This window comes from Osmerus mordax, chromosome 24, assembly GCF_038355195.1.
Source record: "Osmerus mordax isolate fOsmMor3 chromosome 24, fOsmMor3.pri, whole genome shotgun sequence".
In the NCBI taxonomy this organism is placed as follows: Eukaryota; Metazoa; Chordata; class Actinopteri; order Osmeriformes; family Osmeridae; genus Osmerus; species Osmerus mordax.
The window spans coordinates 11,098,622-11,170,304 of record NC_090073.1 but is presented as its reverse complement, the minus strand read 5'-3'; the positions used below and the strand labels follow the sequence as shown (position 1 = coordinate 11,170,304).

At 44.3% G+C, this 71,683-nt stretch overlaps 2 protein-coding genes across 3 annotated transcripts; both read right to left on the bottom strand.

Annotated features, from left to right (window-relative positions):
* Positions 1–40,036: 40,036 nt before the first annotated feature.
* Positions 40,037–47,278, bottom strand: fgf5 (fibroblast growth factor 5). Of its 2 annotated transcripts, XM_067228166.1 has the most exons (4): positions 46,991–47,278; positions 45,669–45,772; positions 41,495–41,553; positions 40,037–41,359 (listed from the first exon to the last, which is right to left on the bottom strand). In XM_067228166.1, the coding sequence occupies exons 1-4, from the start codon at positions 47,196–47,198 to the stop codon at positions 41,191–41,193; spliced, it is 540 nt and encodes a 179-aa protein (XP_067084267.1). In that variant the 5' UTR covers positions 47,199–47,278; the 3' UTR covers positions 40,037–41,190. The 2 variants fall into 2 exon arrangements, with proteins under 2 accessions (XP_067084267.1, XP_067084266.1); XM_067228165.1 differs by having other exon boundaries at positions 40,037–41,553.
* Positions 47,279–53,929: 6,651 nt separating this feature from the next.
* Positions 53,930–56,996, bottom strand: prdm8b (PR domain containing 8b). The gene is made up of 3 exons (XM_067228249.1): positions 56,778–56,996; positions 56,114–56,345; positions 53,930–55,634 (listed from the first exon to the last, which is right to left on the bottom strand). The coding sequence occupies exons 1-3, from the start codon at positions 56,994–56,996 to the stop codon at positions 54,382–54,384; spliced, it is 1,704 nt and encodes a 567-aa protein (XP_067084350.1). The 3' UTR covers positions 53,930–54,381.
* Between the last annotated feature and the right edge of the window lie 14,687 nt (positions 56,997–71,683).

Sequence of the window (71,683 nt, the reverse complement as noted above, 5' to 3'; positions counted from 1 at the left end):
TGGATTGGATTTCAAGATTTTTGACCATATTTGTCTTCCCTTTTTGTCCGGCCCATAACTCTGCCTAGAAAGGCCCTACATGCCCCAAACTTGGTCTGGTCTGCTCATCAGAGGCCTCTCTACGGGCGTGTTTTGGATTGGATTTTAAGATTTTTGACCATATTTGTCTTCCCTTTTTGTCCAGCCCATAACTCTGCCTAGAAAGGCCCTACATGCCCCAAACTTGGTCTGGTCTGCTCATCAGAGTCCCCTCTACGGGCGTGTTTTGGATTGGATTTCAAGATTTTTGACCATATTTGTCTTCCCTTTTTGTCCGGCCCATAACTCTGCCTAGAAAGGCCCTACATGCCCCAAACTTGGTCTGGTCTGCTCATCAGAGTCCCCTCTACGGGAGTGTTTTGGATTTCAAGATTTTTGACCATATTTGTCTTCCCTTTTTGTCCGGCCCATAACTCTGCCTAGAAAGGCCCTACATGCCCCAAAGTTGGTCTGGTCTGCTCATCAGAGTCGTCTCTATGGGCGTGTTTTGGATTGGATTTCAAGATTTTTGACCATATTTGTCTTCCCTTTTTGTCCAGCCCATAACTCTGCCTAGAAAGGCCCTACATGCCCCAAACTTGGTCTGGTCTGCTCATCAGAGTCCCCTCTACGGGCGTGTTTTGGATTGGATTTCAAGATTTTTGACCATATTTGTCTTCCCTTTTTGTCCGGCCCATAACTCTGCCTAGAAAGGCCCTACATGCCCCAAACTTGGTCTGGTCTGCTCATCAGAGTCCTCTCTACGGGCGTGTTTTGGATTGGATTTTAAGATTTTTGACCATATTTGTCTTCCCTTTTTGTCCAGCCCATAACTCTGCCTAGAAAGGCCCTTCATGCCCCAAACTTGGTCTGGTCTGCTCATCAGAGTCCCCTCTACGGGCGTGTTTTGGATTGGATTTCAAGATTTTTGACCATATTTGTCTTCCCTTTTTGTCCGGCCCATAACTCTGCCTAGAAAGGCCCTACATGCCCCAAACTTGGTCTGGTCTGCTCATCAGAGTCCCCTCTACGGGCGTGTTTTGGATTGGATTTTAAGATTTTTGACCATATTTGTCTTCCCTTTTTGTCCGGCCCATAACTCTGCCTGGAAAGGCCCTACATGCCCCAAACTTGGTCTGGTCTGCTCATCAGAGTCCCCTCTACGGGAGTGTTTTGGACAGGATTTTGATATTTTTTACCATATTTTTTAAATGCACCCCCCTTTATTGTCTGTTCTGTATATCCCAGCATCCAATGATTCTTACTGTACACTGGGGGCACTAGTATGAGTGACCACAGTAAGTTTCAGGTATGTGACAATTTCCTAGTCAGAGTTAGCAGGGGGTGCATTTCATGGCAAGAAGGAATACAACAAGCCTGTCGTGAAATGCACCAAACTTGGTCTGGTCTGCTCATCAGAGTCCCCTCTACGGGAGTGTTTTGGATTTCAAGATTTTTGACCATATTTGTCTTCCCTTTTTGTCCGGCCCATAACTCTGCCTAGAAAGGCCCTACATGCCCCAAACTTGGTCTGGTCTGCTCATCAGAGTCCCCTCTACGGGAGTGTTTTGGACAGGATTTTGATATTTTTTACCATATTTTTTAAATGCACCCCCCTTTATTGTCTGTTCTGTATATCCCAGCATCCAATGATTCTTACTGTACACTGGGGGCACTAGTATGAGTGACCACAGTAAGTTTCAGGTATGTGAAACTTTCCTAGTCAGAGTTAGCAGGGGGTGCATTTCATGGCAAGAAGGAATACAACAAGCCTGTCGTGAAATGCACCAAACTTGGTCTGGTCTGCTCATCAGAGTCCTCTCTACGGGCGTGTTTTGGATTGGATTTTAAGATTTTTGACCATATTTGACTTCCCTTTTTGTCCGGCCCATAACTCTGCCTAGAAAGGCCCTACATGCCCCAAACTTGGTCTGGTCTGCTCATCAGAGTCCCCTCTACGGGCGTGTTTTGGATTGGATTTTAAGATTTTTGACCATATTTGTCTTCCCTTTTTGTCCGGCCCATAACTCTGCCTAGAAAGGCCCTACATGCCCCAAACTTGGTCTGGTCTGCTCATCAGAGGCCTCTCTACGGGCGTGTTTTGGATCGGATTTTAAGATTTTTGACCATATTTGACTTCCCTTTTTGTCCGGCCCATAACTCTGCCTAGAAAGGCCCTACATGCCCCAAACTTGGTCTGGTCTGCTCATCAGAGGCCTCTCTACGGGCGTGTTTTGGATTGGATTTTAAGATTTTTGACCATATTTGTCTTCCCTTTTTGTCCAGCCCATAACTCTGCCTAGAAAGGCCCTACATGCCCCAAACTTGGTCTGGTCTGCTCATCAGAGTCCCCTCTACGGGCGTGTTTTGGATTGGATTTCAAGATTTTTGACCATATTTGTCTTCCCTTTTTGTCCGGCCCATAACTCTGCCTAGAAAGGCCCTACATGCCCCAAACTTGGTCTGGTCTGCTCATCAGAGTCCCCTCTACGGGAGTGTTTTGGATTTCAAGATTTTTGACCATATTTGTCTTCCCTTTTTGTCCGGCCCATAACTCTGCCTAGAAAGGCCCTACATGCCCCAAAGTTGGTCTGGTCTGCTCATCAGAGTCGTCTCTGTGGGCGTGTTTTGGATTGGATTTTAAGATTTTTGACCATATTTGTCTTCCCTTTTTGTCCGGCCCATAACTCTGCCTAGAAAGGCCCTACATGCCCCAAACTTGGTCTGGTCTGCTCATCAGAGTCCCCTCTACGGGAGTGTTTTGGATTTCAAGATTTTTGACCATATTTGTCTTCCCTTTTTGTCCGGCCCATAACTCTGCCTAGAAAGGCCCTACATGCCCCAAACTTGGTCTGGTCTGCTCATCAGAGTCCCCTCTACGGGCGTGTTTTGGATTGGATTTCAAGATTTTTGACCATATTTGTCTTCCCTTTTTGTCCGGCCCATAACTCTGCCTAGAAAGGCCCTACATGCCCCAAAGTTGGTCTGGTCTGCTCATCAGAGTCCCCTCTACGGGCGTGTTTTGGATTGGATTTCAAGATTTTTGACCATATTTGTCTTCCCTTTTTGTCCGGCCCATAACTCTGCCTAGAAAGGCCCTACATGCCCCAAAGTTGGTCTGGTCTGCTCATCAGAGTCGTCTCTATGGGCGTGTTTTGGATTGGATTTCAAGATTTTTGACCATATTTGTCTTCCCTTTTTGTCCGGCCCATAACTCTGCCTAGAAAGGCCCTACATGCCCCAAACTTGGTCTGGTCTGCTCATCAGAGTCCCCTCTACGGGAGTGTTTTGGACAGGATTTTGATATTTTTTACCATATTTTTTAAATGCACCCCCCTTTATTGTCTGTTCTGTATATCCCAGCATCCAATGATTCTTACTGTACACTGGGGGCACTAGTATGAGTGACCACAGTAAGTTTCAGGTATGTGACACTTTCCTAGTCAGAGTTAGCAGGGGGTGCATTTCATGGCAAGAAGGAATACAACAAGCCTGTCGTGAAATGCACCAAACTTGGTCTGGTCTGCTCATCAGAGTCCCCTCTACGGGAGTGTTTTGGATTTCAAGATTTTTGACCATATTTGTCTTCCCTTTTTGTCCGGCCCATAACTCTGCCTAGAAAGGCCCTACATGCCCCAAACTTGGTCTGGTCTGCTCATCAGAGTCCCCTCTACGGGAGTGTTTTGGACAGGATTTTGATATTTTTTACCATATTTTTTAAATGCACCCCCCTTTATTGTCTGTTCTGTATATTCCAGCATCCAATGATTCTTACTGTACACTGGGGGCACTAGTATGAGTGACCACAGTAAGTTTCAGGTATGTGACACTTTCCTAGTCAGAGTTAGCAGGGGGTGCATTTCATGGCAAGAAGGAATACAACAAGCCTGTCGTGAAATGCACCAAACTTGGTCTGGTCTGCTCATCAGAGTCCACTCTACGGGCGTGTTTTGGATTGGATTTTAAGATTTTTGACCATATTTGACTTCCCTTTTTGTCCGGCCCATAACTCTGCCTAGAAAGGCCCTACATGCCCCAAACTTGGTCTGGTCTGCTCATCAGAGTCCCCTCTACGGGAGTGTTTTGGACAGGATTTTGATATTTTTTACCATATTTTTTAAATGCACCCCCCTTTATTGTCTGTTCTGTATATCCCAGCATCCAATGATTCTTACTGTACACTGGGGGCACTAGTATGAGTGACCACAGTAAGTTTCAGGTATGTGAAACTTTCCTAGTCAGAGTTAGCAGGGGGTGCATTTCATGGCAAGAAGGAATACAACAAGCCTGTCGTGAAATGCACCAAACTTGGTCTGGTCTGCTCATAAGAGTCCTCTCTACGGGCGTGTTTTGGATTGGATTTTAAGATTTTTGACCATATTTGACTTCCCTTTTTGTCCGGCCCATAACTCTGCCTAGAAAGGCCCTACATGCCCCAAACTTGGTCTGGTCTGCTCATCAGAGTCCCCTCTACGGGCGTGTTTTGGATTGGATTTTAAGATTTTTGACCATATTTGTCTTCCCTTTTTGTCCGGTCCATAACTCTGCCTAGAAAGGCCCTACATGCCCCAAACTTGGTCTGGTCTGCTCATCAGAGTCCCCTCTACGGGCGTGTTTTGGATTGGATTTCAAGATTTTTGACCATATTTGTCTTCCCTTTTTGTCCGGCCCATAACTCTGCCTAGAAAGGCCCTACATGCCCCAAACTTGGTCTGGTCTGCTCATCAGAGTCCCCTCTACGGCAGTGTTTTAGATTTCAAGATGTTTGACCATATTTGTCTTCCCTTTTTGTCCGGCCCATAACTCTGCCTAGAAAGGCCCTACATGCCCCAAACTTGGTCTGGTCTGCTCATCAGAGTCCCCTCTACGGGAGTGTTTTGGATTTCAAGATTTTTGACCATATTTGTCTTCCCTTTTTGTCCGGCCCATAACTCTGCCTAGAAAGGCCCTACATGCCCCAAAGTTGGTCTGGTCTGCTCATCAGAGTCCCCTCTACGGGCGTGTTTTGGATTGGATTTTAAGATTTTTGACCATATTTGTCTTCCCTTTTTGTCCGGCCCATAACTCTGCCTAGAAAGGCCCTACATGCCCCAAACTTGGTCTGGTCTGCTCATCAGAGTCCCCTCTACGGGCGTGTTTTGGATTGGATTTCAAGATTTTTGACCATATTTGTCTTCCCTTTTTGTCCGGCCCATAACTCTGCCTAGAAAGGCCCTACATGCCCCAAACTTGGTCTGGTCTGCTCATCAGAGTCCCCTCTACGGGCGTGTTTTGGATTGGATTTTAAGATTTTTGACCATATTTGTCTTCCCTTTTTGTCCGGCCCATAACTCTGCCTAGAAAGGCCCTACATGCCCCAAAGTTGGTCTGGTCTGCTCATCAGAGTCGTCTCTACGGGCGTGTTTTGGATTGGATTTTAAGATTTTTGACCATATTTGTCTTCCCTTTTTGTCCGGCCCATAACTCTGCCTAGAAAGGCCCTACATGCCCCAAACTTGGTCTGGTCTGCTCATCAGAGTCCCCTCTACGGGAGTGTTTTGGATTTCAAGATTTTTGACCATATTTGTCTTCCCTTTTTGTCCGGCCCATAACTCTGCCTAGAAAGGCCCTACATGCCCCAAACTTGGTCTGGTCTGCTCATCAGAGTCCCCTCTACGGGCGTGTTTTGGATTGGATTTTAAGATTTTTGACCATATTTGTCTTCCCTTTTTGTCCGGCCCATAACTCTGCCTGGAAAGGCCCTACATGCCCCAAACTTGGTCTGGTCTGCTCATCAGAGTCCCCTCTACGGGAGTGTTTTGGACAGGATTTTGATATTTTTTACCATATTTTTTAAATGCACCCCCCTTTATTGTCTGTTCTGTATATCCCAGCATCCAATGATTCTTACTGTACACTGGGGGCACTAGTATGAGTGACCACAGTAAGTTTCAGGTATGTGACAATTTCCTAGTCAGAGTTAGCAGGGGGTGCATTTCATGGCAAGAAGGAATACAACAAGCCTGTCGTGAAATGCACCAAACTTGGTCTGGTCTGCTCATCAGAGTCCCCTCTACGGGAGTGTTTTGGATTTCAAGATTTTTGACCATATTTGTCTTCCCTTTTTGTCCGGCCCATAACTCTGCCTAGAAAGGCCCTACATGCCCCAAACTTGGTCTGGTCTGCTCATCAGAGTCCCCTCTACGGGAGTGTTTTGGACAGGATTTTGATATTTTTTACCATATTTTTTAAATGCACCCCCCTTTATTGTCTGTTCTGTATATTCCAGCATCCAATGATTCTTACTGTACACTGGGGGCACTAGTATGAGTGACCACAGTAAGTTTCAGGTATGTGACACTTTCCTAGTCAGAGTTAGCAGGGGGTGCATTTCATGGCAAGAAGGAATACAACAAGCCTGTCGTGAAATGCACCAAACTTGGTCTGGTCTGCTCATCAGAGTCCACTCTACGGGCGTGTTTTGGATTGGATTTTAAGATTTTTGACCATATTTGACTTCCCTTTTTGTCCGGCCCATAACTCTGCCTAGAAAGGCCCTACATGCCCCAAACTTGGTCTGGTCTGCTCATCAGAGTCCCCTCTACGGGCGTGTTTTGGATTGGATTTTAAGATTTTCGACCATATTTCTCTTCCCTTTTTGTCCGGCCCATAACTCTGCCTAGAAAGGCCCTACATGCCCCAAACTTGGTCTGGTCTGCTCATCAGAGTCCCCTCTACGGGCGTGTTTTGGATTGGATTTTAAGATTTTCAACCATATTTCTCTTCCCTTTTTGTCCGGCCCATAACTCTGCCTAGAAAGGCCCTACATGCCCCAAACTTGGTCTGGTCTGCTCATCAGAGTCCCCTCTACGGGCGTGTTTTGGATTGGATTTTGTTTTTATTTGACTTCCCTTTTTGTCCGGCCCATAACTCTGCCTAGAAAGGCCCTACATGCCCCAAACTTGGTCTGGTCTGCTCATCACAGTCCCCTCTATGGGCGTGTTTTGGATTGGATTTTAAAAGATTTGACCATATTTTTCTTCCCTTTTTGTCCGGCCCATAACTCTGCCTAGAAAGGCCCTACATGCCCCAAACTAGGTCTTGTCTGCTCATCAGAGTCCCCTCTACGGGCGTGTTTTGGATTGGATTTTAAGATTTTCGACCATATTTCTCTTCCCTTTTAGTCCGGCCCATAACTCTGCCTAGAAAGGCCCTACATGCCCCAAACTAGGTCTGGTCTGCTCATAAGAGTCCCCTCTACGGACGTGTTTTGGATTGGATTTGAAGATTTTCAACCATATTTCTCTTCCCTTTTTGTCCGGCCCATAACTCTGCCTAGAAAGGCCCTACATGCCCCAAACTAGGTCTGGTCTGCTCATCAGAGTCCCCTCTACGGGCGTGTTTTGGATTGGATTTTGTTTTAAATTGACCATATTTGACTTCCCTTTTTGTCCGGCCCATAACTCTGCCTAGAAAGGCCCTACATGCCCCAAACTTGGTCTGGTCTGCTCATCAGAGTCCCCTCTACGGGCGTGTTTTGGATTGGATTTTAAGATTTTTGACCATATTTGTCTTCCCTTTTTGTCCGGCCCATAACTCTGCCTAGAAAGGCCCTACATGCCCCAAAGTTGGTCTGGTCTGCTCATCAGAGTCGTCTCTACGGGCGTGTTTTGGATTGGATTTTAAGATTTTTGACCATATTTGTCTTCCCTTTTTGTCCGGCCCATAACTCTGCCTAGAAAGGCCCTACATGCCCCAAACTTGGTCTGGTCTGCTCATCAGAGTCCCCTCTACGGGAGTGTTTTGGATTTCAAGATTTTTGACCATATTTGTCTTCCCTTTTTGTCCGGCCCATAACTCTGCCTAGAAAGGCCCTACATGCCCCAAACTTGGTCTGGTCTGCTCATCAGAGTCCCCTCTACGGGCGTGTTTTGGATTGGATTTTAAGATTTTTGACCATATTTGTCTTCCCTTTTTGTCCGGCCCATAACTCTGCCTGGAAAGGCCCTACATGCCCCAAACTTGGTCTGGTCTGCTCATCAGAGTCCCCTCTACGGGAGTGTTTTGGACAGGATTTTGATATTTTTTACCATATTTTTTAAATGCACCCCCCTTTATTGTCTGTTCTGTATATCCCAGCATCCAATGATTCTTACTGTACACTGGGGGCACTAGTATGAGTGACCACAGTAAGTTTCAGGTATGTGACAATTTCCTAGTCAGAGTTAGCAGGGGGTGCATTTCATGGCAAGAAGGAATACAACAAGCCTGTCGTGAAATGCACCAAACTTGGTCTGGTCTGCTCATCAGAGTCCCCTCTACGGGAGTGTTTTGGATTTCAAGATTTTTGACCATATTTGTCTTCCCTTTTTGTCCGGCCCATAACTCTGCCTAGAAAGGCCCTACATGCCCCAAACTTGGTCTGGTCTGCTCATCAGAGTCCCCTCTACGGGAGTGTTTTGGACAGGATTTTGATATTTTTTACCATATTTTTTAAATGCACCCCCCTTTATTGTCTGTTCTGTATATCCCAGCATCCAATGATTCTTACTGTACACTGGGGGCACTAGTATGAGTGACCACAGTAAGTTTCAGGTATGTGAAACTTTCCTAGTCAGAGTTAGCAGGGGGTGCATTTCATGGCAAGAAGGAATACAACAAGCCTGTCGTGAAATGCACCAAACTTGGTCTGGTCTGCTCATAAGAGTCCTCTCTACGGGCGTGTTTTGGATTGGATTTTAAGATTTTTGACCATATTTGACTTCCCTTTTTGTCCGGCCCATAACTCTGCCTAGAAAGGCCCTACATGCCCCAAACTTGGTCTGGTCTGCTCATCAGAGTCCCCTCTACGGGCGTGTTTTGGATTGGATTTTAAGATTTTTGACCATATTTGTCTTCCCTTTTTGTCCGGTCCATAACTCTGCCTAGAAAGGCCCTACATGCCCCAAACTTGGTCTGGTCTGCTCATCAGAGTCCCCTCTACGGGCGTGTTTTGGATTGGATTTCAAGATTTTTGACCATATTTGTCTTCCCTTTTTGTCCGGCCCATAACTCTGCCTAGAAAGGCCCTACATGCCCCAAACTTGGTCTGGTCTGCTCATCAGAGTCCCCTCTACGGCAGTGTTTTAGATTTCAAGATGTTTGACCATATTTGTCTTCCCTTTTTGTCCGGCCCATAACTCTGCCTAGAAAGGCCCTACATGCCCCAAACTTGGTCTGGTCTGCTCATCAGAGTCCCCTCTACGGGAGTGTTTTGGATTTCAAGATTTTTGACCATATTTGTCTTCCCTTTTTGTCCGGCCCATAACTCTGCCTAGAAAGGCCCTACATGCCCCAAACTTGGTCTGGTCTGCTCATCAGAGTCCCCTCTACGGGCGTGTTTTGGATTGGATTTTAAGATTTTTGACCATATTTGTCTTCCCTTTTTGTCAGGCCCATAACTCTGCCTAGAAAGGCCCTACATGCCCCAAACTTGGTCTGGTCTGCTCATCAGAGTCCCCTCTACGGGCGTGTTTTGGATTGGATTTCAAGATTTTTGACCATATTTGTCTTCCCTTTTTGTCCGGCCCATAACTCTGCCTAGAAAGGCCCTACATGCCCCAAACTTGGTCTGGTCTGCTCATCAGAGTCCCCTCTACGGGCGTGTTTTGGATTGGATTTTAAGATTTTTGACCATATTTGTCTTCCCTTTTTGTCCGGCCCATAACTCTGCCTAGAAAGGCCCTACATGCCCCAAAGTTGGTCTGGTCTGCTCATCAGAGTCGTCTCTACGGGCGTGTTTTGGATTGGATTTTAAGATTTTTGACCATATTTGTCTTCCCTTTTTGTCCGGCCCATAACTCTGCCTAGAAAGGCCCTACATGCCCCAAACTTGGTCTGGTCTGCTCATCAGAGTCCCCTCTACGGGAGTGTTTTGGATTTCAAGATTTTTGACCATATTTGTCTTCCCTTTTTGTCCGGCCCATAACTCTGCCTAGAAAGGCCCTACATGCCCCAAACTTGGTCTGGTCTGCTCATCAGAGTCCCCTCTACGGGCGTGTTTTGGATTGGATTTTAAGATTTTTGACCATATTTGTCTTCCCTTTTTGTCCGGCCCATAACTCTGCCTGGAAAGGCCCTACATGCCCCAAACTTGGTCTGGTCTGCTCATCAGAGTCCCCTCTACGGGAGTGTTTTGGACAGGATTTTGATATTTTTTACCATATTTTTTAAATGCACCCCCCTTTATTGTCTGTTCTGTATATCCCAGCATCCAATGATTCTTACTGTACACTGGGGGCACTAGTATGAGTGACCACAGTAAGTTTCAGGTATGTGACAATTTCCTAGTCAGAGTTAGCAGGGGGTGCATTTCATGGCAAGAAGGAATACAACAAGCCTGTCGTGAAATGCACCAAACTTGGTCTGGTCTGCTCATCAGAGTCCCCTCTACGGGAGTGTTTTGGATTTCAAGATTTTTGACCATATTTGTCTTCCCTTTTTGTCCGGCCCATAACTCTGCCTAGAAAGGCCCTACATGCCCCAAACTTGGTCTGGTCTGCTCATCAGAGTCCCCTCTACGGGAGTGTTTTGGACAGGATTTTGATATTTTTTACCATATTTTTTAAATGCACCCCCCTTTATTGTCTGTTCTGTATATTCCAGCATCCAATGATTCTTACTGTACACTGGGGGCACTAGTATGAGTGACCACAGTAAGTTTCAGGTATGTGACACTTTCCTAGTCAGAGTTAGCAGGGGGTGCATTTCATGGCAAGAAGGAATACAACAAGCCTGTCGTGAAATGCACCAAACTTGGTCTGGTCTGCTCATCAGAGTCCACTCTACGGGCGTGTTTTGGATTGGATTTTAAGATTTTTGACCATATTTGACTTCCCTTTTTGTCCGGCCCATAACTCTGCCTAGAAAGGCCCTACATGCCCCAAACTTGGTCTGGTCTGCTCATCAGAGTCCCCTCTACGGGCGTGTTTTGGATTGGATTTTAAGATTTTCGACCATATTTCTCTTCCCTTTTTGTCCGGCCCATAACTCTGCCTAGAAAGGCCCTACATGCCCCAAACTTGGTCTGGTCTGCTCATCAGAGTCCCCTCTACGGGCGTGTTTTGGATTGGATTTTAAGATTTTCAACCATATTTCTCTTCCCTTTTTGTCCGGCCCATAACTCTGCCTAGAAAGGCCCTACATGCCCCAAACTTGGTCTGGTCTGCTCATCAGAGTCCCCTCTACGGGCGTGTTTTGGATTGGATTTTGTTTTTATTTGACTTCCCTTTTTGTCCGGCCCATAACTCTGCCTAGAAAGGCCCTACATGCCCCAAACTTGGTCTGGTCTGCTCATCACAGTCCCCTCTATGGGCGTGTTTTGGATTGGATTTTAAAAGATTTGACCATATTTTTCTTCCCTTTTTGTCCGGCCCATAACTCTGCCTAGAAAGGCCCTACATGCCCCAAACTAGGTCTTGTCTGCTCATCAGAGTCCCCTCTACGGGCGTGTTTTGGATTGGATTTTAAGATTTTCGACCATATTTCTCTTCCCTTTTAGTCCGGCCCATAACTCTGCCTAGAAAGGCCCTACATGCCCCAAACTAGGTCTGGTCTGCTCATAAGAGTCCCCTCTACGGACGTGTTTTGGATTGGATTTGAAGATTTTCAACCATATTTCTCTTCCCTTTTTGTCCGGCCCATAACTCTGCCTAGAAAGGCCCTACATGCCCCAAACTAGGTCTGGTCTGCTCATCAGAGTCCCCTCTACGGGCGTGTTTTGGATTGGATTTTGTTTTAAATTGACCATATTTGACTTCCCTTTTTGTCCGGCCCATAACTCTGCCTAGAAAGGCCCTACATGCCCCAAACTTGGTCTGGTCTGCTCATCAGAGTCCCCTCTACGGGCGTGTTTTGGATTGGATTTTAAGATTTTTGACCATATTTGTCTTCCCTTTTTGTCCGGCCCATAACTCTGCCTAGAAAGGCCCTACATGCCCCAAAGTTGGTCTGGTCTGCTCATCAGAGTCGTCTCTACGGGCGTGTTTTGGATTGGATTTTAAGATTTTTGACCATATTTGTCTTCCCTTTTTGTCCGGCCCATAACTCTGCCTAGAAAGGCCCTACATGCCCCAAACTTGGTCTGGTCTGCTCATCAGAGTCCCCTCTACGGGAGTGTTTTGGATTTCAAGATTTTTGACCATATTTGTCTTCCCTTTTTGTCCGGCCCATAACTCTGCCTAGAAAGGCCCTACATGCCCCAAACTTGGTCTGGTCTGCTCATCAGAGTCCCCTCTACGGGCGTGTTTTGGATTGGATTTTAAGATTTTTGACCATATTTGTCTTCCCTTTTTGTCCGGCCCATAACTCTGCCTGGAAAGGCCCTACATGCCCCAAACTTGGTCTGGTCTGCTCATCAGAGTCCCCTCTACGGGAGTGTTTTGGACAGGATTTTGATATTTTTTACCATATTTTTTAAATGCACCCCCCTTTATTGTCTGTTCTGTATATCCCAGCATCCAATGATTCTTACTGTACACTGGGGGCACTAGTATGAGTGACCACAGTAAGTTTCAGGTATGTGACAATTTCCTAGTCAGAGTTAGCAGGGGGTGCATTTCATGGCAAGAAGGAATACAACAAGCCTGTCGTGAAATGCACCAAACTTGGTCTGGTCTGCTCATCAGAGTCCCCTCTACGGGAGTGTTTTGGATTTCAAGATTTTTGACCATATTTGTCTTCCCTTTTTGTCCGGCCCATAACTCTGCCTAGAAAGGCCCTACATGCCCCAAACTTGGTCTGGTCTGCTCATCAGAGTCCCCTCTACGGGAGTGTTTTGGACAGGATTTTGATATTTTTTACCATATTTTTTAAATGCACCCCCCTTTATTGTCTGTTCTGTATATCCCAGCATCCAATGATTCTTACTGTACACTGGGGGCACTAGTATGAGTGACCACAGTAAGTTTCAGGTATGTGAAACTTTCCTAGTCAGAGTTAGCAGGGGGTGCATTTCATGGCAAGAAGGAATACAACAAGCCTGTCGTGAAATGCACCAAACTTGGTCTGGTCTGCTCATCAGAGTCCTCTCTACGGGCGTGTTTTGGATTGGATTTTAAGATTTTTGACCATATTTGACTTCCCTTTTTGTCCGGCCCATAACTCTGCCTAGAAAGGCCCTACATGCCCCAAACTTGGTCTGGTCTGCTCATCAGAGTCCCCTCTACGGGCGTGTTTTGGATTGGATTTTAAGATTTTTGACCATATTTGTCTTCCCTTTTTGTCCGGCCCATAACTCTGCCTAGAAAGGCCCTACATGCCCCAAACTTGGTCTGGTCTGCTCATCAGAGGCCTCTCTACGGGCGTGTTTTGGATCGGATTTTAAGATTTTTGACCATATTTGACTTCCCTTTTTGTCCGGCCCATAACTCTGCCTAGAAAGGCCCTACATGCCCCAAACTTGGTCTGGTCTGCTCATCAGAGGCCTCTCTACGGGCGTGTTTTGGATTGGATTTTAAGATTTTTGACCATATTTGTCTTCCCTTTTTGTCCAGCCCATAACTCTGCCTAGAAAGGCCCTACATGCCCCAAACTTGGTCTGGTCTGCTCATCAGAGTCCCCTCTACGGGCGTGTTTTGGATTGGATTTCAAGATTTTTGACCATATTTGTCTTCCCTTTTTGTCCGGCCCATAACTCTGCCTAGAAAGGCCCTACATGCCCCAAACTTGGTCTGGTCTGCTCATCAGAGTCCCCTCTACGGGAGTGTTTTGGATTTCAAGATTTTTGACCATATTTGTCTTCCCTTTTTGTCCGGCCCATAACTCTGCCTAGAAAGGCCCTACATGCCCCAAAGTTGGTCTGGTCTGCTCATCAGAGTCCCCTCTACGGGCGTGTTTTGGATTGGATTTCAAGATTTTTGACCATATTTGTCTTCCCTTTTTGTCCGGCCCATAACTCTGCCTAGAAAGGCCCTACATGCCCCAAAGTTGGTCTGGTCTGCTCATCAGAGTCCCCTCTACGGGCGTGTTTTGGATTGGATTTCAAGATTTTTGACCATATTTGTCTTCCCTTTTTGTCCGGCCCATAACTCTGCCTAGAAAGGCCCTACATGCCCCAAAGTTGGTCTGGTCTGCTCATCAGAGTCGTCTCTGTGGGCGTGTTTTGGATTGGATTTTAAGATTTTTGACCATATTTGTCTTCCCTTTTTGTCCGGCCCATAACTCTGCCTAGAAAGGCCCTACATGCCCCAAACTTGGTCTGGTCTGCTCATCAGAGTCCCCTCTACGGGAGTGTTTTGGATTTCAAGATTTTTGACCATATTTGTCTTCCCTTTTTGTCCGGCCCATAACTCTGCCTAGAAAGGCCCTACATGCCCCAAACTTGGTCTGGTCTGCTCATCAGAGTCCCCTCTACGGGCGTGTTTTGGATTGGATTTCAAGATTTTTGACCATATTTGTCTTCCCTTTTTGTCCGGCCCATAACTCTGCCTAGAAAGGCCCTACATGCCCCAAAGTTGGTCTGGTCTGCTCATCAGAGTCCCCTCTACGGGCGTGTTTTGGATTGGATTTCAAGATTTTTGACCATATTTGTCTTCCCTTTTTGTCCGGCCCATAACTCTGCCTAGAAAGGCCCTACATGCCCCAAAGTTGGTCTGGTCTGCTCATCAGAGTCGTCTCTATGGGCGTGTTTTGGATTGGATTTCAAGATTTTTGACCATATTTGTCTTCCCTTTTTGTCCGGCCCATAACTCTGCCTAGAAAGGCCCTACATGCCCCAAACTTGGTCTGGTCTGCTCATCAGAGTCCCCTCTACGGGAGTGTTTTGGACAGGATTTTGATATTTTTTACCATATTTTTTAAATGCACCCCCCTTTATTGTCTGTTCTGTATATCCCAGCATCCAATGATTCTTACTGTACACTGGGGGCACTAGTATGAGTGACCACAGTAAGTTTCAGGTATGTGACACTTTCCTAGTCAGAGTTAGCAGGGGGTGCATTTCATGGCAAGAAGGAATACAACAAGCCTGTCGTGAAATGCACCAAACTTGGTCTGGTCTGCTCATCAGAGTCCCCTCTACGGGAGTGTTTTGGATTTCAAGATTTTTGACCATATTTGTCTTCCCTTTTTGTCCGGCCCATAACTCTGCCTAGAAAGGCCCTACATGCCCCAAACTTGGTCTGGTCTGCTCATCAGAGTCCCCTCTACGGGAGTGTTTTGGACAGGATTTTGATATTTTTTACCATATTTTTTAAATGCACCCCCCTTTATTGTCTGTTCTGTATATTCCAGCATCCAATGATTCTTACTGTACACTGGGGGCACTAGTATGAGTGACCACAGTAAGTTTCAGGTATGTGACACTTTCCTAGTCAGAGTTAGCAGGGGGTGCATTTCATGGCAAGAAGGAATACAACAAGCCTGTCGTGAAATGCACCAAACTTGGTCTGGTCTGCTCATCAGAGTCCACTCTACGGGCGTGTTTTGGATTGGATTTTAAGATTTTTGACCATATTTGACTTCCCTTTTTGTCCGGCCCATAACTCTGCCTAGAAAGGCCCTACATGCCCCAAACTTGGTCTGGTCTGCTCATCAGAGTCCCCTCTACGGGAGTGTTTTGGACAGGATTTTGATATTTTTTACCATATTTTTTAAATGCACCCCCCTTTATTGTCTGTTCTGTATATCCCAGCATCCAATGATTCTTACTGTACACTGGGGGCACTAGTATGAGTGACCACAGTAAGTTTCAGGTATGTGAAACTTTCCTAGTCAGAGTTAGCAGGGGGTGCATTTCATGGCAAGAAGGAATACAACAAGCCTGTCGTGAAATGCACCAAACTTGGTCTGGTCTGCTCATAAGAGTCCTCTCTACGGGCGTGTTTTGGATTGGATTTTAAGATTTTTGACCATATTTGACTTCCCTTTTTGTCCGGCCCATAACTCTGCCTAGAAAGGCCCTACATGCCCCAAACTTGGTCTGGTCTGCTCATCAGAGTCCCCTCTACGGGCGTGTTTTGGATTGGATTTTAAGATTTTTGACCATATTTGTCTTCCCTTTTTGTCCGGTCCATAACTCTGCCTAGAAAGGCCCTACATGCCCCAAACTTGGTCTGGTCTGCTCATCAGAGTCCCCTCTACGGGCGTGTTTTGGATTGGATTTCAAGATTTTTGACCATATTTGTCTTCCCTTTTTGTCCGGCCCATAACTCTGCCTAGAAAGGCCCTACATGCCCCAAACTTGGTCTGGTCTGCTCATCAGAGTCCCCTCTACGGCAGTGTTTTAGATTTCAAGATGTTTGACCATATTTGTCTTCCCTTTTTGTCCGGCCCATAACTCTGCCTAGAAAGGCCCTACATGCCCCAAACTTGGTCTGGTCTGCTCATCAGAGTCCCCTCTACGGGAGTGTTTTGGATTTCAAGATTTTTGACCATATTTGTCTTCCCTTTTTGTCCGGCCCATAACTCTGCCTAGAAAGGCCCTACATGCCCCAAACTTGGTCTGGTCTGCTCATCAGAGTCCCCTCTACGGGCGTGTTTTGGATTGGATTTTAAGATTTTTGACCATATTTGTCTTCCCTTTTTGTCCGGCCCATAACTCTGCCTAGAAAGGCCCTACATGCCCCAAACTTGGTCTGGTCTGCTCATCAGAGTCCCCTCTACGGGCGTGTTTTGGATTGGATTTCAAGATTTTTGACCATATTTGTCTTCCCTTTTTGTCCGGCCCATAACTCTGCCTAGAAAGGCCCTACATGCCCCAAACTTGGTCTGGTCTGCTCATCAGAGTCCCCTCTACGGGCGTGTTTTGGATTGGATTTTAAGATTTTTGACCATATTTGTCTTCCCTTTTTGTCCGGCCCATAACTCTGCCTAGAAAGGCCCTACATGCCCCAAAGTTGGTCTGGTCTGCTCATCAGAGTCGTCTCTACGGGCGTGTTTTGGATTGGATTTTAAGATTTTTGACCATATTTGTCTTCCCTTTTTGTCCGGCCCATAACTCTGCCTAGAAAGGCCCTACATGCCCCAAACTTGGTCTGGTCTGCTCATCAGAGTCCCCTCTACGGGAGTGTTTTGGATTTCAAGATTTTTGACCATATTTGTCTTCCCTTTTTGTCCGGCCCATAACTCTGCCTAGAAAGGCCCTACATGCCCCAAACTTGGTCTGGTCTGCTCATCAGAGTCCCCTCTACGGGCGTGTTTTGGATTGGATTTTAAGATTTTTGACCATATTTGTCTTCCCTTTTTGTCCGGCCCATAACTCTGCCTGGAAAGGCCCTACATGCCCCAAACTTGGTCTGGTCTGCTCATCAGAGTCCCCTCTACGGGAGTGTTTTGGACAGGATTTTGATATTTTTTACCATATTTTTTAAATGCACCCCCCTTTATTGTCTGTTCTGTATATCCCAGCATCCAATGATTCTTACTGTACACTGGGGGCACTAGTATGAGTGACCACAGTAAGTTTCAGGTATGTGACAATTTCCTAGTCAGAGTTAGCAGGGGGTGCATTTCATGGCAAGAAGGAATACAACAAGCCTGTCGTGAAATGCACCAAACTTGGTCTGGTCTGCTCATCAGAGTCCCCTCTACGGGAGTGTTTTGGATTTCAAGATTTTTGACCATATTTGTCTTCCCTTTTTGTCCGGCCCATAACTCTGCCTAGAAAGGCCCTACATGCCCCAAACTTGGTCTGGTCTGCTCATCAGAGTCCCCTCTACGGGAGTGTTTTGGACAGGATTTTGATATTTTTTACCATATTTTTTAAATGCACCCCCCTTTATTGTCTGTTCTGTATATTCCAGCATCCAATGATTCTTACTGTACACTGGGGGCACTAGTATGAGTGACCACAGTAAGTTTCAGGTATGTGACACTTTCCTAGTCAGAGTTAGCAGGGGGTGCATTTCATGGCAAGAAGGAATACAACAAGCCTGTCGTGAAATGCACCAAACTTGGTCTGGTCTGCTCATCAGAGTCCACTCTACGGGCGTGTTTTGGATTGGATTTTAAGATTTTTGACCATATTTGACTTCCCTTTTTGTCCGGCCCATAACTCTGCCTAGAAAGGCCCTACATGCCCCAAACTTGGTCTGGTCTGCTCATCAGAGTCCCCTCTACGGGAGTGTTTTGGACAGGATTTTGATATTTTTTACCATATTTTTTAAATGCACCCCCCTTTATTGTCTGTTCTGTATATCCCAGCATCCAATGATTCTTACTGTACACTGGGGGCACTAGTATGAGTGACCACAGTAAGTTTCAGGTATGTGAAACTTTCCTAGTCAGAGTTAGCAGGGGGTGCATTTCATGGCAAGAAGGAATACAACAAGCCTGTCGTGAAATGCACCAAACTTGGTCTGGTCTGCTCATCAGAGTCCTCTCTACGGGCGTGTTTTGGATTGGATTTTAAGATTTTTGACCATATTTGACTTCCCTTTTTGTCCGGCCCATAACTCTGCCTAGAAAGGCCCTACATGCCCCAAACTTGGTCTGGTCTGCTCATCAGAGTCCCCTCTACGGGCGTGTTTTGGATTGGATTTTAAGATTTTTGACCATATTTGTCTTCCCTTTTTGTCCGGTCCATAACTCTGCCTAGAAAGGCCCTACATGCCCCAAACTTGGTCTGGTCTGCTCATCAGAGTCCCCTCTACGGGCGTGTTTTGGATTGGATTTCAAGATTTTTGACCATATTTGTCTTCCCTTTTTGTCCGGCCCATAACTCTGCCTAGAAAGGCCCTACATGCCCCAAACTTGGTCTGGTCTGCTCATCAGAGTCCCCTCTACGGCAGTGTTTTAGATTTCAAGATGTTTGACCATATTTGTCTTCCCTTTTTGTCCGGCCCATAACTCTGCCTAGAAAGGCCCTACATGCCCCAAACTTGGTCTGGTCTGCTCATCAGAGTCCCCTCTACGGGAGTGTTTTGGATTTCAAGATTTTTGACCATATTTGTCTTCCCTTTTTGTCCGGCCCATAACTCTGCCTAGAAAGGCCCTACATGCCCCAAACTTGGTCTGGTCTGCTCATCAGAGTCCCCTCTACGGGCGTGTTTTGGATTGGATTTTAAGATTTTTGACCATATTTGTCTTCCCTTTTTGTCCGGCCCATAACTCTGCCTAGAAAGGCCCTACATGCCCCAAACTTGGTCTGGTCTGCTCATCAGAGTCCCCTCTACGGGAGTGTTTTGGACAGGATTTTGATATTTTTTACCATATTTTTTAAATGCACCCCCCTTTATTGTCTGTTCTGTATATCCCAGCATCCAATGATTCTTACTGTACACTGGGGGCACTAGTATGAGTGACCACAGTAAGTTTCAGGTATGTGACACTTTCCTAGTCAGAGTTAGCAGGGGGTGCATTTCATGGCAAGAAGGAATACAACAAGCCTGTCGTGAAATGCACCAAACTTGGTCTGGTCTGCTCATCAGAGTCCACTCTACGGGCGTGTTTTGGATTGGATTTTAAGATTTTTGACCATATTTGTCTTCCCTTTTTGTCCGGCCCATAACTCTGCCTAGAAAGGCCCTACATGCCCCAAACTTGGTCTGGTCTGCTCATCAGAGTCCCCTCTACGGGAGTGTTTTGGACAGGATTTTGATATTTTTTACCATATTTTTTAAATGCACCCCCCTTTATTGTCTGTTCTGTATATCCCAGCATCCAATGATTCTTACTGTACACTGGGGGCACTAGTATGAGTGACCACAGTAAGTTTCAGGTATGTGACACTTTCCTAGTCAGAGTTACCAGGGGGTGCATTTCATGGCAAGAAGGAATACAACAAGCCTGTCGTGAAATGCACCAAACTTGGTCTGGTCTGCTCATCAGAGTCCACTCTACGGGCGTGTTTTGGATTGGATTTTAAGATTTTTGACCATATTTGTCTTCCCTTTTTGTCCGGCCCATAACTCTGCCTAGAAAGGCCCTACATGCCCCAAACTTGGTCTGGTCTGCTCATCAGAGTCCCCTCTACGGGCGTGTTTTGGATTGGATTTCAAGATTTTTGACCATATTTGTCTTCCCTTTTTGTCCGGCCCATAACTCTGCCTAGAAAGGCCCTACATGCCCCAAACTTGGTCTGGTCTGCTCATCAGAGTCCCCTCTACGGGAGTGTTTTGGATTGGATTTTAAGATTTTTGACCATATTTGTCTTCCCTTTTTGTCCGGCCCATAACTCTGCCTAGAAAGGCCCTACATGCCCCAAACTTGGTCTGGTCTGCTCATCAGAGTCCTCTCTACGGGCGTGTTTTGGATTGGATTTTAAGATTTTTGACCATATTTGTCTTCCCTTTTTGTCCAGCCCATAACTCTGCCTAGAAAGGCCCTTCATGCCCCAAACTTGGTCTGGTCTGCTCATCAGAGTCCCCTCTACGGGAGTGTTTTGGATTTCAAGATTTTTGACCATATTTGTCTTCCCTTTTTGTCCGGCCCATAACTCTGCCTAGAAAGGCCCTACATGCCCCAAACTTGGTCTGGTCTGCTCATCAGAGTCCCCTCTACGGGCGTGTTTTGGATTGGATTTCAAGATTTTTGACCATATTTGTCTTCCCTTTTTGTCCGGCCCATAACTCTGCCTAGAAAGGCCCTACATGCCCCAAACTTGGTCTGGTCTGCTCATCAGAGGCCTCTCTACGGGCGTGTTTTGGATCGGATTTTAAGATTTTTGACCATATTTGACTTCCCTTTTTGTCCGGCCCATAACTCTGCCTAGAAAGGCCCTACATGCCCCAAACTTGGTCTGGTCTGCTCATCAGAGGCCTCTCTACGGGCGTGTTTTGGATTGGATTTTAAGATTTTTGACCATATTTGTCTTCCCTTTTTGTCCAGCCCATAACTCTGCCTAGAAAGGCCCTACATGCCCCAAACTTGGTCTGGTCTGCTCATCAGAGTCCCCTCTACGGGCGTGTTTTGGATTGGATTTCAAGATTTTTGACCATATTTGTCTTCCCTTTTTGTCCGGCCCATAACTCTGCCTAGAAAGGCCCTACATGCCCCAAACTTGGTCTGGTCTGCTCATCAGAGTCCCCTCTACGGGAGTGTTTTGGACAGGATTTTGATATTTTTTACCATATTTTTTAAATGCACCCCCCTTTATTGTCTGTTCTGTATATTCCAGCATCCAATGATTCTTACTGTACACTGGGGGCACTAGTATGAGTGACCACAGTAAGTTTCAGGTATGTGACACTTTCCTAGTCAGAGTTAGCAGGGGGTGCATTTCATGGCAAGAAGGAATACAACAAGCCTGTCGTGAAATGCACCAAACTTGGTCTGGTCTGCTCATCAGAGTCCACTCTACGGGCGTGTTTTGGATTGGATTTTAAGATTTTTGACCATATTTGACTTCCCTTTTTGTCCGGCCCATAACTCTGCCTAGAAAGGCCCTACATGCCCCAAACTTGGTCTGGTCTGCTCATCAGAGTCCCCTCTACGGGAGTGTTTTGGACAGGATTTTGATATTTTTTACCATATTTTTTAAATGCACCCCCCTTTATTGTCTGTTCTGTATATCCCAGCATCCAATGATTCTTACTGTACACTGGGGGCACTAGTATGAGTGACCACAGTAAGTTTCAGGTATGTGAAACTTTCCTAGTCAGAGTTAGCAGGGGGTGCATTTCATGGCAAGAAGGAATACAACAAGCCTGTCGTGAAATGCACCAAACTTGGTCTGGTCTGCTCATCAGAGTCCTCTCTACGGGCGTGTTTTGGATTGGATTTTAAGATTTTTGACCATATTTGACTTCCCTTTTTGTCCGGCCCATAACTCTGCCTAGAAAGGCCCTACATGCCCCAAACTTGGTCTGGTCTGCTCATCAGAGTCCCCTCTACGGGCGTGTTTTGGATTGGATTTTAAGATTTTTGACCATATTTGTCTTCCCTTTTTGTCCGGTCCATAACTCTGCCTAGAAAGGCCCTACATGCCCCAAACTTGGTCTGGTCTGCTCATCAGAGTCCCCTCTACGGGCGTGTTTTGGATTGGATTTCAAGATTTTTGACCATATTTGTCTTCCCTTTTTGTCCGGCCCATAACTCTGCCTAGAAAGGCCCTACATGCCCCAAACTTGGTCTGGTCTGCTCATCAGAGTCCCCTCTACGGCAGTGTTTTAGATTTCAAGATGTTTGACCATATTTGTCTTCCCTTTTTGTCCGGCCCATAACTCTGCCTAGAAAGGCCCTACATGCCCCAAACTTGGTCTGGTCTGCTCATCAGAGTCCCCTCTACGGGAGTGTTTTGGATTTCAAGATTTTTGACCATATTTGTCTTCCCTTTTTGTCCGGCCCATAACTCTGCCTAGAAAGGCCCTACATGCCCCAAACTTGGTCTGGTCTGCTCATCAGAGTCCCCTCTACGGGCGTGTTTTGGATTGGATTTTAAGATTTTTGACCATATTTGTCTTCCCTTTTTGTCCGGCCCATAACTCTGCCTAGAAAGGCCCTACATGCCCCAAACTTGGTCTGGTCTGCTCATCAGAGTCCCCTCTACGGGAGTGTTTTGGACAGGATTTTGATATTTTTTACCATATTTTTTAAATGCACCCCCCTTTATTGTCTGTTCTGTATATCCCAGCATCCAATGATTCTTACTGTACACTGGGGGCACTAGTATGAGTGACCACAGTAAGTTTCAGGTATGTGACACTTTCCTAGTCAGAGTTAGCAGGGGGTGCATTTCATGGCAAGAAGGAATACAACAAGCCTGTCGTGAAATGCACCAAACTTGGTCTGGTCTGCTCATCAGAGTCCACTCTACGGGCGTGTTTTGGATTGGATTTTAAGATTTTTGACCATATTTGACTTCCCTTTTTGTCCGGCCCATAACTCTGCCTAGAAAGGCCCTACATGCCCCAAACTTGGTCTGGTCTGCTCATCAGAGTCCCCTCTACGGGAGTGTTTTGGACAGGATTTTGATATTTTTTACCATATTTTTTAAATGCACCCCCCTTTATTGTCTGTTCTGTATATCCCAGCATCCAATGATTCTTACTGTACACTGGGGGCACTAGTATGAGTGACCACAGTAAGTTTCAGGTATGTGAAACTTTCCTAGTCAGAGTTAGCAGGGGGTGCATTTCATGGCAAGAAGGAATACAACAAGCCTGTCGTGAAATGCACCAAACTTGGTCTGGTCTGCTCATCAGAGTCCTCTCTACGGGCGTGTTTTGGATTGGATTTTAAGATTTTTGACCATATTTGACTTCCCTTTTTGTCCGGCCCATAACTCTGCCTAGAAAGGCCCTACATGCCCCAAACTTGGTCTGGTCTGCTCATCAGAGTCCCCTCTACGGGCGTGTTTTGGATTGGATTTTAAGATTTTTGACCATATTTGTCTTCCCTTTTTGTCCGGTCCATAACTCTGCCTAGAAAGGCCCTACATGCCCCAAACTTGGTCTGGTCTGCTCATCAGAGTCCCCTCTACGGGCGTGTTTTGGATTGGATTTCAAGATTTTTGACCATATTTGTCTTCCCTTTTTGTCCGGCCCATAACTCTGCCTAGAAAGGCCCTACATGCCCCAAACTTGGTCTGGTCTGCTCATCAGAGTCCCCTCTACGGCAGTGTTTTAGATTTCAAGATGTTTGACCATATTTGTCTTCCCTTTTTGTCCGGCCCATAACTCTGCCTAGAAAGGCCCTACATGCCCCAAACTTGGTCTGGTCTGCTCATCAGAGTCCCCTCTACGGGAGTGTTTTGGATTTCAAGATTTTTGACCATATTTGTCTTCCCTTTTTGTCCGGCCCATAACTCTGCCTAGAAAGGCCCTACATGCCCCAAACTTGGTCTGGTCTGCTCATCAGAGTCCCCTCTACGGGAGTGTTTTGGACAGGATTTTGATATTTTTTACCATATTTTTTAAATGCACCCCCCTTTATTGTCTGTTCTGTATATCCCAGCATCCAATGATTCTTACTGTACACTGGGGGCACTAGTATGAGTGACCACAGTAAGTTTCAGGTATGTGACACTTTCCTAGTCAGAGTTAGCAGGGGGTGCATTTCATGGCAAGAAGGAATACAACAAGCCTGTCGTGAAATGCACCAAACTTGGTCTGGTCTGCTCATCAGAGTCCACTCTACGGGCGTGTTTTGGATTGGATTTTAAGATTTTTGACCATATTTGTCTTCCCTTTTTGTCCGGCCCATAACTCTGCCTAGAAAGGCCCTACATGCCCCAAACTTGGTCTGGTCTGCTCATCAGAGTCCCCTCTACGGGAGTGTTTTGGACAGGATTTTGATATTTTTTACCATATTTTTTAAATGCACCCCCCTTTATTGTCTGTTCTGTATATCCCAGCATCCAATGATTCTTACTGTACACTGGGGGCACTAGTATGAGTGACCACAGTAAGTTTCAGGTATGTGACACTTTCCTAGTCAGAGTTACCAGGGGGTGCATTTCATGGCAAGAAGGAATACAACAAGCCTGTCGTGAAATGCACCAAACTTGGTCTGGTCTGCTCATCAGAGTCCACTCTACGGGCGTGTTTTGGATTGGATTTTAAGATTTTTGACCATATTTGTCTTCCCTTTTTGTCCGGCCCATAACTCTGCCTAGAAAGGCCCTACATGCCCCAAACTTGGTCTGGTCTGCTCATCAGAGTCCCCTCTACGGGCGTGTTTTGGATTGGATTTCAAGATTTTTGACCATATTTGTCTTCCCTTTTTGTCCGGCCCATAACTCTGCCTAGAAAGGCCCTACATGCCCCAAACTTGGTCTGGTCTGCTCATCAGAGTCCCCTCTACGGGAGTGTTTTGGATTGGATTTTAAGATTTTTGACCATATTTGTCTTCCCTTTTTGTCCGGCCCATAACTCTGCCTAGAAAGGCCCTACATGCCCCAAACTTGGTCTGGTCTGCTCATCAGAGTCCTCTCTACGGGCGTGTTTTGGATTGGATTTTAAGATTTTTGACCATATTTGTCTTCCCTTTTTGTCCAGCCCATAACTCTGCCTAGAAAGGCCCTTCATGCCCCAAACTTGGTCTGGTCTGCTCATCAGAGTCCTCTCTACGGGCGTGTTTTGGATTGGATTTTAAGATTTTTGACCATATTTGTCTTCCCTTTTTGTCCAGCCCATAACTCTGCCTAGAAAGGCCCTACATGCCCCAAACTTGGTCTGGTCTGCTCATCAGAGTCCCCTCTACGGGAGTGTTTTGGATTTCAAGATTTTTGACCATATTTGTCTTCCCTTTTTGTCCGGCCCATAACTCTGCCTAGAAAGGCCCTACATGCCCCAAACTTGGTCTGGTCTGCTCATCAGAGTCCCCTCTACGGGCGTGTTTTGGATTGGATTTCAAGATTTTTGACCATATTTGTCTTCCCTTTTTGTCCGGCCCATAACTCTGCCTAGAAAGGCCCTACATGCCCCAAACTTGGTCTGGTCTGCTCATCAGAGGCCTCTCTACGGGCGTGTTTTGGATCGGATTTTAAGATTTTTGACCATATTTGACTTCCCTTTTTGTCCGGCCCATAACTCTGCCTAGAAAGGCCCTACATGCCCCAAACTTGGTCTGGTCTGCTCATCAGAGGCCTCTCTACGGGCGTGTTTTGGATTGGATTTTAAGATTTTTGACCATATTTGTCTTCCCTTTTTGTCCAGCCCATAACTCTGCCTAGAAAGGCCCTACATGCCCCAAACTTGGTCTGGTCTGCTCATCAGAGTCCCCTCTACGGGCGTGTTTTGGATTGGATTTCAAGATTTTTGACCATATTTGTCTTCCCTTTTTGTCCGGCCCATAACTCTGCCTAGAAAGGCCCTACATGCCCCAAACTTGGTCTGGTCTGCTCATCAGAGTCCTCTCTACGGGCGTGTTTTGGATTGGATTTTAAGATTTTTGACCATATTTGTCTTCCCTTTTTGTCCAGCCCATAACTCTGCCTAGAAAGGCCCTTCATGCCCCAAACTTGGTCTGGTCTGCTCATCAGAGTCCTCTCTACGGGCGTGTTTTGGATTGGATTTTAAGATTTTTGACCATATTTGTCTTCCCTTTTTGTCCAGCCCATAACTCTGCCTAGAAAGGCCCTACATGCCCCAAACTTGGTCTGGTCTGCTCATCAGAGTCCCCTCTACGGGAGTGTTTTGGATTTCAAGATTTTTGACCATATTTGTCTTCCCTTTTTGTCCGGCCCATAACTCTGCCTAGAAAGGCCCTACATGCCCCAAACTTGGTCTGGTCTGCTCATCAGAGTCCCCTCTACGGGCGTGTTTTGGATTGGATTTCAAGATTTTTGACCATATTTGTCTTCCCTTTTTGTCCGGCCCATAACTCTGCCTAGAAAGGCCCTACATGCCCCAAACTTGGTCTGGTCTGCTCATCAGAGGCCTCTCTACGGGCGTGTTTTGGATCGGATTTTAAGATTTTTGACCATATTTGACTTCCCTTTTTGTCCGGCCCATAACTCTGCCTAGAAAGGCCCTACATGCCCCAAACTTGGTCTGGTCTGCTCATCAGAGGCCTCTCTACGGGCGTGTTTTGGATTGGATTTCAAGATTTTTGACCATATTTGTCTTCCCTTTTTGTCCGGCCCATAACTCTGCCTAGAAAGGCCCTACATGCCCCAAACTTGGTCTGGTCTGCTCATCAGAGTCCTCTCTACGGGCGTGTTTTGGATTGGATTTTAAGATTTTTGACCATATTTGTCTTCCCTTTTTGTCCAGCCCATAACTCTGCCTAGAAAGGCCCTTCATGCCCCAAACTTGGTCTGGTCTGCTCATCAGAGTCCTCTCTACGGGCGTGTTTTGGATTGGATTTTAAGTATTTTGACCATATTTGTCTTCCCTTTTTGTCCAGCCCATAACTCTGCCTAGAAAGGCCCTACATGCCCCAAACTTGGTCTGGTCTGCTCATCAGAGTCCCCTCTACGGGCGTGTTTTGAATTGGATTTTGAGATTTCTGACCATATTTGTCTTCCCTTTTTGTCCGGCCCATAACTCTGCCTAGAAAGGCCCTACATGCCCCAAACTTGGTCTGATCTGCTCATCAGAGTCCCCTCTATGGGCATGTTTTGCATTGGATTTAAAGATTTTTGACCATATTAGTCTTCCCTTTTTGTCCAGCCCATAACTCTGCCTAGAAAGGCCCTACATGCCCCAAACTTGGTCTGGTCTGCTCATCAGAGTCCCCTCTACGGGCGTGTTTTGGATTGGATTTTAAGATTTTCGACCATATTTGTCTTCCCTTTTTGTCCGGCCCATAACTCTGCCTAGAAAGGCCCTACATGCCCCAAACTTGGTCTGGTCTGCTCATCAGAGTCCTCTCTACGGGCGTGTTTTGGATTGGATTTTAAGATTTTTGACCATATTTGTCTTCCCTTTTTGTCCAGCCCATAACTCTGCCTAGAAAGGCCCTTCATGCCCCAAACTTGGTCTGGTCTGCTCATCAGAGTCCTCTCTACGGGCGTGTTTTGGATTGGATTTTAAGATTTTTGACCATATTTGTCTTCCCTTTTTGTCCGGCCCATAACTCTGCCTAGAAAGGCCCTACATGCCCCAAACTTGGTCTGGTCTGCTCATCAGAGTCCCCTCTACGGGCGTGTTTTGGATGGGATTTTGAGATTTCTGACCATATTTGTCTTCCCTTTTTGTCCGGCCCATAACTCTGCCTAGAAAGGCCCTACATGCCCCAAACTTGGTCTGGTCTGCTCATCAGAGTCCCCTCTACGGGCGTGTTTTGGATTGGATTTTAAGATTTTCGACCATATTTCTCTTCCCTTTTTGTCCGGCCCATAACTCTGCCTAGAAAGGGCCTACATGCCCCAAACTTGGTCTGGTCTGCTCATCAGAGTTCCCTCTACGGGCGTGTTTTGGATGGGATTTAAAGATTTTTGACCATATTAGTCTTCCCTTTTTGTCCAGCCCATAAGTCTGCCTAGAAAGGCCCTACATGCCCCAAAGTTGGTCTGGTCTACTCATCAGAGTCCCCTCTATGGGCGTGTTTTGGATTGGATTTTAAAAAAAATTGACCATATTTGACTTCCCTTTTTGTCCGGCCCATAACTCTGCCGAGGAAGGCCCTACATGCCCCAAACTTGGTCTGGTCTGCTCATCAGAGACCCCTCTACGGGCGTGTTTTGGATTGGATTTTAAGATTTTCGACCATATTTCTCTTCCCTTTTTGTCCGGCCCATAACTCTGCCTAGAAAGGGCCTACATGCCCCAAACTTGGTCTGGTCTGCTCATCAGAGTCCCCTCTACGGGCGTGTTTTGGATGGGATTTAAAGATTTTCGACCATATTTCTCTTCCCTTTTTGTCCGGCCCATAACTCTGCCTAGAAAGGGCCTACATGCCCCAAACTTGGTCTGGTCTGCTCATCAGAGTCCCCTCTACGGGCGTGTTTTGGATGGGATTTTGAGATTTCTGACCATATTTGTCTTCCCTTTTTGTCCGGCCCATAACTCTGCCTAGAAAGGCCCTACATGCCCCAAACTTGGTCTGGTCTGCTCATCAGAGTCCCCTCTACGGGCGTGTTTTGGATTGGATTTTAAGATTTTCGACTATATTTCCTTTCCCTTTTTGTCCGGCCCATAACTCTGCCTAGAAAGGCCCTTCATGCCCCAAACTCGGTCTGGTGTGCTCATCAGAGTCCCCTCTACGGACGTGTTTTGAATTGGATTTTGAGATTTCTGACCATATTTGAGTTCCCTTTTTGTCCGGCCCATAACTCTGCCTAGAAAGGGCCTACATGCCCCAAACTTGGTCTGGTCTGCTCATCAGAGTCCCCTCTACGGGCGTGTTTTGGATGGGATTTAAAGATTTTTGACCATATTAGTCTTCCCTTTTTGTCCAGCCCATAACTCTGCCTAGAAAGGCCCTACATGCCCCAAAGTTGGTCTGGTCTACTCATCAGAGTCCCCTCTATGGGCGTGTTTTGGATTGGATTTTTAAAAAAATGACCATATTTGAGTTCCCTTTTTGTCCGGCCCATAACTCTGCCTAGAAAGGCCCTACATGCCCCAAACTTGGTCTGGTCTGCTCATCAGAGTCCCCTCTACGGGCGTGTTTTGGATTGGATTTTGAGATTTCTGACCATATTTGTCTTCCCTTTTTGTCCGGCCCATAACTCTGCCTAGAAAGGCCCTTCATGCCCCAAACTCGGTCTGGTGTGCTCATCAGAGTCCCCTCTACGGGCGTGATTTGGATGGGATTTAAAGATTTTTGACCATATTAGTCTTCCCTTTTTGTCCAGCCCATAACTCTGCCTAGAAAGGCCCTACATGGCCCAAACCTGGTCTGGTCTGCTCATCAGAGTCCCCTCTACGGGCGTGTTTTGGATTGGATTTTGAGATTTCTGACCATATTTGTCTTCCCTTTTTGTCCGGCCCATAACTCTGCCTAGAAAGGCCCTTCATGCCCCAAACTCGGTCTGGTGTGCTCATCAGAGTCCCCTCTACGGGCGTGTTTTGGATGGGATTTAAAGATTTTTGACCATATTAGTCTTTCCTTTTTGTCCAGCCCATAACTCTGCCTAGAAAGTCCCTACATGCCCCAAAGTTGGTCTGGTCTACTCATCAGAGTCCCCTCTATGGGCGTGTTTTGGATTGGATTTTTTTAAAAAATGACCATATTTGACTTCCCTTTTTGTCCGGCCCATAACTCTGCCTAGAAAGGTCCTACATGCCCCAAACTAGGTCTGGTCTGCTCATCAGAGTCCCCTCTACGGGCGTGTTTTGGATGGGATTTAAAGATTTTGACCATATTAGTCTTCCCTTTTTGTCGAGCCCATAACTCTGCCTAGAAAGACCCTACATGCCCCAAACTTGGTCTGGTCTGCTCATCAGAGTCCCCTCTACGGGCGTGTTTTTGATTGGATTTTAAGATTTTTGACCATATTTGTCTTCCCTTTCTGTCCGGCCCATAACTCTGCCTAGAAAGGCCCTTCATGCCCCAAACTTGGTCTGGTCTGCTCATCAGAGTCCCCTCTACGGGCGTGTTTTGGATTGGATTATTAAAAAAATTGACCAAATTTGACTTCCCTTATTGTCCGGCCCATAACTCTGCCTAGAAAGGCCCTACATGCCCCAAACTTGGTCTGGTCTGCTCATCAGAGTCCCCTCTACGGGCGTGTTTTGGATGGGATTTAAAGATTTTGACCATATTAGTCTTCCCTTTTTGTCGAGCCCATAACTCTGCCTAGAAAGGCCCTACATGCCCCAAACTTGGTCTGGTCTGCTCATCAGAGTCCCCTCTACGGGCGTGTTTTGGATGGGATTTAAAGATTTTGACCATATTAGTCTTCCCTTTTTGTCGAGCCCATAACTCTGCCTAGAAAGGCCCTACATGCCCCAAACTTGGTCTGGTCTGCTCATCAGAGTCCCCTCTACGGGCATGTTTTGGATTGGATTTTGAGATTTCTGACCATATTTGTCTTCCCTTTTTGTCCGGCCCATAACTCTGCCTAGAAAGGCCCTACATGCCCCAAACTAGGTCTGGTCTGCTCATCAGAGTCCCCTCTACGGGCGTGTTTTGGATGGGATTTAAAGATTTTTGACCATATTAGTCTTCGCTTTTTGTCCAGCCCATAACTCTGCCTAGAAAGGCCCTACATGCCCCAAACTTGGTCTGGTCTGCTCATCAGAGTCCCCTCTACGGAGGTGTTTTGGATTGGATTATTAAAAAAATTGACCAAATTTGACTTCCCTTATTGTCCGGCCCATAACTCTGCCTAGAAAGGCCCTACATGCCCCAAACTTGGTCTGGTCTGCTCATCAGAGTCCCCTCTACGGGCGTGTTTTGAATTGGATTTTGAGATTTCTGACCATATTTGTCTTCCCTTTTTGTCCGGCCCATAACTCTGCCTAGAAAGGCCCTACATGCCCCAAACTTGGTCTGATCTGCTCATCAGAGTCCCCTCTATGGGCATGTTTTGCATTGGATTTAAAGATTTTTGACCATATTAGTCTTCCCTTTTTGTCCAGCCCATAACTCTGCCTAGAAAGGCCCTACATGCCCCAAACTTGGTCTGGTCTGCTCATCAGAGTCCCCTCTACGGGCGTGTTTTGGATTGGATTTTAAGATTTTCGACCATATTTCTCTTCCCTTTTTGTCCGGCCCATAACTCTGCCTAGAAAGGGCCTACATGCCCCAAACTTGGTCTGGTCTGCTCATCAGAGTCCCCTCTACGGGCGTGTTTTGGATGGGATTTAAAGATTTTCGACCATATTTCTCTTCCCTTTTTGTCCGGCCCATAACTCTGCCTAGAAAGGGCCTACATGCCCCAAACTTGGTCTGGTCTGCTCATCAGAGTCCCCTCTACGGGCGTGTTTTGGATGGGATTTTGAGATTTCTGACCATATTTGTCTTCCCTTTTTGTCCGGCCCATAACTCTGCCTAGAAAGGCCCTACATGCCCCAAACTTGGTCTGGTCTGCTCATCAGAGTCCCCTCTACGGGCGTGTTTTGGATGGGATTTTGAGATTTCTGACCATATTTGTCTTCCCTTTTTGTCCGGCCCATAACTCTGCCTAGAAAGGCCCTACATGACCCAAACTTGGTCTGGTCTGCTCATCAGAGTCCCCTCTACGGGCGTGTTTTGGATTGGATTTTAAGATTTTCGACCATATTTCTCTTCCCTTTTTGTCCGGCCCATAACTCTGCCTAGAAAGGGCCTACATGCCCCAAACTTGGTCTGGTCTGCTCATCAGAGTTCCCTCTACGGGCGTGTTTTGGATGGGATTTAAAGATTTTTGACCATATTAGTCTTCCCTTTTTGTCCAGCCCATAACTCTGCCTAGAAAGGGCCTACATGCCCCAAACTTGGTCTGGTCTGCTCATCAGAGTCCCCTCTACGGGCGTGTTTTGGATTGGATTTTAAGATTTTCGACTATATTTCTCTTCCCTTTTTGTCCGGCCCATAACTCTGCCTAGAAAGGCCCTTCATGCCCCAAACTCGGTCTGGTGTGCTCATCAGAGTCCCCTCTACGGACGTGTTTTGAATTGGATTTTGAGATTTCTGACCATATTTGAGTTCCCTTTTTGTCCGGCCCATAACTCTGCCTAGAAAGGGCCTACATGCCCCAAACTTGGTCTGGTCTGCTCATCAGAGTCCCCTCTACGGGCGTGTTTTGGATGGGATTTAAAGATTTTTGACCATATTAGTCTTCCCTTTTTGTCCAGCCCATAACTCTGCCTAGAAAGGCCCTACATGCCCCAAAGTTGGTCTGGTCTACTCATCAGAGTCCCCTCTATGGGCGTGTTTTGGATTGGATTTTTAAAAAAATGACCATATTTGAGTTCCCTTTTTGTCCGGCCCATAACTCTGCCTAGAAAGGGCCTACATGCCCCAAACTTGGTCTGGTCTGCTCATCAGAGTCCCCTCTACGGGCGTGTTTTGAATTGGATTTTGAGATTTCTGACCATATTTGAGTTCCCTTTTTGTCCGGCCCATAACTCTGCCTAGAAAGGCCCTACATGCCCCAAACTTGGTCTGGTCTGCTCATCAGAGTCCCCTCTACGGGCGTGTTTTGGATTGGATTTTGAGATTTCTGACCATATTTGTCTTCCCTTTTTGTCCGGCCCATAACTCTGCCTAGAAAGGCCCTTCATGCCCCAAACTCGGTCTGGTGTGCTCATCAGAGTCCCCTCTACGGGCGTGATTTGGATGGGATTTAAAGATTTTTGACCATATTAGTCTTCCCTTTTTGTCCAGCCCATAACTCTGCCTAGAAAGGCCCTACATGGCCCAAACCTGGTCTGGTCTGCTCATCAGAGTCCCCTCTACGGGCGTGTTTTGGATTGGATTTTGAGATTTCTGACCATATTTGTCTTCCCTTTTTGTCCGGCCCATAACTCTGCCTAGAAAGGCCCTTCATGCCCCAAACTCGGTCTGGTGTGCTCATCAGAGTCCCCTCTACGGGCGTGTTTTGGATGGGATTTAAAGATTTTTGACCATATTAGTCTTTCCTTTTTGTCCAGCCTATAACTCTGCCTAGAAAGTCCCTACATGCCCCAAAGTTGGTCTGGTCTACTCATCAGAGTCCCCTCTATGGGCGTGTTTTGGATTGGATTTAAAAAAAAATTGACCATATTTGACTTCCCTTTTTGTCCGGCCCATAACTCTGCCCAGAAAGGCCCTACATGCCCCAAACTTGGTCTGGTCTGCTCATCAGAGTCCCCTCTACGGGCGTGTTTTGGATGGGATTTAAAGATTTTGACCATATTAGTCTTCCCTTTTTGTCGAGCCCATAACTCTGCCTAGAAAGGCCCTACATGCCCCAAAGTTGGTCTGGTCTGCTCATCAGAGTCCCCTCTACGGGCATGTTTTGGATTGGATTTTGAGATGTCTGACCATATTTGTCTTCCCTTTTTGTCCGGCCCATAACTCTGCCTAGAAAGGCCCTACATGCCCCAAACTTGGTCTGGTCTGCTCATCAGAGTCCCCTCTATGGGCGTGTTTTGGATTGGATTGAAAAAAAAATTGACCATATTTGACTTCCCTTTTTGTCCGGCCCATAACTCTGCCTAGAAAGGCCCTTCATGCCCCAAACTCGGTCTGGTGTGCTCATCAGAGTCCCCTCTACGGGCGTGTTTTGGATGGGATTTAAAGATTTTTGACCATATTAGTCTTCCCTTTTTGTCGAGCCCATAACTCTGCCTAGAAAGGCCCTACATGCCCCAAAGTTGGTCTGGTCTGCTCATCAGAGTCCCCTCTACGGGCGTGTTTTGGATTGGATTTTGAGATTTCTGACCATATTTGTCTTCCCTTTTTGTACGGCCCATAACTCTGCCTAGAAAGGCCCTACATGCCCCAAACTTGGTCTGGTCTGCTCATCAGAGTCCCCTCTACGGGCGTGTTTTGGATTGGATTTTAAGATTTTCGACTATATTTCTTTTCCCTTTTTGTCCGGCCCATAACTCTGCCTAGAAAGGGCCTACATGCCCCAAACTTGGTAAGATTTTCGACTATATTTCTTTTCCCTTTTTGTCCGGCCCATAACTCTGCCTAGAAAGGGCCTACATGCCCCAAACTTGGTCTGGTCTGCTAATCAGAGTCCCCTCTACGGGCGTGTTTTGGATGGGATTTAAAGATTTTTGACCATATTAGTCTTCCCTTTTTGTCCAGCCCATAACTCTGCCTAGAAAGGCCCTACATGCCCCAAACTCGGTCTGGTCTACTCATCAGAGTCCCCTCTATGGGCGTGTTTTGGATTGGATTTTGAGATTTCTGACCATATTTGTCTTCCCTTTTTGTCCGGCCCATAACTCTGCCTAGAAAGGCCCTAAATGCCCCAAACTTGGTCTGGTCTGCTCATCAGAGTCCCCTCTACGGGCGTGTTTTGGATGGGATTTAAAGATTTTTGACCATATTAGTCTTCCCTTTTTGTCCAGCCCATAACTCTGCCTAGAAAGGCCCTACATGGCCCAAACCTGGTCTGGTCTGCTCATCAGAGTCCCCTCTACGGGCGTGTTTTGGATTGGATTTTGAGATTTCTGACCATATTTGTCTTCCCTTTTTGTCCGGCCCATAACTCTGCCTAGAAAGGCCCTTCATGCCCCAAACTCGGTCTGGTGTGCTCATCAGAGTCCCCTCTACGGGCGTGTTTTGGATGGGATTTAAAGATTTTTGACCATATTAGTCTTTCCTTTTTGTCCAGCCTATAACTCTGCCTAGAAAGTCCCTACATGCCCCAAAGTTGGTCTGGTCTACTCATCAGAGTCCCCTCTATGGGCGTGTTTTGGATTGGATTTAAAAAAAAATTGACCATATTTGACTTCCCTTTTTGTCCGGCCCATAACTCTGCCCAGAAAGGCCCTACATGCCCCAAACTTGGTCTGGTCTGCTCATCAGAGTCCCCTCTACGGGCGTGTTTTGGATGGGATTTAAAGATTTTGACCATATTAGTCTTCCCTTTTTGTCGAGCCCATAACTCTGCCTAGAAAGGCCCTACATGCCCCAAAGTTGGTCTGGTCTGCTCATCAGAGTCCCCTCTACGGGCATGTTTTGGATTGGATTTTGAGATGTCTGACCATATTTGTCTTCCCTTTTTGTCCGGCCCATAACTCTGCCTAGAAAGGCCCTACATGCCCCAAACTTGGTCTGGTCTGCTCATCAGAGTCCCCTCTATGGGCGTGTTTTGGATTGGATTGAAAAAAAAATTGACCATATTTGACTTCCCTTTTTGTCCGGCCCATAACTCTGCCTAGAAAGGCCCTTCATGCCCCAAACTCGGTCTGGTGTGCTCATCAGAGTCCCCTCTACGGGCGTGTTTTGGATGGGATTTAAAGATTTTTGACCATATTAGTCTTCCCTTTTTGTCGAGCCCATAACTCTGCCTAGAAAGGCCCTACATGCCCCAAAGTTGGTCTGGTCTGCTCATCAGAGTCCCCTCTACGGGCGTGTTTTGGATTGGATTTTGAGATTTCTGACCATATTTGTCTTCCCTTTTTGTCCGGCCCATAACTCTGCCTAGAAAGGCCCTACATGCCCCAAACTTGGTCTGGTCTGCTCATCAGAGTCCCCTCTACGGGCGTGTTTTGGATTGGATTTTAAGATTTTCGACTATATTTCTTTTCCCTTTTTGTCCGGCCCATAACTCTGCCTAGAAAGGGCCTACATGCCCCAAACTTGGTAAGATTTTCGACTATATTTCTTTTCCCTTTTTGTCCGGCCCATAACTCTGCCTAGAAAGGGCCTACATGCCCCAAACTTGGTCTGGTCTGCTAATCAGAGTCCCCTCTACGGGCGTGTTTTGGATGGGATTTAAAGATTTTTGACCATATTAGTCTTCCCTTTTTGTCCAGCCCATAACTCTGCCTAGAAAGGCCCTACATGCCCCAAACTCGGTCTGGTCTACTCATCAGAGTCCCCTCTATGGGCGTGTTTTGGATTGGATTTTGAGATTTCTGACCATATTTGTCTTCCCTTTTTGTCCGGCCCATAACTCTGCCTAGAAAGGCCCTACATGCCCCAAACTTGGTCTGGTCTGCTCATCAGAGTCCCCTCTACGGGCGTGTTTTGGATTGGATTTTAAGATTTTCGACTATATTTCTTTTCCCTTTTTGTCCGGCCCATAACTCTGCCTAGAAAGGCCCTACATGGCCCAAACTAGGTCTGGTCTGCTCATCAGAGTCCCCTCTACGGGCGTGTTTTGAATTGGATTTTGAGATTTCTGACCATATTTGAGTTCCCTTTTTGTCCGGCCCATAACTCTGCCTAGAAAGGCCCTTCATGCCCCAAACTCGGTCTGGTCTGCTCATCAGAGTCCCCTCTACGGGCGTGTTTTGAATTGGATTTTGAGATTTCTGACCATATTTGAGTTCCCTTTTTGTCCGGCCCATAACTCTGCCCAGAAAGGCCCTACATGCCCCAAACTTGGTCTGGTCTGCTCATCAGAGTCCCCTCTACGGGCGTGTTTTGGATGGGATTTAAAGATTTTGACCATATTAGTCTTCCCTTTTTGTCGAGCCCATAACTCTGCCTAGAAAGGCCCTACATGCCCCAAAGTTGGTCTGGTCTGCTCATCAGAGTCCCCTCTACGGGCGTGTTTTGGATTGGATTTTGAGATGTCTGACCATATTTGTCTTCCCTTTTTGTCCGGCCCATAACTCTGCCTAGAAAGGCCCTACATGCCCCAAACTTGGTCTGGTCTGCTCATCAGAGTCCCCTCTATGGGCGTGTTTTGGATTGGATTAAAAAAAAAATTGACCATATTTGACTTCCCTTTTTGTCCGGCCCATAACTCTGCCTAGAAAGGGCCTACATGCCCCAAACTTGGTCTGGTCTGCTCATCAGAGTCCCCTCTACGGGCGTGTTTTGGATTGGATTTTGAGATTTCTGACCATATTTGTCTTCCCTTTTTGTCCGGCCCATAACTCTGCCTAGAAAGGCCCTGCATGCCCCAAACTTGGTCTGGTCTGCTCATCAGAGTCCCCTCTACGGGCGTGTTTTGGATTGGATTTTAAGATTTTCGACTATATTTCTCTTCCCTTTTTGTCCGGCCCATAACTCTGCCTAGAAAGGCCCTTCATGCCCCAAACTCGGTCTGGTGTGCTTATCAGAGTCCCCTCTACGGGCGTGTTTTGGATGGGATTTAAAGATTTTTGACCATATTAGTCTTCCCTTTTTGTCGAGCCCATAACTCTGCCTAGAAAGGCCCTACATGCCCCAAAGTTGGTCTGGTCTGCTCATCAGAGTCCCCTCTACGGGCGTGTTTTGGATTGGATTTTGAGATTTCTGACCATATTTGTCTTCCCTTTTTGTCCGGCCCATAACTCTGCCTAGAAAGGCCCTACATGCCCCAAACTTGGTCTGGTCTGCTCATCAGAGTCCCCTCTACGGGCGTGTTTTGGATTGGATTTTGAGATTTCTGACCATATTTGACTTCCCTTTTTGTCCGGCCCATAACTCTGCCTAGGAAGGCCCTACATGCCCCAAACTTGGTCTGGTCTGCTCATCAGAGTCCCCTCTACGGGCATGTTTTGGATTGGATTTTAAGATTTTTGACCATATTAGTCTTCCCTTTTTGTCCGGCCCATAACTCTGCCTAGAAAGGCCCTACATGCCCCAAACTTGGTCTGGTCTGCTCATCAGAGTCCCCTCTACGGGCATGTTTTGGATTGGATTTCAAGATTTTTGACCATATTTGTCTTCCCTTTTTGTCCGGCCCATAACTCTGCCTAGGAAGGCCCTACATGCCCCAAACTTGGTCTGGTCTGCTCATCAGAGTCCCCTCTACGGGCATGTTTTGGATTGGATTTTAAGATTTTTGACGATATTAGTCTTCCCTTTTTGTCCGGCCCATAACTCTGCCTAGAAAGGCCCTACATGCCCCAAACTTGGTCTGGTCTGCTCATCAGAGTCCCCTCTACGGGCGTGTTTTGGATTGGATTATTAAATAAATTGACCAAATTTCACTTCCCTTTTTGTCCGGCCCATAACTCTGCCTAGAAAGGCCCTACGGGAAACAGAGGCTAATGTCATGATGCTAATGCTTCAGTGAAATAGTAGACTACCGTTTCCGAAAGTAGATGTGGGCCTACTTCCTTAATAATATCAGCTAATATTTTACATTACATTTCACAATTGTGTTTCACATCACAAAGTAAAATGAGTAAATAGACCTCTTTGCTTGTGGCGTTTCTGCAGCTGCCTTGCAGTAAAGCTATAGTTAGCCTAGCTATCCCCCAAGTTAATAGATGTGAAACAAATGTTCTGCTACAAGTAGTCACGCCTGTTTTCGTGATGTTAGTGACGTTAGTGACGTAGTGACGTTAGTGACGTAGTGACGTCAGTGACTGTGGCTAGCAAGTTAGCCACTGTTAGCTTCACTTTTCGCCGCAAAAACGTAATTTGAACTTAAATCATCCAATGGAACGTAAATAAAAATACAACCAACGCAATCGCTACCAAGACGAACCTTTTGACACCGCCGTTGTGTATGTAGTCCAAATATTGAGGGATCCTTGGGGGTGCGAAAATAAACAATAATAATAAAAATATATATGTGAGAGAACAAAGGTTGTGCCCTTGCCGAAGGCAAGCACACACAATTACAATTTGTCACAATTGGTATAAAGTAATATAAAGAGAACTGACAAACTGAATCATGGAAGACACAAAGTGAAAATATATTTTTAACCTTTTCATAATCCTGTTAAATTTGCCTGAAAACGCCTGAACAGCATACCCAAAGTAAATTGAAAGCTGTTCTTGAACCATTTGGAGTACATGCATGTAAATGATCTCTTTTGAAAGCTGACACTCTGAAGTTATTTCCCCTGTTGTCAGGACCCCTGTCAGTCCTACTGGTGTTGAGTAATAGAAGCTTGAACACAAGGAAAGTGAAAGTTTCTATTTCCGCCTAGATTTTGTTTTTGAAAACAGAGGCCTGAAGAGGCCTAGAGGTGGTAGGTATTAGCTGGAAGACTAAATTGTACCACAGGTTGAAGCCTTATCCAATTCAAATCAAAAGTCAAACATAATACCACAATATATTCATATTTGACAGATGTTTTTATAAGAGTACATCCAGGTGTTTTCTAAAAGGGCCTTTTGGAGACTCCAAAATGTACCCTTTGTAACCAAGGTCAAATACTTAGGATAAAAAGGTATTATTTTTCATAATTGTTATCTCTAATGAAAGGTGGTACTTAGAACTATCATATATAATAGCTAAATCCCTAATTAGTATTATTGAAACACAAAAACTGAAGCATGAACACATTGGAGTGCTTTATCTGATTTCCAGGATTGGCGCACAAAGAACACTGATTCTGTCAACCATATTGCGCAATCGACCTTTATTTTGAAGGCTCCACAGACACATACAAATGAGGTATTGGCATTTTCAGCTTGCTGTCAGCTACAAGGCTAACGACCTAATTTCAGAGCCGCACAGACCTAGTTGGCTTTAGAGGGCTGTCAACGGGGCATGGAAGCTCCTATTGGGTCAAACAAGGTGTCAATCAAAAGGGGAGGGTTCAACGGACATTTTGATGCCTTCATATCGTAAATACTCCGTTGCTAGCCGGAGAAAATAACACTTTTATGTGAACAAGTTGTTTCTTCCGTCGGCTAACTTGCATAATGAAACAAAGGATAATGGCTATTCATGAACGTAAAACATTGTATTTGGACGAATTACTTTACATGGTTAGATACTTTGAACCCTTGGGAATGTACGCAGATCAAGTTTTGATGTGTTGTTTGCATACCTGGACGACACGGAACCTTCGAGGGTAAGTAGAGAAGTTTGGCTTTGTAAACAACACCAAAGTGGTGACTGGACAAAGACGTTGACTAAACTTGTTGTTGTGACTCGATCTTGAAATGGTTTACATATCTACAAGCACAAGAATCGTAGCTTTCCAATGATGTATAACATGTGTAGTAGTCTAAAAAATATATTTAGTGCGTAGTAACAGGGGGGAGTAGGGGGCAGTGTTTTCGGTCCCGCGGGCGGGCCCGGACGAAAAACAGGTTGAAGAAACCTGATTTAACTATCTTAATAGCATGGGCTGTGTGCATTAAACAGTTATGCTAACAACAATCCATTCATCAAAGCACCTTGTACAACTACAAGAGGATTCACATTATACATTAATCATAATATGAACAACTATTTCCCAACTCAAATCAGTCAAAATCCAAGATGATGTAGGCACAATACATAGTTCTGAGGGTGTTGTCTAGTCTGAATCTCAACTCCCCTTCGACAGCCGCAGCTGTCTGCCATCTGATACACCTGGGGGCCTTCTCCAGCGCAGGGCACCAGTCTGGTTCGGCATCTCTATCCTCTGGGAGGAGTGACTGGGTGACAGCCGGCCACTAAAATGATAGTTTGATGGACCTTGTTCTACCTGATCCTCCAGCTGTCCTTGAGGAGAGAAGGCTGGGTGCCTCCTCTTTTCCTGAACTTGTTTCTAAGTCTGAAAGCAGGGAGTGGAGGAGTAGAGGAGAAAAGGGGAGGAGAGGATCATAGAATATGCTTTTTCTGCTTCAACATCATATGGTGTGATGATCATTTCTGATGACCTCATGTTTTGTCCTTATCTTTATTTATTTTACTATTGAAATACTTTATGGTATGAAGCTAAAACTTTAACTCTTTTGACATTTGGGCCATGCTTAAGCCAAAAGTTGTATATACTGCAAGGAATACACGTGTTTGCCTTCTTTGGGAGATGTTTGAAGGTATTTTCTGTCATCCAGTATTGGAACAGCATGTTATATAAATACTTATGTAAACCAGACAGTATTAAACAAAGGAGGATTAGACAGTTTAAGACAAATCAGACATACCCCTGGACCTGGTCTCAGTTTCTATTGTATTAAAGTACCATATGCTGTGGTATGTTGGAAGGTAAAAAAAAGAATATTTTTAACATGGCATTAGGATCTGATATGTATCAATCCTTTCACATGATTACACTTTACATTGTGTGCGTATTACACCAGTCCTGGATTATTCGCATTTGAAGTCTTCTGTGCCAGGCAAAATGACTAAACTACAATATTAAGGAAATATGGTGCCAGACAAAACAGTGCATACAATTCTTGGTTCACAAAAAGTGACACCCTTCGAAAATGTTTTAACCAACTACCATCACAGCAGTTTTACAACTCAAAGTTAGATTGTACAGCCCTTTAGATTTGAACAACATTTTCAGATAACTGGAATGCGTATAATTTAATCACTCAAAGGTGAATCCTTACTTTGAGGACAAAACAAGTCTGTATGTGACCATATAAAAGTAAATCGCTGGATGAATCCCAGTCATCAGTCTATCCAAATCTAAACTTCGGCCAGTACTTGACTGTCTGCGCACGCTTGTGCATGCCGTTATAGATGTTGGACGAGGGAGGTTTGGGCGGTGGTGGACAACTCTTCCTCTCTGTTCTCCTGCTGTCTGTGATGGTGAAGCCACGCTCACTCTGTTCATGCAGGTTCAGCCTGGGGAGGAAGTGTGTGGAAACATGTTGGGATTTCACTCTTGGGCTGGAGCCCATTTTAGCTTTCCCCCTTTTATTGAGCGCCACAAACCACTCACGGCCGGTCCTGTGGTTCCAGTGGGCCACTGAGACGTACGTGTTATAGCTGTTCTCCTGAAAGCGCTCCCTGAACTTGCAGTCATCTGTGAATCGCTCCTGAAATAAAAAGCATATGTTACCATGACAAATTAATAGACAATTCGTGAATCACAATCCAGCCTACAGTTTCCTAGGAACCAGCACCTATTTATGGCTTTGGTGTTTTTGTGATGGGGACCATGGGTGTTTAAGGGATTAAATGACTGAGTTCCGCTTTCAGACATTTCAGCCTTTTTCTGTCCATGTAATATTATCATTTTATTAACAATTAATACCAGGCCATCTAACTTTAATATACGACATGAGCAACATGGACATCAGCCTTGAAGATCAGATATCTCAGACATCTTTTTAATCTTATCTGGGACTGTATTTTCTTTTTCTTCAGGATCACTCTCTTTGTGGAAACAAGCCCTGCGAGTTCTAAATGCTTTACCCTAGCTGCAATAACACTTCAGTGCCCAAGTGGATCATGCTGGACCTTTTGTAATGATCCTGATGTAAACACACCTCAGCTGGCTGACATCTGGGGATTTGTTGACTTACTACCATGTTACCTAAACCATGTTTCTCCTGCAAGTCCCTGATTAGATAATTGCTTTTATGTCTGAGGGAAGAAAAAAAACTATAGCCTCCTATCCTCTTACAGGAAGTTTCTCATCAAACAAGCATCTCAAAAGTAACGCAGCCTCCAAGACACATTTAAATGATGACGTTAATTTCCTTGCAAATCTCTGACTGATTGTGCTGCTGCAACCAACCAACCACACACACACCCACACACAATTTATGTGAGAAACGTGCAAATATTTTTAAGCATGATATTCATGTATAGGGGTCGGCAGAAGGGTTGCTTCCCGACTGGCTGGCAAAATTGTTTACGGGCCGGTAAATGTGAGTAAATTTTGCCCATAAAAGACAGTGTGAATGTATCCTTTCCTCCTAGGGCAATATTGGTGATCTCAGGTGTAAAAGCTTCTGAGAGTTTGCATTGTTGCTGAGTGGGGTGCTGTACAACACCATAAAGTCACAGAGTCCTATTACCTGCCCAGTTGTTTACAAAAACAAAATGTATGCCATGCATGCAAATTTCTCAGGATATTTATGTGATTAATTTATCATCAACCCTGACAATTCCCTGTAAATTTGTCTTTTGGCCTTTTAGCTGGATTTTTCCACAGCACAGTACTAGACCTTTTGGCATAAATGGTTGATTGATTCAGCAATCACCATCATTGTATTTCATCACAGAAATAGAGTGGGGTTTGAGGCCAAATCACAACAGAGCTTAAACATATTTTAACAATCTGTCATAGTTTTGTTAACCAATATGTACAGCCTCAAATTAGTAGCCTGTGGAACCGAACCACTTTATGGTTTGACTGTGTTAGCGTTGGCAAAACAGGCTACTGAACAGCGGCGAGTGCTAATACTGTAGTAGACATGGACCAGCAGATTGCCCCCATGATGGGGGTTATGAAATAATTGCTAAGATTTACTTTCATCTGTGGTTCCCGGCTCAAAGTCATAGAAATGACTTTCCTATCAAAGAGATGCATTGACTGACGGGAGCAGAGCCTCCTTTGTGCTGGTCCAGAACTCATTAGGCACAAAATAACTTGATCCGACCAAAATGTGGGAGTCAGGTGGCTGAGCGGTGAGGGAATCGGGATAGTAATCCGAAGGTTGCCAGTTCGATTCCCGGTCATGCCAATTGACGTTGTGTCCTTGAGCAAGGCCCTACTTGCCTCGGGGGAATGTCCCTGTACTTACTGTAAGTCGCTCTGGATAAGAGCGTCTGCTAAATGACTAAATGTAAATGTAAGATACCGAGAAGCTGGAGAGGGACAGATGCTGCAGCCTCCCTTCACTCTTCAATCATGCCTTGTTGCATAGAGGTTGCTGCTTGTTGCACAGAGGTTGATTGTTCTACAGAGGTTGTAGCTTGTTGTACAGAAGTGGTTTGATAAAGACTTCACAAAATGTCAGTGCTAACCAAAACAGTTAGTGAGAGAACAATGAGCATTTCAGTCACTCACTCTGATATTGTTACAGTTTGCTGGTTCATTCAATGTTGATTAATACATTACTATGTTACCACCAGCCCAGTGATTTAACTAAATCACATATAAACCAAGTAGCTAATACTCCGATATGATGAGATGTTGGCTAAGCATTCTGTCTTTAAGAGCTAAAAATACCTTTGGTGGGAAACTATCATGTATCTAAGGATGCTCAATTGCACAATACAATGCCTTATATAACCTCCGCCATTCTGCAATAACAATAACTGTTTTGCTTTGCTGACGAGTGCAGCGTAACAGAAAATTATGCTATTACAGTATTTTGTAAACATGCCAGTCACAAGTCGACAAACCCAAACATCTGAAGTGCATCAAGTTTTAAGTTGTTCATCTACTTTGCTTTAAGGAAATTGTTTATAATAGTAATGAAAGAACTATGTGGATCTCAGTGATGGCTATGCATGGATTCCAATGCTGTTAATTGAAACTCTAATTTGGTGTTCATGGTCTTATCACTGAGGCGTGTGTGCATACTGCAACTAGCCAGAAAGACAGATTGTAACTAGCCAGCCACACAGAGCAGAGACATACTGGAACAACTTGATGTTAATTCATCATCTACCTCCTACCAGCACTCACTCACTCCTTCCCAATGTACATCTGTGCACAATGAGAATGACCAGAAAGAGACCCAACCAAAGCATTGCTGTGGTGTTGTTGAAGTCTAACGCCCAGAGACCAGATACTAGACATTTTATTATGAAAATCATAATGCTTGCACAGCTGCCTAACCTGCCGTGTGCCCTGACGGATTCGTTACACTCTTTAAAACCTCCCTTTCCCATGATCCCCAAAGTTAGCCACGTCAGAGCTGGGCAGGGTTAAAACAACACTGGATAGGCTCGTTGATAAGTTTGTTTTCATGGTGCAACATTCTGAAAATTTGTGTATCTTTAAAAGCACATTTGAGTCCCTGATTGGATTAATATCAAGAGATGCTTTTCTAAATGTTATCTTAATGATTATCTACTGTGCTGCAGACCTAAGTTCAGTACCTTTTAATGTAAACATGACATGCTAGCTCGAAAGATACACTCAATGTTGATGGTGCGCAAGTCCTGCTCAGAATTATGATCAGCAATAGTAAACGATAATTAATGTCATTTGCAATTAAGGTCATTAAACTAATTTATAACATAGTTAAACATTTTAAGGCTGATGTTCAAGGGACCGTCTCTATGAAACATTATATGACAGAGAGCGCAACAGTGTAAAGACAGTGTGTCACCAAATAACCCTAGCCCCCAGCCCCCTCCTGGGTTGTAAGAGCTGTTAAATAATCCTGTGCAGGAAGGAAAATTAGCCCTGGTTCAGCAGAGACAGACTGTGCAGCAGCAACAGACTCTGCAGCTGCTCTAATTTCTGCCTGTTGTTTACCCAACATATAGATAGACCCAACCTTCCTCTCCCTCCTTCCTCTCACTTTGTGTATTATCTGCTGGCCCAGGCTGGGACTAATCTCCCCTTCCCATTAACACATGATGATACACACACACACATTTCTATCTGCCAGCCAAAGCTCCTATGCTACCTCCTAAACTCCTGGTCTTGTCACAAGTATGGAGTAGTACTGGATGATGCTGCAGCCAGAATAGAAACATAACTAGGAAGGGAAACATGAAAGTCTCCAGAAAATACACACTCTGAAATCCTGGTATCACTCTCAGATAGAGATAACTAGTCATTGAGGACCACAGCATTACATCTATACACCAATGCTATATCTACACCATTAACATATGTTATATAATAAAGCTTAACTAACTATGCTAAATGAAATGGCATTATTAAGGCATTATCAACTAGGGGAGTCAGGTGGCTGAGCGGTTATTGCCAGTTCGATTCCCGGCTGTGTCAAATGATGTTGTGTCTTTGGGCAAGGCACTTCACCCTACTTGCCTCGGGGGGAATGTCCCTGTACTTACTGTAAGTCGCTCTGGATAAGAGCGTCTGCTAAATGACTAAATGTATTAAACATTCAGGATATGAGCAGTGTTTAGACTGTGTGTTACCACACAGAAGTTCATTTTAGGGCAATGAGTAGTCAAAGGTTTGGTTCCATTTTAAAATGTTGTGGGATATACTTACAATAGCATGTAGCCTTCCCCTTTTATTCATGGCCAGAAATCTGTCACTGTGGACTCCTTTTATGCCTATGACCCCTTGAGAAATGGCAAAGAGCTCCAGAACACCTAAAAAGACAAACAAAGCATTTAGAGGATTGATGGATCCTCCATTAACATGGCTTTATCTGGCAACAGGGATGAAAGTACTAGTGGTTTACACCTTTACCCTGCTGAAAGGTTTCTCTCAGGGTACTGTAGAGCTAATTTCTTTAGGAAGCACTGATAAAGACCCCAGCCTTGGCTTTGATGGAGTAAAAATGTTTACAATTCCAAACAACATATCATATTTATTCAACAATCTAACCTTAAAATAGAAGATCTTTAGCATAGACAGTAATATTATTTCAAAGGGTTTAGCCATAGGTCTGAAATGCATTTGGTTATGGCTTTGGTTAAAAATTACAAATTGAATCTGGGTATCTGGGTAACATTGCATAATATAGTAACTATTTTGTTCTGAGATGGATGCCTGTGTAATCAATATTCTATGGTCTTGCGAGAGTCAATTGTGATTTTCAATCACAATAACCTTTATCCTTGCTGTCTCCTGCACTGACATGTCGTAGCCATAGCTATATACATATCTCTGCAGAGCTCATGTAATCTGACAACCCTTCTAAAGAGGACCATGAAATTGGGGAGAAAGTCAATTTTCAAGCTTTAGTCTTCTTTTATGAATCTGTATGAGAAATGACACATATCCACAGTCTTGCTGCATGAATAAATATCTATATTCTAACTTGAGCATACATTTATATAATATATAGTCAATGTATTATGGTTGAGTCATTTTACAACATTAACAAAGTAGACTGTTACAAGTGATTGGTTTTTTGATGTGAATATATTTTTAAGCATTGATCTAGCATGACAAGACTTAACACCAAATTTCTTTATATTCAAATCCGTTTTTCTTCATGTCCCAGATGAACACAAACAATGATAACCAGGGTGTGATGAACAGTGTTGCTCCTCTCCACTCCTGGTTGGAGTCTGGATCCTGGTTCCTTCTGCTGCACCTGTTACGTACCTGACAACTGCCCCAGTCACAAACCAGACATCTAAAGCAGATGGTTTGGTTCAGTCAACCATTTCCTAAGTATAGGTGCAGCAATAGAACTATATTTGTGACTGTAATGTATAGGCTACTGTAAAGGTCTCCAGTCTAACCATATTTATTACAAGCTTCCAAAACAATCCTTTCTCAACCTGACGTCTGTTCAGTTAATATATCGCCTGAAATGTATGATGCAGTGTTTTAATAGAGAAACATTTAAAACTTACTTAACTGATTGGGTTCATGACTGCCGTTGACTCTACCATCGGGGTGAATCTGAAGATGGAAGCCAATCCCAACCCTGCAGTAGAGCCTGCAAGTCCTGCGTCCCGAGTTGATACCCTCCTCCTGAGGCAGGTCCTCCAAGGAAACGTACTTCGATCCAGTCAGGTAAATCAATTGAGTGAAGGTAAAAAGACAAAGAGGAACATTCATTCTTACAAAAAGGTACTCGGGTGTCTGTCTTTGCTATGCCAGTTTTAGCATTTTACTGATTGTGAGCACTGTGAGCGAGGAAACGTGCGCACACACAGTTCCAGCGCTCGTGGGCATTACCTAGCCTGCGTCAGCAGGAGTAGTTCTGCCGGAACGAGATATTTATAACACGAATGATCTCACTGCTTGATCTATGCTTGAGTTCTAAAGGACGCTCTTACATTTGGATTTTCTCATTGAAAGATCAATCCTGCTCAATATCGACCCATACCAACGATACAAGACGAACTTGTGGTTCTGCATTTACCAAGTACTCCGTGCCAGGCACAGTATGCGCGGCATTTTTACGCACAAGGAGACATAGTTTTAATAGATCAACAGGGCACACTAATAATTCATTACTGAAAGCGAGAGAGAGTTGAATCACTTGACTTCTTTCGAAATCGGAGATAGGCTGTTGGAAGGTTGCGCTGTGGTGTGCGACGAGAAACTATGGGGGACGGAGTCTAAAATAGATACAGATCTTCAGGTTTCGTTTGTGAGGTTTACCATTCGAATGTTCAAAAGCATGGGTTTTTAGACCTCTTTATATATTCACCGACCAGGGGGGCATGTTGAAATGGTTCGGGTCAAGAAATGCGCCTGCCACTAAACCCTGAATGTGACGTGTAGCCTAATGCCACGTCGGTAACATACCTTTTAGTGGGATGATATGGTTTTAGTCAAATCATGTGCTTTGATCCTAATACCTCCAGATTTAACTAACCTTTAATTCATTAAGCTCTAAAATAGATATTAATGCTTTCAACATTTTCAGTCATGAGCTATTGTTAAGATGTTGTTGACAAAAACAACCTTTTCCACTTTACGTTCAGAGCAGTTCGAGAGTAAAAGGAATAAGGAACGATGTTGGACACCACGCAGCGCGCTCCTCTCAGGACGTCCCCTGTTGTGTTGTTGTCCCTAAATCATTGAGACAACTTTTAAGTGTTGTGCTGTACATTAACTGTAGTAATGGTTTTAATAAAAAAAAACATCACTGTGACTCCCCTTCCCTACCACACACGTGTTGAGCATTAAATGACAATCGAACAACAATACCTCACATCTATGAAGGTATGGTTGCTGATAGTATTGCCAACAATCAAGATTTTCATATGAAATGTCACCGACCAAGTTATTTTGTGAGTTTAACCTTAAGAATATTGTCAAACTTGACTTCAGAACCAGTCAGCATTGTTCCACTGAGGTGGACTGTTGACAGAGGAGGGCTCCTGTGTCTCAGTTAGATGATCTCACACTGTGGATTAAGGATGGCAGGGCCGGCCTGGGTACAGGCCACTTGTGCCAGAACTAATTGTTACACACATAGCACGCCTGTATTACCCTCTATGTAAACAACAGGGCACTGTTTAGTCACATGGTTGTAATGCTCATTCATTCCACGAGGCATTCCAGTACCAGTGAGGTAATCCACTAGTTGTCTAAACACAGAGGATCCTGATTGATCCCACCACCCTATAGATCCCAGCTTTTACCAGCTTTGCCATCAAAGCAAGTAACGTTGCACTGTGTACATGGAATTTGGGGCAATGCTTTGTAACAGTCTTGAATAAAAAAATACAATATGTAAATACAAGTTAATATAATATACAAGTAGATATACCCAAACCCACACACATTTTTTGCTTTTATTTTAATGTTAGTTACTTAGTTTTCCGTCACTTTTATGTAGCCATATTATTTTCTGTGTTCTTGATAAATGTTAATCAAATTCAAGCGGAGGCTTCAAGAAACCCTCTGCCCCTACCTGCACTGTATATTATGACATTGTTTTGTGTATTTCAAATAAAAAACAACACAATATATACAGGTCAGGGAGTCAGGTGGCTGAGCGGTTAGGGAATCGGGCTAGTAATCAGAAGGTTGCTGGTTCGATTCCCGGCTGTGCAAAATGAAGTTGTGTCCTTGGGAAAGGCACTTTACCCTACTCGCCTCGGGGAAATGTCCCTGTACTTACTGTAAGTCGCTCTGGATAAGAGCGTCTGCTAAATGACAAAAATAAAAAACACAGATTTTACCCAAGCTTGTGGTTTCAGCTTCCATTTTATAGAAGTCTCCTAGAACCCTGTCACAACCAAACTCAGTGTTAAAACACTTATGCATACAAACACAAACCCATTTGGGCTGGTTCACTGTATTTACTCTGGCCAACTGGATACAATTGTTCAATCAACTGTGTCATTATATGCTCAAACAAATATGCTGGACAATCCCTGAGAGCATGTCCCATCATTGGGAACCCTTCCAGAACCTGCCGGAACCCTGTAAACATGTCTCCTGAAACATTCCACATTCTGTCCTGGCATGGGGCAGAACGCTGACACCATGCTGGAGACAGACACAACCTGCCCCTGAATACTGCCTGCGTGCTCTGGAACATGGCTAATAATTCTGCCTCGGGCAAGTTCAAAGGGGCAGGCCTCGCTCTGAAACGGTCAAAGACAAATAACAGGGTTCATGAGGGGTTTGTGTGTTGTATGTGTGTGTGAGTATGTGTGTGTTAGAACCCTCGTGGTTTACCCCCCCATCCCCAACCTCCCTCCCCCTATTCCGTAGATTAGCCAGGCATTTAATCAGCATGGCCATCTAAACGTCTGGCTGAGAGCTCAGGATCTCTCCTTAATGAGCTGGGGGAGCCGTCATATTCACTCAGAATCCAATGACCTGAGTTAACAAAGAGACACCTGTTCATTTGTCGCACACACAGCCACCTGTCAATGTTCGGGCTGGGGTGGGGGCTTAAGCACTGATGGGGGCCTGTCAATATACAAGCCAGGCCACGAGTGACTGTGTCCTGAAGGGACAGGCACCTGGCCCTCTGGCGCTGAGGACTCATTGACAGACACACACAAATACACACACACACATACACATGCACTTGAATATACAGACACACATATAACCCCCTACTCCATTCCCTAGATTCCCAGGATATCAATAGGCACTCGTCACAAAGTATCAGATGGTACTGTGCCAAGGAAACTTTTACAGTCAATGTTGGCATCACTAACAGCCCCTTCAGTATATATACTTAATGTTGTATGAATGAGCTTTTCAAATAAACAACATGAAACCACGTTTGTGGTGCCCAAGGTTGCTGGTTCGATTCCCGGCTGTGCAAAATGACGTTGTGTCCTTGGGAAAGGCACTTTACCCTACTCGCCTCGGGGAAATGTCCCTGTACTCACTGTAAGTCGCTCTGGATAAGGGTGTCTGCTAAATGACAAAATGTAAATGTAAAAGAGGTGAGACACACTCAGAAAGGACTTCCATTAACTGAAGGATGAAGAGAATCACCCCACACCTGCTGTCACACTGGCCATGACCCATGACCCTCATCTAACCTGTCACACTGGCCATGACCCATGACCCTCATCTAACCTGTCACACTGGCCATGACCCATGACCCTCATCTAACCTGTCACACTGGTCATGACCCTCATCTAACCTGTCACACTGGCCATGACCCTCATCTAACCTGTCACACTGGCCATGACCCTGGACCCTCATCTAACCTGTTAGGGTTAGTGTCACACTGGCCATGTACAGAGAGACAGAGAGTACAGAGAGACAGTTCCCCTCCCGCATTGCTGACCCCCACCAGCATGCACAACAACCTCTCAGCAGCACTAAATCTGACATTGCTGGCCAGTGAATACATCAGTCATATCTGACACCACCTCATATCTGAGGACCACAAGTGTGTCAAATGGGCCCATTATGACTACAAAGCCATAATTATGCAAGACAATGCAATGCTGGCTTATAGATCTTTCATTGCATTTACATTTAGTCATTTAGCAGACGCTCTTATCCAGAGCGACTTACAGTAAGTACAGGGACATTCCCCCGAGGCAAGTAGGGTGAAGTGCCTTGCCCAAGGACACAACGTCAGCTTGCATGACCGGGAAGCGAACTGGCAACCTTCGGATTACTAGCCCGATTCCCTCACCGCTCAGCCACCTGACTCCCTTCATTGACAGTTTTACATATAATTCTATTGGACTGGATACCCTAACCCTGCTTCACATTGATAGTCTGGCTGTGTTTTGAGACTCAAGTGTGTACTGTCGGCCTACTGTAAAGAGAGCTTGAGGGGGGAAAACAGGTGTAACCCAAATAGCTATCCTCCTCTTGGATTTTCTTTTGCTGCGATGCCAAGAATTAGGAGTCAGGTGGCTGAGCGGTTAGAGAATCGGGCTAGTAATCAGAAGGTCGCCGGTTCGATTCCGGGCTGTGCCTAATGACGTTGTGTCCTTGGGCAAGGCACTTCACCCTACTTGCTTCGGGGAGAATGTCCCTGTACTTACTGTAAGTCGCTCTGGATAAGAGCGTCTGCTAAATGACTACATGTAAGAATTCAGAGATGCAGGCATGCAGATCACAGGTACTTGCTCCACAGAGAAACTTAGAAAGATTGTGAGGGTGTATGTGTGTATATGAGTGATTGTGTGATTTTGTGTATAGGAGTGATTGTGTGAGAGTGTGTATAGGAGTGCGTGAGTGTGTATATGAGTGTGTGAGTGTGTATGAGTGTGTATATGTGTGTTTGTATATGAGTGTGTTTGTGAATATGAGTGAGTGTGTGTGTGCGTGTGTCTCTAGGCGGGTACAAGAGAGGAAGAGACCCAGATGTGAACAATGAGGACTTTTTGCTGTTATGTCAGTAACAACACATTCTTCTGTGGTGTGATGAACTTAAAGCTAATTTTCAATTCCACTTTACAGCATCTTTAAGTGCAAACAGCCAGGACAGCACAGCACATAGGTAGAAGTTGCATGGGCAACTGACAGGCGTGCTCTCTCCCTAGCTCAAAAACAACCTATCGTTGTTGGAAATTGTTGCTAAAAAAGACTCACCAGTGTGGCCGTTTATGTTTTTTCGTCCGAAAACCGTCCGGACCAAGAGCCAGAAAACAATAGACGTAGGTTACTTTACCTTAGCCGCTTACACCTTTGAAGTAGAAACATCATCTCATTGTCACGTCAATCGGCTACACTTCTGAAACAACCCACAGCCAGTCCACAATGGAGTGATCAATTCAAAATAAAAGTGGTTAAATTCAATCTTTTATAAAAATAGGTCATTAGAAGTTATCAAATATTATTGATAGCTACCTTTCGACTGAACATTAAACATTTGATTAAACATCGATTAAACATTTGATCGTGATGCAAAGTTGACAAAACATGGCACCATTCAAAGATTACAAGTGTTCTATATGTTTGATTATACTGCTGAAACTATTTTCACTTGGTGCTTCGATATTTCAATAGGCTAATGTCTTTATTTTGTCATCGTTTGGCGGCTCCGGGAACATTGCATTACAGTTTGTAGTTCCTATTGTGCCCACATGATATCAGTGTTGAGCTTCATTTAGACGCCTAGTTCACAACATGCATCGTCTGCTCTGGAGTTTGTAATAGCCTACGGCAATACTTTTTATTGTTTAAACTCCCTATACAAATGTTCATAGATTATTTTTTGTATTTCATGTTAAGCTACTCATGTTATTTACTAGTATTGGCCTTCTATACGTTTTAAATGAAATTCGCGATAATACGTTGATGTTAACTTCTATTAATCATAAACAAGTATTTGATGTGTCATTTATAGCCTAAGACAGACGGGTTAAGGATGAGAAACATATTGTGACTCAGAACAAAGGTCCACTGCGCATGGGTTCTTGTGCTAAGCCATCACAGCCTAATGGAAATGATGTTGTTGTGGGGTCATTCCTTTTAAAATGGTCCATCATGCAGCTAGCGTCCGTCACTCCGTTCAAAGTATGCCAATAAATAAGTGTTTTCTATGTAAATATAGCCTAATAATTTATGAAAATGACAGTTGTGTGTGGACAATAGAATATTTAGGTTACCAAAGCGAATACAAGCAATGTTTCATCAGATAAAAACATTTGTCAGTCGAATGTTTTCCCTAACCCTAACGAAAAAACGTGTTAGGCATGAAATACATTAATTCACCATGTAGCATATCAAAATATATTATACTTAACTGTAGGGCCTGTTGCTATTTTAACATATTATTCATAGGCTATTATACATTTAAGGGGCGTATATTAGGAATATATAGCCTATTAAGCTGCTGAAAACGGTTTAGGGAATAACGTTTATTTATTATTTTTAGAAGTAATATTTTCAGTCGCAAATATATGTATTTTTAATACGTGATTTTGTATTATTATAGTTAGTTTTATAGGCTTATTATTATTATCAAATAGGGTTTTCGTGGAATAGGCCTGCTAAACACGCGGTTTTACTAGTCAAGGTCAAATCCGTTTTTTCGGTCCTTCCCTCCTTTACCTAAAGAAATGTAAATCAGCATTTATGTGTTGTGTGAAAAAGACTTTGTTGTAGACAAACATGTATTGTATGTTTCAAATGTATCTTCCAAATTAACCACAGTAGAACTATTGTGCTGTGTAACTGTATGGCAACGCTCATGAAGGTGGATGTTCTGGATAAAAACAAGTTTCACAAATACAGCTGAAAATAAAGCTATTTTATTGTCAAAGCATTCACCATGATTAGATAAACTATCAAGTAGTAAATTTCAGCAAAAGGAAGAAACACTGAAACTATTTCCCAACGACACAAAATATTACACTTTGTATTTCAAACAAACGGGTATTTACATTGTACTGTATAGACTGCATCTTAAATCAATGTCTATTTAATATTACATGCACTCTGAAGTATAGACATAATATTCCAATTTGTGTCAATATTTAACCTTTCATTGCGGACATGAAAAACAAATTGATTTGTAAACCATGAAGTGCAACTATCTTTAATCATTTTCTATATCTGTATTAATATAATATAAAATACAACTTACTGTACATTTACACATATTCATATCTTCCCTTTATGTCCTAATTTAAGTGCTTCATATGATAAATAGATTCATTTTAAAGGTTAAAATGCATTTGCATACACTCAAAACACTCAATCAAGAAAAATAACAGACAAAAGAAAAAAAGCATTGTTGTTGAAAGTGAAAACAAGTGCACAGGTTTAATAGGAGATCTCCACTCTGTTAAAGTCAGTAAATCCAAGTGAGACGAGAAGTTTTTCTCTCTGTCTCCAGCTCTGCAGGTCAGTTATGGGAGGTCATGTGACGTGACAGGTGATGTCTCTCCCGGAAAGACTCGTTACAAATGGGGCACTTGAGTTTCTCCTCCCGCCGGCGTTTGACTAGTGGCTCCATAGCGTACTCCTTTTTGTGGTGGGACCTCATGTGGTAGACCAGGTCTGAGGTCATGCGGAAGGAGGCGTTGCACTTGGCGCACCAGTTCTGTGCCGGCAGGCAGAGCGAGGTGAATGAGGGCGGCAGCAGGGTGAGAGCGGACGGCATCTGCATCTGGATCGGTCCCGAGCTTTTGGGCCAGAAGGCAGTGTAGAGGAAGGGGCTCTGCTTGGCCATACCGCCTGGTACCGGGCAGTTGGCTCCCAGCTCTGCACTCTGAAGCTTGGCAGCCAGGTGGTCAGCCTGGTACAGTCTGCTGGAGGAGATGGTGTCACCCACCGTGGGGTGGCAGTCTAGCAGCTTGGGGGGCATCCCGAGGGACGAGGGAAGTTGGGAGAAGGATGACCGTGATGGCTGGCTGAAGGCGCTCTTCCGCTGCTCACCTTGTTGGCCGACTGAGGTGAAGGCGCTGCCGATGGACGATGCCTCGATGCGTGACTGAGGAGGCTGGGTCTCTGACAGAACCTGCCTGATGTTCAGGTGCTTCTCCAGGGGACTGCTGCTGGGACGGCTCCCTTCCTTGTTCTCTGCATTGGAGTTCTGGAGGTTTTTGGTGCTGTTGTGTTGCTTCAGACTCTGCGGTGACTTCTTAACTTCAGTAAAGGCGCTTCGCTTTGCCTCGCTCGACTCTGTGGACCCCGATGGACGCTTCTCCTCCAGACCGTAGGCCCCTCTGTAGTTCTGCGCTGAACTGGCAAGCTCCTCCTTTGACTTGGATTGAGGCATGCTGGGGGCTCGGGGACCCTCCCTCTCCTCCGTCTCCGAGAACGTCCTCTTCCCTGAGCTCTCGCTGCGGATCTCAGCCTCTTTGTCGCTGGGCGGGCTTGTCCTGCTGTTCTCCAGGTCCCGAGCCAGGTTGTGAAAGTCTGTGGAGGGTTTGCTATTGTCCTGGGGGCTGGGGAAGCCCTCGGCCCGGCCTAGTTTGGGGCTGGCCCTGGCTGGGGTTATGTTGGAGCGCTCACTGACATTGTCCTTACCAGACTCCTCATCCGGGCCAGCCATGCTCTGTAGTCTCTTCGTACAACGGAACCTAAGGTGAGCCAGGAAGGGGAACTCAAACTGGAAACGTTGGTTGCAGTCAGGACAGGAATGGGAGGATGTACCTGGAAAACAAAAGGAACATTCTGATCAGTCAGACAAGAGAACTGACTGTGTAGTGGGGAAAAAAACCCAGAAAGATAGGCTATATTATTATTTATTGTAATAGCTTTTAGAATAATTACATAATTATGGGTTAATATAACAACAATAATATATTTTTGTTTTTGTTTAAATCATGTTTATTTTAATGACCATGCTTGATAAATCAAAACAGAGTGGTCCTTGCTGTGATCATTTGTTTTCTAATCTGTTCAAAAAACATATATGTATAAGGCCCACATATCTGAACGTGTTAAATACTATAAATTCCCAGCAGTCATCTTAACTTGTCATTTTGGTTAAAACAATTATATACTGTCACATTTTCACTACAAATTAAAGAAAGTCAACAGTGGGTGTTATCAATACTTGTAAACACATTAGGATTAGCAACAAATTCCATCAAGAGAAGTCATAATTCCCACTGCTGTGGCACACTCACTCTTGTTTTTGGCAGGCGCTTTGCTCGAACTCAGTACAAGAAGCTCGATCAAGTCCTTCCCGTACCAGACCAGAAGCTCCTCGTCCTTCTCAATTCTCCGGAGAGACCGGTAGAACAGCTGCCCGTTTTTGACATAGGCCTCAAGGTTCTGTTCGTCCCTATCCCGGGCAGATTGCACGAGCCGTAGCCACATCAGACCCTCCGAAGTGCTGTTGGCCGCCGAGGTGTCCACCTGCGCATCAACCAGTGACAAGGAGCACACAGCCGTTAGATCAAACGCTTCCGGAACATTGTGCGTCTGCTCATTCATTGTACCTTGAATGCATGGATTACTATACTTGTTGCATATGGACACATAATTTGTCATTATGACTGTCTTTATTCGTGAGTTTTGCCAGCATGCACTCATGTCAAAGTTCCGATATCAACACATTTTTTATAATACATTCTCATGTTTTAAGCTTGTGACCTAATAACAATGCGTTAAGGCACCGTTTTAATTAAGTAGACATATATAGGCATACATAATAACTTAATATTGTCTAAGGTTAGGCTTAGATTTAAAGAAATTGTTCTAATTTCTGAAATGTTTTGCAGCAAATAAATTGTCATATACAAATTTCAGAAATGTGTTGCAGCTTAAAATAATATAGTCCTTACTTACCCTGAAGATATAAGGTGCAGTTCGCTTGTCCGTTGATTTTAGGGCTATGAAGGCTATGCTGTCATACAGAGATGTGTGGCTCAATACACAAGGCCCAAAAATAGCATTTTCTGGAATGTCGCATGTTGTGTAGACGCTTGTAAAAATATCCGTTAAGCATTGCTGTACTGCTTTGGCGTCGCCGTCCCACACCAATTTTTGGGAGCTTGATTCCTCCATCGTTGTCTACGAAAAGGAAAAAGTGGCATAGATTGAGAACATAGACTACAAATCGCATTAGTGATTTGGGCATAAGTCACTGTTCCGTGAGTAGTTGACCAAAAGCAGCTGTCAAGGATGGTCAAGTGAATGCTTACATCAGCACGTCTTTCTTCAGACACATCTATTCCACAGGTAGGCCTACTGAAGAAGTTATTATTGTTTTAGCCTTCTAATGTTGCTATCAATGTGTACAAAATGTGTGCATTGATTAATATTGGTTTTAGATATTAGAAGGTGTAGTATTGCCAGTATTATTATTTACATTAATTGTTATTGACATTATTATTAGAATTTTCATAAGATTAGGTGCCAAAACATGTAGGCTACAACATCGTTAATGATATACACTGTTCTAGCTATAGGTTGTAGGCTATTGTCACTAACCGAAGAGCGGGCCAAAATTTTTCTCATTACTTTTATGACAACGCTACATAATTACTGTCAGCATTGGCTTTTATATATCGTTTTAATAGACGTTTAGGATGTTGAAGCAACAGTAGGCTATTCAATGTATAATTTTAGAGTTCATAGCGTATTCATCCACAGACACATTAAGAAACGATGTTATCCCTGTTAAATCAAGAAAGCCTATCGAATTGATTTCTAGTGCACTGTCAGTCACTGATTTCATGTCAGCGATCCTTCCGCTCCATTCTACAACCGGGAACGTATGTCTCCTCATTACCATAATCCACCACTTTCCCTGTGAGACTAGAATTAACGCAGTACGAGGAGTTAATTATAATTTTTCTTAACTTCTGAATGTGTGTTTATGGTCGAAAAACATTCTCCTATACATCCTTTGAGTCCGCAGGATTGTGCCTAGGTTACATGGATTGTCTCAACCTTATACCAAATTAAGAAAAAACATTTAGGCCTATTTCAAAATGTTCCAATTTAGGCAACAATATAGACATTGTTGATCGTGACGTACATTGCCTCAAAACCTGTATTTGAATCCTATTATTGGACTGAAAATGTATTAAGCCTTGGCGGTCATAGGCTATGCGTTTAAAATTATGGACTTTAAATGGTAACATTCAAATTAATAAGGTGTTATTAGCAATATTGCTGTGTTATGCAGGCCTTGTCCAACACTCTATTCGTGAGACTTTGGTGTTTGGCGTTCCTCAATATTTTGCCTGAACACAATAGCTATTCAAATTTTAAAAAGCCAAATGAAATTTGAATAGGCCTAAATGGTTTTGTGCATTTCGACATTGTTGTTGTGAAAACGTGCTGAAAAGTTGCATAACTTGAGGAAATATTTGAGGAAAATATTTCAGATTTCACTTTTACCAACTCAAAACCAAATACTGGTCTACAGCTTTTAGAGAATGCCGTTCTCTCTCCATCCCTTTTCTCGCCTGTTCTTTTGTGATTTAATGGTTGCTTTTTCACCGGGGAAAACCACACAAAAGGTCCAATGAATATGCATCTCCAGTAAATGAGAAACACTGAATTTATGCGCATCCATAAAATAGATATGGCAAACCCATTCAACAATCCACCAACCGCGTGTGTTTTTTTCGTATTCAGCGCACTTGTCTGTTTACGCGTGTTATAAATGAATGCTAAGCTTGAATTGTCGCTTGTCCGCGGGCTCAAACATCTGCGATGTATGTGCATCGTCTATCCTCCTACACCAAGTCCCTTTCAGTGGCTGCAGGGTGGTTCTCTATCGTGGTGGGTTTGCACCGTCTCTCGGCGCTTAACAAATCCCTGTTAATGGTCTATGCAATTGAAAAAGGGGTTTGAGGTTACGCACCTTTTTTGATGATAAGGGATAATAATCCACAAAGTGATGCTTGATATAAATTTGTCGCCAAAAGTCGTGAGAGATGCGTCCTCCTCTGTTCGCCGCGTTAGTACATTTCCTTGTGGAGAAAGTGACAGTGACAGTGTATCGCCCGTCGCAGTGAGGGGAGAAAGAAGCGTGCAGATGGGGCGCGATGCACTGGCTCACTGGCACACAGACACACACTTTTTGTTTGCAGCACATAATCTGCCCAATGAGGCGTGTCACTCTCCGTCTCCTCCCTTTAACTCTTCACTGTCCGATTGTCATTGGATGCGATTTATAGACATAGAGCAAGTAAATCCCCTTGTAGAGTACCCTATCCTGCATAGTTTCCGGTTACAAATATAAAACAAAGAACAATTATACCTTTTTTACCTGCTGGTAATTTAATTTTGAGCTAATCTCTATATGCATTTTTTAAATCTATATTTGTATGGCGTAGGCCACTCATTTCGTTATTATTGTTTATCATTATTAGATAGAATGTATTGTAGCAGGCCTAGTAGGCTACATAGTAATATAGCAGGCTATTGTTATTGGTAAATTTGTTGGGATTGCTGTCTTAGCCTTTTCATCAGGAGTAGTCTACCGACATGCCAGCTAAATGACCGATGGTTAAATCACCTAAAATAGGCTATATACACTATGCATTCCCTTTGAAAGTAAAAATAAAAGGTAGCGTATCTGTCAACTCTTGGGTTATATTGGTTATATACTAACCTAGTTTATGAGCTTAAAATAATGTAATCAGACGTCCTTCTTATTAAGAAGATGTAGCCTAAGCTAACAAGTGAAATCGTGTTGATCCTCCTTTACCGGTAGGCCTCTTGGAAGTGTTATTTCACAGCAGTTACTGTCATTTCTGCCCACAAGAGACGCGCGCAGCAGGCGATGGACACCTGCCTGCTCGGGCATCCTCATTCACCTACGGCAACACCGAGAAGACTGCATCCACATTACCGGCTACATCGACAGGCGCTGCTCCACCGCTGTTCGAACAGTTTTCCGTAGATCAAAATCTTTTAAAAAGGTATAGGCTACACAATTGACTACAACTCTAAGATGCAAATTACACTGCGATTTGTTTTTGAGCATCTTGCATTTTCATTTAGGTGGCACCCATGTATCATTTTCATTCATCGAACAGTTTGTTTTCAACTAACCGCCTGTACAAAAATAGCAGTAGCCTAACACCTAACAAGAACTGACAAATCCGTTTTCAAAAACTGAAAATATGTATTTAAAATTGGCTTTGACAATCCCAAAGGAAATTATGTATATTGTTGATCTTAATTAGGCAGAAGTTGGAGGCTACTTAGATATAAAATTAACTGACATTCCTAAGTCTAACCTAGGTCTTGTGGTTTAAGACACTCGGCTTATTTTGTCGAGTTTATTGTCATCCTTTGAGATATCATTCCTTTTTGCACTTGTACAGTTAAGCGTTTGTATGATAATTCCAGCACTGTGACTTTGTTATAAAGGGTTTCATGTGTTCATCTTCTAAATGCCATCCTGGGGTAAAGGTGGCAGCATCATCCCATAAACGTGACAGTTTGTCTTGCAAACAGTAGAAGAAAAGGCCATTAAAATGTTGCTCTGTTCTCAAATTCACAATAGGTCTATCATGACCTGGACTCCATATAAATCATCCATGAAAATAGCATTATCTGGAACAACACTGGTAGGATTAGTACCTTTGTGGTATATTGGTGCGTACTGTGACCCCCTAGTCACCCCCCCCCCCCCCCCGACCTCCCCCACCCCGTCCGTCAATATGTGTGTGCCTGCGTCCAAACGCACATACTCATGCCTACCCCGAAGCATAAATTATAAAAAGCTAAAACTGGTTTTAAAACAGCGGCGAAAGAATGCATTTGTGATAGGACAATAGAAAGTACATCGCTCTCTGTGGTAAAACAAAATGTACACACAGTGAATCACTGGAAAATAACAATTTAAATAGACCAAGTGTTTTATGGCTAGCTTTAATTGTATTGACGTATCTCGATATAAAAAATTAAAATAAAACAGCGGCGAAAGAGTGCGCTGCTGAGACTATTCATGATAGGACGATGTGAAGTTCATTACTCTCCGCGTTCAACAATCAATTTACACACAATGAATCACTGGGAAATAAGGTTATTTGAACCAGGGTTGCTGGCTACAGTAGCTCTAATTAGATTGAGGCTGTCTAGTTATTTCAAGTAGGTAGGCTATCGGCTACGGCAATTCATCTTCTCAGAGGTGGGTATAGGCCAACCTACTGAGTATACTGTCTGGTAAATCCCTTTCCTCGGAGGTGGGCGTATGCAGTATACCTGTGTATAGGCACAACTACACCTCACACACACGGGTCTGGAACCACACACACCCAGGTCTCATAAGTTCAACTGGGTCGTTTTACAATGATAAAAACGGAGTAATAATAGCTGTATATTAATCTCTGAAGTGCCATGTGTATGTAAAATATGCATGAGGCTAGACCTAGTGTTCCCAATCTTGCAAGTCCGTTTTACAGAAAAAAGACAGCCTAGCTTAAGTTGACACCTGTGTGAGAACACTGCTCTCCTGTTCTGCAGTTGTTGCCTGTTCACATTGCATCAAAAATCTCATCTGACAAGCAAGTAAATAAACGCAAAAGCATCAATCTGCATAATTGATGAAAACATACTGTCATGTATTTCTATGGACTATCCATATGAATGCTGTTGGCTTGTGACCCCTGGGGCTCTTACCAAAAGACTGAATATGAATGGTATTGTTTAGGTAAATTATGGTGTTATGTATGTCCTTTATGTTTTTAGTGCAAACCATTTCCAGTCAGTTGGAGGGGTGTAGTAAATGGCCCTGTAAGTACAATATGTTTAGTTATTCATTAATTTAATCTTCAGGTTATTTAATGGTATCACAAGTAATAAAGTGGTATTGGTACATCACCCAATACAGTCCTAATTTTCATGCTCCAAAGAGGGACTGCATGAGAGACTAGGGTTTTCTTTTGCACTTTTGTCGATCGTGGCGGCTTGTTCACCGTGCCTGGTAGTTGATGTGGCGAGTAAATACAGGCTGTTCCTCGACTCTGACCACTGAAAAGCTGTAGAACTCTGAAAGCTGTAAAACTCTGAAAGCTGTAGAACTCTGCCCTTCTGATGCCTGATCTGTTGTACTTTGTAAATGCACTATTTGTACATCGCTTTGCATAGAAGTGTCTGCTAAATGAATCCAATGGATAAATGAACCAGACCATTTATTTTGTATTCAAATGTTTTGTCTGCTTCTCTCTGGGAACACCTTTAGCAGACTGAAGAGTCAGAATGGTACAATATTGTTTTCTGGCAGAGAGATGATAACTTAAACATGATTAGTTTACATACAATTAAACATATTGTGAATTGTCTCATGTTTGTTTTTAATATACACTCAGTGAAACAACATAACCTAAAATATTATATTGCTACAAACTTATTATTCTATAGAATGTTCTTAATTACTTAAATAATTTAGTAATTTTCTATAAATTTGCTTACTGTTTATGATACAGATTCATTTTTCTTCTCCAGAGCTGAAACATAAAAAGATTTATTTCCTCTTAGTTGTAAATCTCCTCCTGCTCCAGTCAAGTTCAGCCAGGCATAAGAAGGCCCTTTCTCCATACAGTACCCTGAATTACAGCCACAAAGCCCAATCAGTAGCCATCTGCTTGGCTCTGAACAGGGCCTATGGTGGTAGGCAAGGGGTCTGGCCAGGACAGGACGAGCCCCCCCCTCTTGTCATTGTTTTAAAGGGGGGGGGCTCGTCCCCCCCTAAATGCTTGTGTTTTAAGATCACCGTCTGGCTCCTCTGTGTTCACAAACAGACACAGACACACAGACACACACAGACACACACCCACACAGACACACACACACACAGACACACAGAGACACCGTTTGTGCACAGGCTCACAAAGAGCCTGTGCACAAACTGAAAATTGCACGCACACAGGCACTCTTTTGCTCTCTTTTTGTCCTGTCACATAAGGACCTCTGCATGAAGGCTAATTGTTCCATGTGAGGTCCATTTTGTCAAGTTGCAAGTACCATGTTATGGCAACAATATCAACAGCAACATTTATTTATGTATAAATTAACAAAATGTTGAAGAAAAATCCAAATTGATTCATGTAATATTTAATTTTTGAAAATACTATATTATTCAAATGAATTGTCATTTAATGCCATGCTATTGTCTTCCATAATTTTTTTTTCCCTTTTCTTTCTGTCCTGTCAATAATGTGTATGGTCTATTACTGATGTTGAATTCAATGTCCACTTCCAATTACACAAAATTGACCATTAGTGTTGTACTCTGTGTTGTATAGATTGTCATCTGAGATTAAGGGAAAGCGTCCTATCCTGTCATAATTACAATAGGGATTAGTCCACAGTGGAGAGGCATGGTCTACTTTTAAATCCACAACTGGTTTGATTACTGTTTACAAGTGGCTTAGCGTGTCTACTATGGAGATGAACATGTTGAGTTACATAAACATACTATGGATAGGAGGTAGAACAGCTGGAGACCTGCAGGCCAACCTTTCTAATTTCCTCTGGCAGGTCTACAGCCCAATATAACATACTGTCACCAATGGAAGCAGATACATTAATATTACTAACAATACTTGGACAGTTCCGTACAATTTTGTACACCAACTCTTACCCAGTTAACAAACCTCCTTTATTAATGTATTTTAGTGTGTTTTAGTGTATTAATGTATTTTAGTGTATTGATGTTGTTGGGGAAAGAATAAGCTAAGTTTTTAACCAATATCAAAATGTAAAACAGCACGGAAACGGCAGCAAAGTATAATGCAAAGTGTTTATTCGAATCTAACACAAAGGATTGATTCCAACAAACGTGAGTAGACCCCGGAGTCTGACTAGAATTTTTCTCCGGACATTTGCTTATATATTTACTCTCCATTATTTTGTGATATTTTGTCATTGGTACATTATAATTGGTCACAGATGCATTTATGTATTCACACCCGGTTGGTCAATTGTCACAGAATTTACATTGCCAGTACTTTTCCTCTATCTTCCCCTTCCAGGGCCCTCGTGAGGCCTTGCGGCCCAGCTGCACAGGGATACTGAGTTTAAGGACATAAATCTGTCCCATGATGTCTGGCGCTTGTAGTTCTCAATATCTGGGCTTTGTAGTCCTTCATGGGAAAGGCCTACACACATATACTTCTCTCTCTTGCACTCAAACTCTATCTATCTGGACTTCCACATTTTGGCCTTTATATCTTCTACGTTTTAGTAGTAATACTAATCAGTCAACAGCTTTGCATCTGGTTTTCAGTAATATAGCATATAAAAGTAATAAAGGTGATTAAGAGGTTAATTTTCAATCATATAATCCATAATCATTTCTCCATCTTCATAATTACTGCAGTGTGATGTTTTTTCCACAACAATGTATTTGTGTATTAATGTATTTTAGTGGTACTGTCAGCCACTGTGTCAGGCAGTGACAATAGTAGAGGATGGTAAAATGAAGGATAGTCCAGACATCAGCAGGGGGCCGCATGTGTCACTGTGGACAGGTTCACTGTCCGAAGGGTTGTAAACATTCAAGTATTTTTCCAATGAAGGGAGAGGAAAGAGAGAGACTGTAGCTCTTGAGTAATGCTGTGTGTATGTGTGTGTCGTGGGGGGTATGTATGTGTGTCGTGGGAGGGGTGGGGTTATGTATGTGTGTGTCGTAGCATAACAGATATTTAGATTTAGTCCCAAAAGGTAGGTTTTTGCTTTCAGACACATGCGCAAACAATAAAACAATTGAATAATATAATGCTATGCAGACAAACAGATACATAAATAAAGTTAATAATTCAATATTATTTGATTTACAAGGGCAAAAGTGTTTTCCCATGTTCCCATGTTAAACCCTTATGAGGCTTTCTGGAAGACTGACAGGGAGAGAGAGAGGGAGGGGGAGAGAGAGGGGAGGGAGAGAGGGAATGGAGGGGGATAGAGAAGGAATGGAGGGGGAAGGGGAGAGAGAGGAGAGGGAGAAGGAGAGAAGAGGGGAGAGAGGGGGAGAGAGAGAGAAGAGGGTAGTGATAGAGAAGCTACAGTATCTATAACCTGGAGCCTCCCTCTGCCTTCTGCTTGTTGGGTAACATCACAAGGTGATCTTTCCCAGGTTTCTAGTTGCTAATTCCTCCAGTGCACTTCAAATTAATTTACACCTTCACACATAGGCATCAAACGAGTCTTCTGGAGTGCAACAAAAAAAAAAAAAATTGGGTATTGTCGCAGAGAAAAAAATGGAGGACTAAATTAATAATGAGCCACTTTTATACAGGATCCAGCGATTATACAAATGGAAGAAACAGCCAAAAAATATTCTGTATGGCATATGGCACTTCAGCTGCCATATGTGCCAGTTTTCACAAAAATTGGCACAGAGGCACTTGCTGGTCAGTTCTGACTGCCAAAAACACAGCAAGGCCTGTGTACAGGCACATAGAGGAGAGAAAAAGGGGGGGAAAGCATCAATGGTTTGGCTACAGTGGTGCTCCCCTCTCCCCAGCTCCTGGTGCTCCCCTCTCCCCAGCTCCTGGTGCTCCCCTCTCCCCAGCTCCTGGTGCTCCCCTCTCCCCAGCTCCTGGTGCTCCTGGTGCTCTCCTCTCCCCAGCTCCTGGTGCTCCCCTCTCCCCAGCTCCTGGTGCTCCTGGTGCTCCCCTCTCCCCAGCTCCTGGTGCTCCTGGTGCTCCCCTCTCCCCAGCTCCTGGTGCTCCCCTCTCCCCAGCTCCTGGTGCTCCTGGTGCTCTCCTCTCCCCAGCTCCTGGTGCTCTCCTCTCCCCAGCTCCTGGTGCTCCCCTCTCCCCAGCTCCTGGTGCTCCTGGTGCTCCCCTCTCCCCAGCTCCTGGTGCTCCTGGTGCTCTCCTCTCCCCAGCTCCTGGTGCTCCCCTCTCCCCAGCTCCTGGTGCTCCTGGTGCTCTCCTCTCCCCAGCTCCTGGTGCTCCTCCAGAGCAGACTACCCAAAGAGTATAACCTGCTCACATGCATCAAATGCCATTTTCAGGCACTGCATTGGTATCTTGGTATATACCAATACAAAGCAGGATTCATGTCCCTCTGACAGCTTCCTTCCCTCTCATCACCCCCCCCCCCCCCCCCCCCCCCACCAAGACAATCTGACAAACATGCTCAAGGTACTGGCCTGTGTTGACCCAGCATGGCAAGACTTAATGTTCCAGGTTCCTCTGCCCTCAGGGCAACCCCCCTCCCATGCCCCCACTGCCCCCCTGACACACACACATTGGGGAGAAGGACGGGCGTCTGACGGCAGCCCTGGTGATGCAAGTTTCCTTCAGACTTTCCTGCCTTCCTTTAGACCCCGGAATATTCTTCCTAACTGTATACGTCAATAATACAGTACAGCACAACAAAAAGTATGAATAAACACTATTTTTGTAGTCATTTAGAAAACATTTTTTTTTTTCACTACTTTTATCACCACAAACTACAATCTGTATTTTGTCTAAGAAAACATAACAAAGCATCATCTTTTCCAACTCCATTGAATAAACACTGATCTATTACCAAAGGAGTTCAACAGGCCTGTGCATTTTAGCCTTTGTTTTAATTTAGAACAAGTATTTGATGTGGGGAGGGATGGAAGGGGCATAAAGACACTGAGAGGGGGTTGCAGTCACACTGTGTGTGTATGTGGGTGTGCGTGTGTGGAATGACAGGAGTTGTTGAATGCCTTGAGGGGCTGTCAGTGCTGAGACTCACCTGAGACCCAGGCGGCCCAGGATGGACAAGCGACGGTGTAGGAAACAGCAAATCAAAGTGTGCGTGTGTGTTGCAGACGAGGGGGGTCTTTTTAAGCAGGCAGTGGGACACAGCTGTAGAGCGGGGGGCATTCGAGGATGTGTGTGTGTGTGTGTGGCTTGGCACATAATCCCAGCTCTGGGAGGCCCCTGCACTCCAAAAGTGCATCAAAGTTTCATCTAAAAAAGACTGAGACACAGAGACCTCCACAACAAAGGCTCACAGTCGTGGAAACAATGCCAGTAGTCTGATGATAAATACATTGTTTGGAAACTATCAGGAGGCATCCAAGTTCAAAAGTAAAAATAAAGACTATGAGGTTATTCTAAAAACAGAGGCCACTGATTTATTTTGACAGTGACACGTTAGTAGTAAAACGATGTCCGAAGTTTACTCATTGGTACTCTGGCAAGGAACATGGCTAGTTACAATTCTACCAAATGCATCCATTTCTATCGGATTGCAGGCCTGCTGTGTTGGGCCTAATGAAAACACAAAACCTTCCCAGTATGGGGGTGGGTTAGGGTTCATTACTATAGGAAGTTCCGCACCTCTCTGATGAGGAAACATGGCCATGGGAGGTGTAGGAGAGAAAGGTTGAAACTCATACAAAATCATTATTTAACTTAAGGCCATATTCTACTTTGTAAGTACAATGTTCAGATTTAGTTGACTTAAAAAGATTAAATTAAGTCCACAAATCAACGAATCAATGTATTAATACTACAGGGTTAGTTGGATTTAGATGGACCGTTACACCAATATTTCTAAAGCCACATATATTATCCTATTCCAAACATTGAATGTGCTGCAAACAAAGTTATTTGAATAGAGTGATCTGTTTTCAATGACAAATGTATACAATTTTCACCTATTGAAAATATTGACTGCTGAGTTATGGGTTGTCACCATGTTGGGCCTTTTTAAGTTCATGGCACAGCAGGCAACTCAACAGACGCCCCCCCACACTAACCCTAACCGCCGCCAGTCACTGTGCATCAGCTAGCTTCTCGGCCTGAGTCTTTATGTAAGTCTAATTGCTTTGAGGCTTCCTTTATTTCAAAATATTTCAGATGTTGTCTTAAAGGAGCGTTTAGATGGAAGTCTGATGACCCTGCAGAGCCCGGGGGTATCACTCTCCAGGCATGCTGAGGGGTCATCAACCTCGTTATCGTCACGTTAGGGAATCAGCAGACGTCATCTCATGCTCTTTAAGCAGGATTTCACAGCAGATTTACCTCATGACAGCCCCCCTCACCTCCCCTTCCTCCCAAGGAGCATGGGTGGAGCCTGATTCCCACTGACTCCCTCTTTTACATTTACATTTAGTCATTTAGCAGACACTCTTATCCAGAGCGACTTACAGTAAGTACAGGGACATTCCCCCGAGGCAAGTAGGGTGAAGTGCCTTGCCCTGACTCCTCTTTTGTTTTAGTATTTAGCTGCAACTTAGGAGCACAGCCACCCTCCTGTTTTTGTCTCATGTGGTTTTGGAGGAGGCTGCAATAATGAAAGCCTTTTGGGGGGGAGGAATCTGCAACGTGTTACCACAAAGCAAGCCAGAAGTGATGGCGGGACCCTGCCTGACTTTTAATCACTCCCATATACTTGGCCTCAAGGAGAAAGCAGGGGGGTGGCGGGTGATCAGTTTTTTTCTGCACAGCAAGGATGCCAGTTGAGAAGGAAGACAATTCTGCAATGAACAACAAATGTTCTGTTGTCAATATGAGTAACTCACTGAAAGGTTTCCCAGAGGTACTGTCCTCAGTTAGACTGTCAACTTTGGGTGGAAGAAGCGGGTACCGATACTCCTCATAGTTGAATGGCACATCTTATTAGCTTAACACAGGTTGAGGCCCAGCCACTGCAGCTCAATGTCCAGCTAAATATTGCAGAGATTGGCCAGAGTTTACTGGTATCGTCAGTGTAGTCAGTTAAATCCCTGACCTGTGGACCGCACATCCGCAGTGCTCATTACTGTCACAGCCCTTTAAGATTGTATTACTGACCCTTTGAAAAGTATTCGATGGAAGCGAAGGGTCCAGCGCAATAGCCAGGAGGGGTTTGAGAAGACATGTCCCATCATCCATCCAAACCGCTTCTGTCATGTCATCCTAGACTCAGTAATCACATTAAAAGTTCATAAAGACCGTCTCCCTACTTGAAGCGACCACTAAGAACATGTTGGACAAGCAGTCCAGGGCATGTTAGGGGCCAGAGCGTTGACTAGAACTCATCGAAAGGTTTCAGTACCAAAAAGGTTTACTGATAGGCAAGCAATTGTAGTCTTCCTTCCAACAAAGTACTTGACCCATACAGGAACAGAAAGGTTGACTGAGACACAAGTAAATATCTTTTTTTGCTTGTAAAGTTCTCACTCAGACCACAACTTTTTAATGGTTATTGGGTGTGATATGATCCAGTTTCCAATATTTTATAAATGTAGGAATATATAGCCCACTGTGAGGTAAACCTTAACTTCTATTTAAAAAGCAAATTGGGAAAGGCCAGAAGAGTGAAATACAAGGTTGCAATAGGCCCAAGAGCTCTGTGAGACACAGGCCTGTTATAACAGGAATGCAAACCTCAAACACAAGGTTACAAAAACTGAACTTGGATCCATCTTTTGATTTCCCCACTCCAGAACATGTGCTGTAAACAAATTAAATAATGAAGGCCTTCCCCTTCTAACTTTCAGGAAGAAAATGCTCTTGTTCCTCTAAATTATATAGAGGCATAAGTACGAGTATAGTATCAACTTCTATATCAAGTATCTATTGATTTCCTAATGCCTGGCCTAAATATTATAATATATTATTGCAGTTCGGGTGGTTTTTGTTTACTGATAAATATAGTCAAAACATCAACATATTGTCTGTATTTCCTACGTATATCTCCAGTTGGATCCAAACTCCTCAACCCTAGAACCATAATCGTGTCATTAAAGAGACAACATATTCACCTAACCCAAACTCCTACTGTAGGAAAGTTGCACAAGATTTTGTTCCCCTCCTCCCCTCTGCTCTTACCTCAGGCAAGGCGAAGCCCTACATGCCCTCGTCGCTAACGTACCATGACACAGCACCATTTCCCCTCGCTGCCCGAGTCTTTGCTCTGAAAACCCGAGCAGTAAAGGCGAGGTAGAGTAAAGCTGATGGGGACGCAGCGGTCGGTGGCGTAGAAGCGCGGGCGCTGTCTTGGTACTGAAAATGGCAGCTGTCAAAAGATGTGAGGAAGCCCCAGATATTGCAGGCCGTCAGACTAGATGTGGGGCGGCAAGCTTGTCAGAGTGAGGAGGTATGCTGGCGTGTGAACTCGTGTGTGACTGCTTAGGTGCATCCATTAAAAAAGGGAAACGTTTATTTATTTTATTTTTTTTGTGCCGTATTTAACCCCAGGGCACCGATGAAAAGTCACAATGCAGGGGTGTGGAAGGCCACTCAAGAAGCATTATCTATGAAATAGGGCTAGATACGAGTTATGGATGGTTACCTATCTTATCTATGGACCAGGGTTAGGGTTAGATAACTATAATCTATGACTATAACTGTAATCTATGAAGCACTAATTTGCCCAGCACTCCTTCTGGAGAAATACCACCGTCATGTACAGTAGATTTTAAATATCAGTAGGCTGCTGTATGTGTGCCAAGCATGTAGTTTTGGGGTGCTGGATACAGTAAAAATGTGAAATGTGCAACAAATTCATAATGGAGACAAATACACTTGATGGATATTATGATACTACAATATTGAAAGGCACAACACATTTCTAATGAGCACTGTGAATGTAGCCCAGTGGATTCCCTCCGGTGAAATTCAGATTTGTTTCAGTTATAGAGGATACCCCTTTTCAAGATAATTGAACACGCAAACATGTGCCCTGGTAGCAGTGTGTGTTTGATGTTGTGTTTGATATGTATGATGGAAAGCTTACATGTGACCAGAAGTGGCATTTGATACTCTGATCCGCAGAGCATGCATTCTTTAGCTATTTACACATGAATGTTGCATTGGCCTTCTATATAGCGAACACTGCTATAACCCTGACAGAGGCCAGAGCACATCCAACACCTGTCCCTTGGGTTGCCTTGTTTGGAAGTAACCCCCCAAATGAGAGTTGGCCATGTTCCACTAAGTTTCAAATACAAATAAATAAAGTGGAAGCTCAAAAAATCTCACCATGACAGGCTGAAAAAAGAAATAAACATGCTCACAATGAACGCCAAACCCAACGATGGCCATAGCTCTCTAGAAGTGCCCCAGGCTGTCTGAACCCAGGGTGGGAGGACACGGAGGATAGGAATGTGGGTCGTATTGGACACGATGGTGGTTAGTAGATTTTTCATCAAGCATGGAATTTCTTCTTTGAAAGTGTCTTTCCCTCAAGGGATGGGGCTCTGCACAACAATCATCAAACTGTGAAGTAATGCTTCTCTCCTATCAGCTCTAGCCAAAGCCCGGTGCTTGGAAGGATGGAATCTGAAGCAACAGTCATTTGAACTTACTTGTAGTTTGATTTAACTTCAGCTGGCGAGTCGTAATAGTTGAGCTGTTGTTTCCCACCCCACACAACATCATTCTCTTATCCTATCTACCCATCACCCTACTGTGTGTGTCTGTGGGTATGTGTGTTTGCAAACATGTGAAAGAGAATACGTAAGCTCCTGGTACTAGGAGCTAGTACTAATACTATGCATTAGGCGAGTGTGTACAGTTCTCTGGAATATAAATAACCTGATCATCTCATATGTGAAGTCATGTGTACACTTTGTTTTATGTTTGTGAATTTATATAACATAAAAAATGGATGTGTGTATAAACATTTCCAGGTGTGTGTGTGTGGGTTTCAGAGATGAAGCAAGCATGCATTACGAGGTTGGAGTGTGTGTCTGTGTGTGTGTGACGGTATTTGCCGCAGAGCTGGTGTTTACACACTCAGGCCCATCAGTCTCTCTGGGGCCTCGGAGACATTTCATCAGAGGGGAAAAAACAAAGCTGGTCGGAGCACAA

What these genes read in the sequence shown, in the direction of transcription:
- fgf5 (XM_067228165.1), bottom strand. Translation starts at nt 47,198, where the DNA reads ATGAATGTTCCTCTTTGTCTTTTTACCTTCACTCAATTGATTTACCTG. An exon ending in TCATGAACCCAATCAGTTAA is followed by an intron (nt 45,773 to 46,990) that starts GTAAGTTTTAAA and finishes TTGTCTTTTTAG; the next exon opens with GTGTTCTGGAGCTCTTTGCC. An exon ending in GGGGAAGGCTACATGCTATT is followed by an intron (nt 41,554 to 45,668) that starts GTAAGTATATCC and finishes TTTTTATTTCAG; the next exon opens with GAGCGATTCACAGATGACTG.
- prdm8b (XM_067228249.1), bottom strand. Translation starts at nt 56,996, where the DNA reads ATGGAGGAATCAAGCTCCCAAAAATTGGTGTGGGACGGCGACGCCAAA. An exon ending in CTGCACCTTATATCTTCAGG is followed by an intron (nt 56,346 to 56,777) that starts GTAAGTAAGGAC and finishes GTTGATGCGCAG; the next exon opens with GTGGACACCTCGGCGGCCAA. An exon ending in AGCGCCTGCCAAAAACAAGA is followed by an intron (nt 55,635 to 56,113) that starts GTGAGTGTGCCA and finishes TTTGTTTTCCAG; the next exon opens with GTACATCCTCCCATTCCTGT.